Source organism: Cornus florida, unplaced genomic scaffold, assembly GCF_030987335.1.
Source record: "Cornus florida cultivar Cherokee Brave unplaced genomic scaffold, ASM3098733v1 CherokeeBrave_3.0.0_Hap2_Chr07, whole genome shotgun sequence".
Lineage (NCBI taxonomy): Eukaryota > Viridiplantae > Streptophyta > Magnoliopsida > Cornales > Cornaceae > Cornus > Cornus florida.
The window spans coordinates 14063420-14133234 of record NW_026775577.1 but is presented as its reverse complement, the minus strand read 5'-3'; the positions used below and the strand labels follow the sequence as shown (position 1 = coordinate 14133234).

The 69815-nt window shown below is 35.5% G+C and overlaps 3 protein-coding genes across 3 annotated transcripts; 1 reads left to right on the top strand and 2 right to left on the bottom strand.

Moving 5' to 3' along the window:
• The first annotated feature begins 10280 nt into the window (after positions 1-10280).
• Positions 10281-22814, top strand: LOC132266483 (uncharacterized). Its single transcript, XM_059767362.1, has 3 exons — positions 10281-10347; positions 13137-13207; positions 21036-22814. Exon 3 carries the CDS (start codon positions 21038-21040, stop codon positions 22556-22558), a length of 1521 nt encoding a protein of 506 aa, XP_059623345.1. The 5' UTR covers positions 10281-10347; positions 13137-13207; positions 21036-21037; the 3' UTR covers positions 22559-22814.
• An 11305-nt stretch (positions 22815-34119) lies between these two features.
• Positions 34120-34740, bottom strand: LOC132316287 (uncharacterized). Its single transcript, XM_059814794.1, has one exon. It carries the CDS (start codon positions 34738-34740, stop codon positions 34120-34122), a length of 621 nt encoding a protein of 206 aa, XP_059670777.1.
• A 1878-nt stretch (positions 34741-36618) lies between these two features.
• LOC132316286 (uncharacterized) lies at positions 36619-37953 on the bottom strand. Its single transcript, XM_059814793.1, has one exon. It carries the CDS (start codon positions 37951-37953, stop codon positions 36619-36621), a length of 1335 nt encoding a protein of 444 aa, XP_059670776.1.
• Positions 37954-69815: the final 31862 nt, after the last annotated feature.

Genomic DNA, 69815 nt, shown 5'->3' with positions numbered 1-69815 from the left:
TATGTAGATTTTAGTGTTTATATATATATATATATATATATATTTTAAATAAATAAATAAATACTGAAACTCTTTGCACATTTAATAATAGTATAGATAAAAACTCTTTTTAATAAATACTGAAACTCTTTGGCAGAGCTTCTGTATTTTACTCTGTAATTTTAGATTTATAAAATTCTCAATTTTTGTACCCTTCCTCCATGCCTCTATTTATAGGCTTCTTCGATTAATAGGATTATGATAGGCTTCTTCGATTAATATGATTATGACATGTATCATTTTCTAATAATGACATAATCATAATATGATATGTCAGTTATATTGTGATAATTATCTATAAAAAATAACTATTCTTTTTATATTGAATTAAAAATAAGAGTTTTATATAGAATGTGATTGATATTATTAGGTAATTTTGTAATTAATAAATATTTTTTATTTTAATAATTATTGTCTAATTAAATTTAATTTTATTAAAAAAAAAACTCATAATAAATAGATAAATAGGTAATTTGTGTTAGACTATTATAAAAACTTTTTAAAACCTCTTTTTATATCAATTAATAAATAATTTTTAATATTAATAATACTTATCTAATTAGATTTCCTTTTATTAAAAAACTCATAATAAATAGATAAATAGGTAATTTGTGTTAGAGTTTTATAGAAACTCTTTAAATATTTCTTTGTCTAGTGTGATAGAGTTTTATTGAAAATAAAATAGGTAATTTGTGATAGAATTTTAGAAAAATTATTTTATTTTTATTAAATATATCATTGTTTAATTAGATTTAATTTTATTAACAAATTCATAATAAAAGCTAATTTGTGGTAGAGTTTTAGAAAAATTATTTTGTTTTATATATCAATTAATAAATTTTTTTTTATATTAATAATTATTGTCTAATTAGATTTTTTATATTAAAAAAGTCATAATAATATATAGATAAATAGGTTAGTTTAAATTTTATTATTTAGATTTTAGTTTTTTAAATATTTTTTTATATAAATAAATAAATACTTAAATACTGAAACTCTTTGCACATCTAATAATAGTATAGATAAAAACTCTTTTTGTATCGATTAATAAATATTTTTTTTATATAAATAAATAAATACTGAAATTCTTTGGCAGAGTTCCTATATTTTACTCTAAAATTTTATTAGGTAATTTTTAGAGTTTTATAGAAACTATTTTTACAAAAACTATCTTTATATCAATTAATAAATATATTTTTATATAAATAAATAAATACTGAAATACTGAAACACATTGCATTATTTTATTAGGTAATTTTTAATTAATAAATATTTTTTAGTTTAATAATTCTTGTCTAATTAGATTTACTTTTATTAAAGAAAACTCATAATAAATAGATAAATAAGTAATTTGTGTTAGAGTGTTATAGAAACTATTTTAAAATCTCTTTTTATATCAATTAATAAATAATTTTTTATATTAATAATACTTGTCTATTTAGATTTCCTTTTATTAAAAAACTCATAATAAATCGATACATAAGTAATTTGTGTTAGAGTTTTATATAAACTCTTTAAATATATCTTTGTCTAGTGTGATAGAGTTTTATTGAAAATAAAATAAGTAATTTGTGATGGGATTTTGTAGAAATTATTTTATTTTCTTTAAATATATCATTGTCTAATTAGATTTAATTTTATTAAGAATCTCATAATAAAAGCTAATTTGTCGTTGAGTTTTAGAAAAATTATTTTGTTTTATGCATCAATTAATAAATATTTTTTTTATTAATTATTGTCTAATTAGATTTTCTTTTATTAAAAAATTCATAATAATAAATAGATAAATAGATTAATTTAATTTTTATTATGTAGATTTTAGTGTTTTAAATATTTTTTTTATATAAATAAATAAATACTGAAACTCTTTGCACATCTAATAATAGTATAGATAAAAGCTCTTTTTATATCAATTAATAAATATTTTTTTATATAAATAAATAAATACTAAAATACTGAAACTCTTTGGCAGAGTTTTCGTCCTTATTGTGAACTACCAGTTCGTGAACAGTGGCGATTGACTATTTGTTACAAATAAATAAATAAATAAATCAAGCAATACTCAATTGCTATTGGTGTTCAAAGTTACCAAATATCTAATTTTGCAAAACAAATCAATGTCTACGAGCTTGTTGAATAATAAAACATCATGAATTATGAGCTCAAGTTGTTATGAATATTGTAGGGTTCTATGTGTCATCTTATAATGAGTAATCATTGTTAAAATCCTCAAAGTTTTTCTTTTTTTTTTTTTAAATCCTCAATGATTTTTTTATTTTTTTTATTTTAAATCCTTAAAGTTTATTTTTTATTTTTTTATTCACTTGACTTTTGTGAAGCAGCAAGAATTATCTATATTTCATAACTAAAACAAAAGAATCACGCTACTTTCAGAGTCACAGACTCACAGTCATTCCAATAAGCATACCAAATGATTTGGTAGCCATTTAATGCATTAGGAAGGGACACCAAATGAGTCCTACATAAATGCCTCAAATGACTACCAACTATTTGGTCTCTTATTTTGGTTGATTGTTTTTCACTACAACAATCATTTTCCGAAACTAAAGCATGAGAAATTATTATTTTTACAAAAACTATTTTTATATCAATTAATAAATATTTTTTTATATAAATAAATAAATACTGAAATACAGAAATACTTTGCATGATTTTATTAGGTAATTTTTAATTAATAAATATATTTGATTTTAATAATTGTTGTCTAATTAAATTTACTTTTATTAAAAAAAAACTCATAATAAATAGATAAATAAGTAATTTGTACTTAAATACTGAAACTCTTTGCACATCTAATAAATAATTTCTGTATTTTACTCTGAAATTCTAGATTTCTAAAATTCTCAATTTCTGTACCCCTTCGTCTGTCCTCCATGCCTTTATTTATAGGCTTCTTGGATTAATAGGATGATAACATGTGTCATTTTTTGATAATTACATAATCATAACCGGGCCGGGCCGGTTATATTGTGATAATTATCCATAAAAAATAACTATTCTTTTTATATTGAACTAAAAATTAGAGTTTTATATAGAATGTGATTGATTTTATTAGGTAATTTTTAGAGTTTAATAGAAACTATTTTTACAAAAACTATTTTTATATCAGTTAATAAATATTATTTTTATATAAATAAATAAATACTGAAATACTGAAACACTTTGTTTGATATTTTATTTTAAAATATCTTTTTATATCAATTAATAAATAATTTTTTATATTAACAATACTTGTCTAATTAGATTTTCTTTTATTAAAAAACTCATAATAAATAGATAAATAAGTAATTTGTGTTTGAATTTTACAGAAATTCTTTTAAAATATCTTTTTATTTAATTAATAAATAATTTTTTATATTAACAATACTTGTCTAATTAGATTTTCTTTTATTAAAAAACTCATAATAAATAGATAAATAGGTAATTTGTGTTAGAGTTTTACAGAAACTCTTTAAATATATCTTCGTCTAGTGTGATATAGTTTTATTGAAAATAAAATAGGTAATTTGTGATTGAGTTTTATAGAAATTATTTTATTTTCTTTAAATATATCCTTATCTAATTAGATTTAATTTTACTAAGAAACTCATTATAAAAGCTAATTTATGGTAGAGTTTTAGAAAAATTATTTTGTTTTATATATCAATTAATAAATATTTTTATATTCATAATTCTTGTCTAATTAGATTTTCTTTTATTAAAAAATTTATAATAATAAATAGATAAATAGGTTAATTTATGGACCATTTGGTTAAACACAATTGATTATAGATTGAATTTTAATTTTATTAGGTAATTTTGAGTTTTATAGAATTTATATCGTGGGATATAATAATTAATGAGAGTTCTTTATTGTGAATTAAACTCTTTTTATATTTTTTTAATTTGAATTTTATTTGGTAATTTTGAGTTTTATATAATTTATATCAATTAATAAATAAATACTGAAACTCTTTGCACAAACGTCAAGAAAGTAGTACTACACTTGATCTTAGCTAAAAGACCAAGAAAAGTTAGCCAAAAGGCCGACTCAAAAATATTTAGTACTACACTTGATCTTAGCCAAAAGGCCGAAAATGTGTGATTATTATTTCTTTAGCTCTATAGTTTTATAGGAGGCTTTCATGGAATCCTTTCTATTTAAAACCAATGTGGGACTTTGTGATTTGAATTAAACTCTTCTTATATTTTGTTAATTTGAATTAATTTTAATTTTATTAGGTAATTTTGAGTGTTATAGAATTTATATCAATTAATAAATAAATACTGAAAAATACTGAAACACTTTGCACATTTAATAATAGTATAGATAATAATAATAATAATAATAATAATAATGAAACTAATTTAATTATTAACAATTACTAATAACTAAACTAACCCAAAATACATATATACCCATATATACATGTATATCCATTCATAAGTTAAAGCTGTACCCATTTACACTATCCAAATAGTCCATTAATTTTATCCAAGTCCAACTCTGTTTAAAAATAAAAATAATATAAACATTTACTTTCAATTAAACAAGTAAAGCAATTTAAACAATTATACAAAACAATTTCAATTTAAAACAAATAAACCAAGCTAAACAATTATACAAATAAACAATTAAACAATTAACATTAAATAATTAAACAATTATTCAATTAAACACATACCATGAAGCCACATAAACACATAACCACATCAGCACTGAAAGTACAATAAAATAAAATCATTAAATTTCAATTATATCCTTTTTAAATTTAGGGGTATTACATTCCACCACCACCACCGCCATCGCCTTTCATCACCACCAGCGCCGCCGCCACCAGTTTCCACCGCCTTCTATCATCGCCACCGCCTTCTACCACTACCACCTTGACCTCCATTATATACCTTTGACCACCACCACAGTCGTCCTATTTGTTTCCACCACCGCCACTTACACCATTATCTTCTTCCACCACCACCACAACACTACAACCACTGCTTTCCACCAACACCACTACCACCTTCCACTAGCTCGCCGCTGCTGCTGCCTTCCACCATTAATGCCGCTTTCCAACAACACCACCTACACCACTTCCGCTTTCCACCTCCACCACCATCGTCACCACCATCCACCATCGTCACTGCCACAATTTATTTATTTATTTGTTTTATTTAGAGAATGTCATCTTGTTAATTTTATTTATTTGTTACTAAGAGGGATATTTTGGAAAATTCAATTTATAATTTATTTCATTCTAAATTTTAAATTGATCCAATAAAACACTGGAATTGTTATTATCATTCAATTCCTACATATTTCATATTTACAACCAAACAATGGAATGAGAATGATCATTCCATTCCATTCCCATTCTTATTCAGTTTCCAATTACATTCCATTCAATTCCATTCTTGCACACCAAACGCAGCATAACAGTAATAGAGTGTATATGAAATAAATAAAATTATTTTTGTGGTCTTATATCACTATAATTTTTAAAAGTGGGTTGAAGTGTGATTATTAATAATTGATTGGTTGGGGTTATACTTGTTAATTTGTAATCTAATTGACAGTATAACCATTGAAAGTACTCGGTGCAACCGGGTATCTTATTCCGAAAATTTAGGTGCTGTTTGATAAACATGAAAATTAAGCACTGAAAATTTCAAGTACTAAAATTTAAGCGCTAAAATTTTCAGTGCTGAATATATTAATCTGTAAACTTGTTTGATATTGTATTAATTTTAAGTACTGAATTCATTAAGATGTTTGTTAAATGCAAAAGCTGAAATCTAAATGTTGTATATATTGCATTTTTGCTTTAAATCTACACATAATATTATTATAAAAGATACTATATTAAAACATAAACATATATATAATAATAATAATAATAATAATAATAATAATAATAAATTTCACCAAAGAAATATATCAATTTAATAATGGATATTAATGTCAAAACTTATCATAAAAATTTCAAAATCAACATATAAAATGAATAACGTATGAAAATGAAATATTTATGAGAAAGAGATTAAATTTCACACACAAATCATTCAATTTTTATTTATATAGTAGATTTGCATCATAACAATGGTGTGAGGGTTTCATTGCATGCTTATTGATTATAAACTTGAGTGAACCATGCAGTATACATATATATATATATATATATATATATATATATATATTTATTTATATTTTGTTGAATATTATTTATATTTATACTATTTGAGAGGAAGAGTGAAACATTTGAGAAATTGGAGTAAACTAAAAGTAAAAGTAGCATCAATACGTTTAATTTCAAGAGTTGAACAAGTGATAGAGAACCTAAAAATATAATATTTGAGAGTAACTTTATCATTAACAAAATATGTTACATTCTCAAAATTTTGGCCTGTTTTAAGCTATTGCGTAATATTAATTAATTAATTTTAATATTATTTTAGGAGTTTTAAAATACATCTATCAATAATTGAATTTCTATTGAAACTTTGAATTCAAAATTGCTACTTTTATCTCTTTTAACCTGTATCAATTTTATGTTCATTGATCATTAATTAATATATCAGTGTGATTATTTTAAGAAATAAATTTTAATTATAATTTGAGAAAATAATTATTTAATTACTTTGTTGAATATTAATTTTAAATTAAATTTTACTTGTATGTAACTGTAAATATATATATATATATATATATATATATATATAAATCAAAAATGGATGTTTTCATAAGGAAGCCATCAAAGGCTTTCCACAAATTGAGATTTGGCCATAGAATGATCGAATTGTATCAGAAGAACAAGGGGAAACAAAAAAAAGTAAGAAGAGAGGTGCACAGACTAATTAATCGTATCGTATTCTTGAATTTGGAATGAAAAGAGGAGTCATGCTTCCTAGCACAGGACACAAAATAGGACCACTTAGATCGGAATAGCATTCACAAAAATGTTCTAACATAGAGTGGAATCGAAAATGACATAGATTAGTTGACAACAGTCAAAAGATGGGCGCCTAATTCCAATACAATAGGGGTCTATCAGTGCAAGTCAGCTGAACACCGTGATTGATGAGTGGGTAAGTGGGTTAGGTGCACCTCTCGCCCAGTGGAAAGTAACGAGGCTAGTCTCCCCCCCGAATGAAAAAGTAGTGTTGCCCCCTTCCCGCGTATACTCCTTTATTTAGATTCTTTCTATTTTGGAATTACCAATGGAGAATCTTTCCCAGAGAAATCTCTCTGGCAACCACATGACCAACAAAAAAAAATTGCAAGTTTCTCCCTGAAATAAAATCAACTTCTGGACAATCCAAAGTCCACAAATATGGGCCTCACTTCCGTCATGTTCAGACTTTGTAAAGATTTTCCTACCGAACTCTACTTTGTCTCGTCTTGGGAGCCGACCCACCGCCCCCACACACTCGTGAACCATGACCTTGCATCACCACCACCACTTTACGTCTAAAAGCACGAATACGTGTCAATAGTTTATTTGCCAACCGACTTGGCAAAAAATATCTTAGGAGCCGACCCACACACTCTAACACAAGAACCCTTGTCTTATACTAAAACTTGGTATGTGACTTACATCATTCATCCACCATAATCCATGATTAAATCAATAAGAAAACATTTTTTATTCAAAAATCTATCAATCCAAATGAAATTTATTACATCCCCAACTAATTCAAAATTCCACCAACTAAGTGAATCTTATTACAAAGTGTTCACTAAGAAACAATAATAAAATCATAATGTAGAAATCCGGAAATCTCCTTCTCTTACTGAGCCTCCTTTGCAAGCTAATCCATATGCACCTGAAAGTAATAAAGGGGTGAGCTCACAAGCTCAGCAAGAAATTGCTAAACACTATCATCGTTCAGCAAGCTAATCCTTACTTAAAATCCGTATATATATACATATATAAGTGACCGCGAAATATCTACTAATCATCGTCATTCTATAATATTAACTCAACCTGTGAAATTGTAACCCATCTAGAATTTAAATTACTAAAATTCCCACTTACTTCACATGAGCCCCTGGCTCCCCTCAATCAGTTGGCGTTTTAATGCCATTACCTCACATGAGCCCCTGGCTCCACTCCGAATAAATGGTGTGAATTGCATAGTCCCTGACTACCAAATACACACATGTGGCTAGGTTGTACGTCTACTCACCCAGATGGCCCCTGACCACGTCCACATACTAAGGGCACCTTTAGCCCAATGGCCATAACAAAAGAGTAATTCACTCCCGTAGACAGTCCCCGACTGCGCTCAACAAACTCATCATCGTGTAAGTCCCAGACCACTACTGCTCCAACTTGTTTAATCACTTCAATTAAACACTAAATATATTTAAACAATTCCCACTCATAATATTATGAGTTTATCCAATACCATAATTAATAATTAATTTATTAATTAATAAATACCAATATACCAACTCATAGCCCTAATTACATTAGGTTGTAACCTATACTCTAAATTTCAACTTCAATATCATTAAATTTGTATACTACTTGCTATACCAACAAATTTAAGGTCTGCCATCAACATAAAACCAACCTTAAATATCTAATTCTAATGGCTCCAATATGTACCAGTAACTATGGGCTTAAAGAAAAATTATATATATATCAATGACTGTATTAATTCATGACATGCAAAACCTCACAACCCATTTACTGCCAACACCACCTTCATCCTTAATCTAAATTTAATTCATTCATTACTCCAATTAATAGGTCACTTGCATTTCTTAAACTTCTTCTGCACCTACTGACATAAGTAAAAAAAAAAAAGATATACATATATATATACACACACACACACACACACACACACACACACATACATACATACATACATATAACTGACCATAACAATAAAAACACACTCGCGATGGGCAGGTCCTGGATCGTGCCTAACTAAATCAATAGTTCAACTAATCATTACCATTTATTTTGTTTTCGCCATTTACTGCACTCACTTGCATCAATCCCAAGTATTTAGTTGTTGTAAAGCCTACTACTAGCTTATGGTTTCTTACTGAAGCTCCCAATTCTTGATCTGGACTCATTCAATAATGGCTAGTACTTACCCGGACAACATTCTAACATAATCACTGAGCTATTTTCTAAATCGGTTTTGCTACCCTACCTAGTATGGTATCTTACAATTCAGATGACACATATGACAACTTTCTAAACCAGTATAACCAGCTAATATGTACTCCCAATCATGATTAATTGGCTCACACTAATTCATGACTATATAAAGAAAAACTAAGTTCATCTATCAAACTTAATATAAAACTAACAATCTTAATATGATTGAAAACTACACCGTAACCATACACTTGCACATTGCATTATTGAACTGTTGTATAAATCCACTAGTAAATTAATAAACCTCGCAAACAGTATAAAACATCATATAGTTCCTTATTATCAATTTAATTCTACACTTACATATGCAATCTCCAAAGCTCAGACTAAAATCAATTCCCACTTGATCTATATTTAAATCATAAACATTCATGATAATAACCACACCAAAAATATACATAAAGAAATATAACCAAGAATTAACTTGCCTGACAATGGAATCTGGCTAAGCCCTTTCGTTACTCACAGAATAGTATTGCGTCTCTTCGTTACTCACAGAATAGTATTGCCCATAAAAAAAAATAATGCCGATACACCAAGTTTAGATATATATCTAGTAGTTGAGTTCTATATGGACTCTTAAAAAAAAAAAAAAAATCAACTAAACTGATAGCCTATATCTCTCAAATTTCATTATACGATAACCCTCATAATTCCACATAGATATATATTATATGGATAAACATGAATTCAAAAATTAAAATATATATATATATATATACAATATATATCTGGTTGTTACAGGACAATCCAAAGTCCACAAATATGGGCCTCACTTCCGTCATGTTCAGACTTTGTAAAGATTTTCCTACCGAACTCTACTTTGTCTCGTCTTGGGAGCCGACCCACCGCCCCCACACACTCGTGAACCATGACCTTGCATCACCACCACCACTCTACGTCTAAAAGCACGAATACGTGTCAATAGTTTATTTGCCAACCGACTTCGCAAAAAATATCTTAGGAGCCGACCCACACACTCAATGTGAACCACGTGATTACAATTCATCTCACCCGTCCAAACACACTATAAATAAGCGTGACCTTCACCTTGACCTTGCATCACCACCACTTTACGTCTAAACAGTCTCATATATTTCTCAGCTGTTCAGTACGATACATCTGATACAAGGTATTAATTCAAATCTGTACTTGATTCACAAAAGTCATACATGTGATTAGTTGAATTTTTTTTACTTATTTCTATGACTTGGCGTGATTTAATTTTCAATGATTTTATCAAAAAATCATATGATAATTAGTTCTTCGATATGATATTGTCTTAATATATCGGTGAACCAAAACTTTTTCTGAAGGATAATTTTGAATGATGAAATTAGTGTTGTACTTCGATTTATGATAAATTTGTCGTCCTGTGTTAGTGTTGTACTTTGATTTATGATAACACGCTTGAGCTTTTAGCCTTCACTAGATTAGATAATTTGAAAAATAATGTACGAGAGGAACCGCGAAGGCTGTGGAAGTTATATTCATCATTCTTAGATATGTCAAGTCTTAATTCGCAAATTACTTTAAGTGCATACTAAAATATTTTACTTTTAAAAGGCACATTTTTCTTATCATTTTTAGATTATCTTGATGGTTCTTCCACTCAGATTTCACTATAGCATATGATTTGTCATCATCATCTTCAAACACCCTGCAATTGGGTGAGTTTAGGAGGGTTTTGATAAACCGTTATTAACAGGTCATAAATGGGTTAAGTCAACCAACATCCAACTCGAATATTTTTAAACACAAATTGTCAAATTATTTTAGTTTGTTGGGTTACAATTTTTATTTTATTTTATTTTTTTTAAGTCAGTTATATAAAAAGGAGCTTTGACATACATACATATATATATATATATATATATATATGTGGCTCCGTTTGAGTAGCTTTGTGAAAGGAATTCATAATCATGACAAAAAAAGCTATATAATCTTTGAAAATCTTAAATTTCTTGAACTCCTACATTCACTAAAATTTTCCATATTCCACCGGAATACTATATGGCAATATCAACAGGTGGTTGAGAAAGAATCAAATAATTCTATGCATGTTTTTAATGTTGTTATTGATTGTCAATTACATGTTCTCTAAAAGCAGAGGACAGAAGGAAAAAAAAAATAATAAAAAATAAATAAAAATAACTGAGGAGTTGGACTTGTCCATCATTTTCTGTATTTTCTACTTTTAGAGAGAGAAAGTTCGAGAAGATCTCAATGGAATGAAAGAAAGCAACGCAACGGTGCTTTGGAACAGGGTATCTGATAAAATTGGGGACAACACGGCACCGGCGCATCTTGAAATAATTTATCACCTGCACGTGCACAAAAAATAAATCAAATCAAACCGATAAATATGGTTCGGTTATTTCATGGTTTATTCGGTTATGATTTAAAACAATATAAAACTGTTTATAACTGTTGGTCGTTTTATAAATTATATATATATATATATATATATATATATATATATATATATATGTAGAAAAAAAATTTCTTGAAAAAGTCAGTTTTATTTATAAATATATATATAGAGCCCGTTTGGGGAACCTTCTCATATTAAAAGTCCTTCACTGATAAGACTTTCGTGAAAGGAATTTTGTTGCAAGGAATTCATAAGATTTGATGAACGAAATTTTGTTGGAAGGAATTGACACACAAACATATGCATATATATATACACACATAGAAAAAACAAACTATAATCTTTGAAAATCTTAAATTACTTGAACTCCGACATTCACTAAATTTTCCATATTCCACTGGAATACTATATGGCAAAATCAATAGGTGGTTGAGAAAGAATCAAATTATACATGGTTTTAATGTTATTTATTGTCGATTACATGTTGCTAAAAACAGAAGAAAGAAGGGGAAAAAAAACTGAGTTGGACAGGCACATTCTAGAAGCAAAGATCTCTCTCTCTCTCTCTCTCTCTCATACACACACACACACATTACAATATATTCAACAATCCCCCACCATATTGTAATATATCAAGTATCTAGTCAACATGATAGTATCACGCATGCAAGAATATATCTCTCATTTTAAAACTTTAATTAGTGTAAGTATTTCAAAGTTTTAATGAAAAACAATGGTAGCCTTAGCTAAACCCAAGTCTCCTTAATATTAAAATCGAAAATACCACACACATAATTCTATCCAGTTTATATGAGATGTTTATATCTTTAGCACTATTAAGGTCTTGTGCCCAATCCGAACATTTATAAGAGTAAACCCTAATAACCCTTGTTAGAAGCAGTACCACTTCTATGTTCATATAGGAGAAGTACCAATAAGTGTCCCTACTAGTTTAGACACTTCCCATAATTTGAACTTCTTTAAGAGTATATTACTCATCCTCAAATCGTAGTAGTCTGCACTAAACATCCCGGAAGGGGCAGTTTATAATTAATTTTTTTTCAATGCTTATACAACCACTTATTAGTAACTTTTTATCACCCATTAAACTTTGGACTAGTGGTATTCTAGTACAAAGTCAGGTCCCTTTACTAGTGATTTTTAAGAAAGGGTTTCAACCTCATTCCACTAGACGTAATTTTTGCCAAATTCCTCGAATCCCTTAACATATATACTCTTAGTAAGAGGATCTGTCAGATTATTACTTGACTTAACATCTATTATGTTAATAACTCTATCATTTATTAATTGTCTAACATAGTCATGTCTCAAACTGATATGTTTAGACTTTCCATTATATATTTTACTATATGCTCTAGATATAGTCGTCTCATTGTCACAATGCAAAGAAATAAATGACATTGGTTGTGGCCACAACTCTATATCTAATAACAAATTTCATATGCATTCTGCTTCTTTACCAGTTGTTGCTAATGCAATAAACTCAAATTCCATTGTTGAATGTGTTATGCACGTCTGTTTCGTAGATGCCCAAGAAATGACTCCTCCACCAATTGTAAATATCCATCCAGACGTGGACTTATTATCACTCGCACTGGTAATCCAACTAGCATTTGTGTATCTTTCTAGTATTATTGGAAAATCATAATAAAATAGTCTTTGTTCCACCGTCCCCTTAAGATATCTAAGGATTCTAAAAATTGCTTTCCAATGAACTGTACTAGGATTACTTGTGTACCTAAAAAGTTTGCACACAGTAAATTCTATATCCGGCTTTGTACAATGCATAACATACATCATACTACCTATAAAACTAGCATACTTAAGCTGTGCAACTGCTCTGCCAAAATTTTAAACATTTTAATACTTGAATCATAAGGGGTACTAGTTTCTTTAATTCTAAAATAATTATATTAAAAAGAATCTTTTCAATATAACGAGATTGACACAATGCATACCCATTTTCATGTTTCTTTAATTTAATTCCTAAGATAATATATACTTTATTAAGATATTTTATTTTAAAACATGAAGTTAGATACTTCTTCGTTTTAGGAACACTTCTCATATTTGTTTCAAAAATTAGTAAGTCATCAACATAAAGACAAATAATAACACCATAATCATTTGTGAATTTAGAATAAATGCACTTATCAACACTATTATACATAAAAATCAAATGATAGCTAGTATCACATAATCAAATTTCTAATGCCATTGCTTTGGTGCTTGTTTTAAACCATAGAGTGACTTTACTAATTTGCAAACTTTCCTTTTATTTTCACGTAAGACTAACCTTTCTAGTTGTTCAATATATACTTCTTCCTCAAGATCACCATTAATTAAAAATGCAATTTTCACATCCATTCGATGCACAAGTAAATATTAAATAGAAGTCAAACCCATAAGAACTCTAATAGATGCAATTCTACCCACAGGTGCATAAGTATCAAAATAATCAATTCATTTATTATCTTTAAAACCCTTGGATACTAATCTAGCTTTAAATGTTTGAATAGACCCATCTGTGTTATATTTTCTCCTAAATACCCATTTACAACTCACCAGTTTTGATTCTTGTGGTAATTCAACCAAAACCCAAGTTTGGTTTGACAACAATGAATGCATTTCATCATTTATAGTCTCTCTCCAAAAAACTGCATCTCTTGAAGCCGTTGCTTCAAAAGATGTTTTAGGATCATCTTCTTTTTTCAATAAAATGGGTATTTTATTAAGAACTTTATTTCTATCTCCCTATACTAAAAATATTATAGCATAAGATAAAATAAAATCAGGATCTAAAGCGTTTTACTAATTCTCTAACTTTTGCTAGGTATAGTCATTTCATCATTTGTTTTCCTTTTGTCTCTAAGAGATGTATTAGATTCCAAATCATTAGATTTTCTTTGAATATGTCCAGACAAAGAACCATAACAAAATTGATTTTCTATAAATTCAACATCTCTAGATTCAACAATGACATTAGAATTTAAGTCTAATAGTTTATAGGCTTTAGAATTTTTAGCGTAACCTACAAAAACACTTTTTATTCCTCTTCCACCTAATTTGGTTCTCTTTGGATTATGAATTCTATAAAATGCTAAACACCCCCGTACTCTAAGATATTTTAAGTTTGGTTTTTTTCCTTTTCAAATATCATAGGGTGAGATATGTGTTTTTCTAGATGGAATTCTATTATGCACATGACAAGCAATAAGTATAGCTTCACCCCATAGATTTATAGGTAATTTAGTATCCAATAACATATAATTAACCATATCAACAAGTGTCCTATTTTTTCTTTCAGCCAAACCATTGTGTTGTGGAGTATAAGGTGAACTTTTCTGATGTATTATTCTATTTTCTTCACAATAAGCAGAAAATTCATTAAAAAATATTCACTACCCCTATCATTACGAATAATTTTTATTTTATTTTCCTTTTGATTTTCAACCTCAGTCTTATAACATTTAAACATGTCAAAAGCTTGATTTTTACTAGCCATTAGATATATATTAGTAAATTTAGAGCAGTCACCAATAAAAGTTATAATGGATATTTTTCATCTTCTAGTTAAATTTTTATTTAATTCACAATTGTCAAATGAATTATTTCTAATAGTTGTGAATTTTGATTGGCTTTTGGAAAATGTTTCTTATTAATTTTTTATTCAATGCAAATTTTGCATTTATCATTGCAATCATCACTACAAGAAATGAAACCAGCTTTGATATATACTTTAATAATCTAAAATTTAAATGTACTAAATGTGCACGCCAAATATAAGAGACCAAACAATATAAGTAGAATGACTTATTTTATTAAAAATTAGTTTAAACATTCCATTACAAGAATTACCCTTCCTAAAAAAATTCCGTTCTTGGTCAGAATTAACTTATCAGCCTTTAACATAGCGCGCCGTAATACCACTCTTACATAACAAATTAATTTGTAGATAAAAAATTCTTTCTAATTTATGGGACATGAAAAACATTCTGCAATGTTAATTTATTTCCTAAAGTAAATTGAATTTCAACATTCCCTTTTCCCAAAACTTTGGAAAAAAACTTCTTGATCATCCACAGATTCACAAGTCTTGTAATGTGATTTATCATTACAAACATGCATAATAGCCTCAGAATCAAGTCACCGATCTAAAGACTTAGTTACTGTTGCCATGTTTAATTCAGTTATCATGCCAATTTGTATTGCAGGCACCATAACAACAAGATCAGAAATATTTTTTTCTATTACATTAGCGCTATTTGATTTATTGGCATTTTCTTTTTGTTCATACTTCTTGTACCTACAATCACGAATAAAATGTCATTTCTCTCCACACTGAAAACATGGTCTAGGAGGATTTTTATTCTTATAAGGATCATTCCTTTTGAAAGTTCCTTTGTTTTTCAACTTGAGACTCTTTTTTATATTTTTTTGATTTTCCTCTATCCACATAATTCACTTTGGAAGAATCTTTAACATAATATTTCTTATCAAGAATTCGAGTTTCTTCTTCAATTCGCAAATGCTTCTGTATTTCTTCCAAAGTAAATATATTGTTCTGTCTTATACAGAAGTTTCTTTCTATAATCATTCTAACTAGGAGGCAACTATGAATTGATAGCCCACGCTTAGAAGAATTCTGGAAGTACAATTTTCACTCCATGAAGGTTTGTGACTAGAACTTACAATTTATGAACTTGATCTAAAAAGTACTTAAGTATTACAAACTTATTCGTAACTATTTTGTACTTGAATTCTAGTACATTCCAAATTTCTCGAGGAGACTTCATAGCAGTATAGAGATCTCAATAATCTTCTATGTATCTTTATCTGCTGGCTCTGGGAATGATCAGAGATTTGAATCCAGAACATATGAGATTTTGAGAGCAGTGAGTAGGAAAATTAATTTATCCTACCAACGGGTAAAGTTAGATCCATCAAATCTATCTGTCTTCACAAAGTCTTATTCATAAGTTTGAACAAAGTGTTGTCTGATATAGTCTCCATCCTAATAACACTTTAAGATGGTTGATGTGATACCCCCTAATTTTGGAACACGGATTGATCAAGTCCGCGCACAAAATCAAGGGATATCAAAACAATTTAAGTATTTAACAAGCACAGAATACAAAGATGAATAATAAAGAATAAATAAACCGCTGAAGACAACTAATAAATAAATATTACTTAATGATTCTCCAACAATTACAATTCGGAAATCCCATAACTCAAGGACCCCTTAAAACATTATCCAATAATCCAATACTATTTAAAAGTACACAAGATGAATAGACGAATGACAGTCTCCCAGCTGCGGATCCTCAACCTCGAGACTGGAACCTCTAATAACCTGAAAAATAAATCGTGGGTTAAACCCTACGAGCAAGTTCACTCTACCAGGCCTCTGAAAACCAATAAGCAGATCATCTCTGATCAAAACCAAACCTAATAAAGTTTTAACTTTAATAAAGCACGATATACATGTCTATATATAATTATATATACTATACTAATCACATCCATTAATAGGTTTATTAAATTTCCATACCTATTAAATAATTATTAAAATAATATTCATACCTAGACCAATCTACCATTTCATTTTATAAAAACTCCTTTGACCTTAATCCCATCCTAGTCAGTTGTTTAATCATTTAAACAACAAATTATAATAAAAGAAATACTCTATTTAATCCCAACCCGATAATGATTTTAATTGTTTAAATCACATATCCAAAATCCAAGTTTTGACAAATCATCCACGTCTTCCCCAATATTATTTTATTAATGTAAAATAATACACTAATCAGTAAGTACTAAACTATTCTCATTTAAGAATATCTAACCCTAATCCAATCCATACATACAACAACCATAGATGATATTTTAATCATCTAACACATAACAACGTAATTATGCTTTGGCAAATCAACCATGCCATTGTAAATATTTTTATTTATATATTGGCAATTCAACCATGCCTCCATAAGTATATTTATTTATACATTGGCAATTCAACCATGCCTCCGTGTATGTATATTTATACATTGGCAATTCAACCATGCCTCCACAGGTATATTTATTCATACATTTAATTAGCAATTCATCCATGCTTTCCATATATGTATTCTATTCATACAAATATTTAGGTAATATATTTAATCATTTGACAATTCATCCATGCCCACACTTTAACCATGAATTAACTTTAAAATTAACAATACGCTAAATCATACATAGCCATCACATGCATATTATACGCATATCATTAATTTAACAACCAGCCTATTAAGATATGCCAAATAAGAATGATAATATTAATCATCTTAAATGATTTATATATATATATACCTACACATATGTTATTTAATGTATATATGTGTTTAACACCTTCTTTAATAATCCTTGATTATTTAAAATCAATATACATACATACATACATATATATATATATATATATATATATATAATTATTTATATATGTGTAAATATATAAATAATATACACTTCCTTTAAATACTCCATATTGGTTTAAATAGTTTTCCGACACTTTCTCACTAAAACATAAATATATATATATATATATATATATACATATTGGTTTAAATATATATATATATATATATATATATATATATATATATATATATATATATATATATATATACACTTCCTTCCATAACAAATTATTAATTTATTATATTTACACAAATTAGTGCAACTAAATATGTCAGAAATAGTTTCCTTTAAATACTCCATATTGGTTTAAACAGTTTTCCGACACTTTCTCACTAAAACATAAATATCTCCTAGTAGGATGGGAATCTGATAATGAAATTGGTACCATTGGAAAGAAGACGAAAAATCATTGAATTTGAGCTCAAGAATGACCCAATTTCGATTTAAAATGACTAAGTTATGACCGTTTTAATTTCTAGTGTCGAATTAGGCCAACATAGTTTCCCACGCACGCCCACGTGCTTACTATGCACTTGCACGCGCTGGATTCAAGCCTCCTTGTGTGCTGGTATTGGCTAAGCTCTTTCAGCTACCGTGAGCTCACCACACTGAATCCATCACTTCCTTTATGCCGCATCCAATGGTCATAAATAAGTGCGCAAATGAACACGCTCACACCAGATTATTTTCTATTAACTATAATAGATCTAAGGTCCAGATCAGCGAGTGCACCATCTTCTCATGGTCTGCAATACACCAAATAATCCCATAGTTGACCAGACCACTTCTATGGTCCAGATACACATGCGCACCAAAGTTTTATGCGTCGCGATGCACCATATCAATTCACATAAGTTTAATTAATCAAATGGCCCTAATTGGCGTATACACCCTATTATCCTACACCGCGCCGCACTGGATCAATTCTTTATTGTGCCGCCGCTCCGCATGCGCCAGTTACCTAGTATATATATATATATATATATATATATATATATATATATATATATATATATATATAATTATTTTCCTAACAAATAATAGGAAATTAAATCCTAATAAATTCCTAAAAATATCAGAAAAATTCCAGAAAATTACAGAACAATTCTAGAAAATAAAGAAACCATAATTAACTCTCTTGGGTCACAAATCCACCTATAGATTGATTTTAAAATATACATAACACCTATATATATCAATTAAAATCCAATAATCTAAAAATCAAATATAATAGTTTATACTTTTTAATTATTCCGATCTAACCATAATTTTTAAACAAATAAATTTAATTAAAGCCTTGATACTCAAGGTGAAATCCTTATGAGTTCTAAGAGGAAAGTTAGAGAAAACTCGCCTGAAGGTTTCGAAACGAAACCGACGCTTTAAGCTTTAATTATCTCTTCCAATTCCGACGTCCTCCTTTTCAGATCCGACCTCCTCCTTGTCAGCCCTTCTTCTTCCTCTCTCTCTGTCTGTTTTATTTTTCTAACGTGTAAAACCTTTAACCCTAAAGCCTTATGTGTATTTTTATACACCTTAAATTCCAAATCCTATTCCAACTAGTATTATGAATTAAAATAATAATCTTTAAATAATTTATATCTATAAACATATATATATATATAAATATATATTCCTTCCATAATTAACTCATTAGTTAATTAAATCATATATACTTATAAATATCAATAAATATATATCTATATATATATCTTTCCATAACAATTATTAATTAATTATATTTATATATAATTATATATATATATATATATATATATATATATAATTGATACAAAAGTGATCATTTAAATAATTAAATAATCACGGACCTTCATTAATTAACCTAATAAGGTTTCATACAAGCCCAAGACCACATCTTTTGTTCCAACTTTCCTTAAGCCCAATCCAATTAATTTAAATAAATAAGATAATTAATTAAATACAGAAATTAAAATAACTAATTACATGAAGCACATAAACAAACAAGAATTTACAACTAAGTCATATAATACCAATAAAATCAACATACCAATAATTCAATCAATAATCAACCACACAAACAATCAATCATCATACATAATCACGAAATATAACTTAATTAAAATAAGATAATTAATCTAGCACTCAATAAAATAAAATAAATCATTGAAAAATAAAATAAAATAATTAATCCTAATTAATAAATCTTTTAAAATTATCGGAGTGTTACAGTTGACACAATTGACTCAAAACTAATGATTACGTTGTTGGAGACGACCAGACCTTAAGAAATTTGATGTTCATTTCTGCAACTTTGATAACGCAAACAAAATACAGACTTTGAGGTGTGTATTCATTTTCTTAAAGTGTTATTTGTCTCCAGTTAAACTGATTTTGTTAACGGGTTTTGTAGCAAAACACTCTCAAGATACAGCAAAGCCTAAATTCCCGCCGTTAGTAAAACAAAAAAAAAAAAAAAAAAAAATGAAAAAAAAAAAAAACATGAATAAGTGAATTATTGAATGTGCAACACATTGCTATTTATAGACTTCTAAAAGGTGAAAACCTGAAGTGACGTGTCGTCTTAATTGTTATAAAATATTCAAAAGATACAAACTAAAAGTTATGTACCATCTTCAACAATCACATTCTAGAAGCATAGTAGCTATTATCATCTGAATAGTTGCAACTATTCATATCAAATTTGACGGGCACATTCTGGAAGCATGCATGGTACTACCTGTTGTTTCTGTATCACACGTGTGTGCATATATATATATATTCAACAGTGCCAAATTTGATCGGTGCAAGTTCCGTATCCTGCCTATTAATTGCAATGTGCCCATAGATTATGAGAAGTCCTTAGCTCGATTGAGCTTAAATTGTGTTGAGATGTTCTTTTGATTGTCTTGCATTATGTCTCTCATTTATTTTGACAATAAAGAAATTATTTGAGGCAATGGTTCTAACTCGACTTGTAGATATGGCACTTCCATCTACATCAGAATATCGTGGAGTTGCAGCTGCGTGTCCCCAACCGGCTTCTGGAGAGGCTATTCGTACATACCAGCATAATATAACTGGTTTAACACTTTACAATAGACAAGGGCCAAGAATTGAATATCGGAACCCTAATGACGACCAAGATATTGTGGAGGCGGTGTATCGATGGGATGATCGTCACTATAGAGAGATTTTCCGAACAGGATTTCGTCCGCGAGAACAAGGTTCAACTAGTTTGGAAGCTTACTACAACTTAGAGCGCCATGTAAATAGAGGAGGAGCCCCGTCAGAGACCTGTCCTGCCGATGGGTCAGTGTTTGTTAGCACAACAAGGTCAACTAGGTGGCGACCCCTGGTCACAACCGAACGTCGCATTATTTATCGGTATGAGATATTTGCTCCAGGGGGAATCGATACCGTGCTGACCTTGGGTGACCGTAATAATTATAGTAATCAGCAGGAAATCGCTTTTGCAGGTGGCATTAGTCGTCAATATATCCGATCAGCACGTCCATATGAAGTTGAAGGATCTGGACAATACACAAATTATACACGACATGGAAATCGAATTTACCGTAACGGTCGTTTCAATCCTTATCCAACGTCGAGGAGTGGGCAAACCACTCAAGAATTTATGAATAGACTAAGAAATGTTAACTGTCCCAGACGTGATGAATATATGCTTGCACTTGTAGGTGCTCCACATGTTGAAAAGAGAGACGTCGCGGAGGAGGAGGAGGAGGAGGAGGAGGAGGACACCACACCACCTACAGAGGAGCCTTATGTTGACCCAGGTTGTAATGTGGGGCATTACATCGAGTGTGCATTCAACTCCAATAACAAGAAGGAGGAGGCGTTTCTTTTCACTACTGATCAATGCTTGCATATCAACTATGCTCCCGGCACAACTAATGACTACATTATTAAGGGACCCATGAGCATCGGTGACTTCTTTCCCTCTCTCAGAGATACTATTTTTGCCTCCGGAATTGATGCTGCATTTACGGCTTCTGCAAAAAATGAGGTGTATTTATTTAGAAGTAATATTTATGCACTCATCAACTTTGTGAGTGGCGACATTATTCAAGGACCCAAGAAGATCACAGATAGCTTCTACTCTTTGAAAAATACCATTTTTGAAAATGGTATTGATGCCGCCTTTGCTTCCTCCAAGTCAGATGAAGCCTATATATTTAAAGGAGATCAATATGCGCTTATTAATTTTGCACCCGGTACAACCAATGATTACATAATTTGGTCTGCCAAAAGGATTCCTCTCGGTTTCCCTTCTCTTAAAGATACAGTTTTCGAGGATGGCTTAGATGCAGCATTTTCGGCTGAAGCAGAAAATGAAGCTTATATATTTAAAGGCGACACTTATGCTCTCATCAATTATGCCCCTGGGACCAAAAATGATTATATAATTAATCGTGTCACTCCGATTAGTGATGGTTTCCACTCCTTGAAAGGCATCATACCAAGGTATCCTTGTGGTTGCTAAAGTGAAAAATAGGAGTTTGCTTTGCCCGCTTGCATTATTATGGCATAGAGTGCCTTGCCTTCAATATCATTAGCGGTCGAGTGTTGTTGTGCTGCTATCACTGTTTGTCTGCCTCCTGATGAGTGTGCCTCCAGTGTCAATCGTGGTTTATGTCAAGTGTTGTGCTATCACTATTTGTAATTTGTCTTATGATGATGCATCATGGTCTCATGTAATCGTACCGTTTTAATTATCAATATATTGGTGTGTTGTTATACTTTTGTGCACCTTGTCATATTTATCCTTTTCTTTTGATGACTTGCATTGTTATAAGTTAAAAATTGTTTGTGGCCCGTGGATAGTCTTGGATTTTTGTCGGGTAATTGGGTGGGTTTGGACGGATTTTGGGCTGGTTATTAATGGACTGATCATGAAAGGGTCAACAACTTATTATCAGTTCATTTATAGTGGGTCATAAATGAGTTGGCTGTTAAATGGGTAAGTAAATCCACACCCAATCCAATAACCCAAATATTTTTAGACACAAATTGTATAAGTTATTTTAATTGTTGTTGAATACCAAAAAATAAAAATAAAAAATATTCTTACATTAATTTTTTAATTTCAAGAGTTACATTTTTTTTTTTTTACTTTTTATTTATTTTGGGAAAAGTCACCATACAACTTACTCAACAATATTAATTACATATATTTTTAAAAAGGAGTTTTGAGCAAGAGTTTTAATTAAATGTTGGTCATTTATTTTATATAATAAAACAAAATTTGAAGGAATAGTGAAGAGAGAGAGAGAGTTATTGCAGGGAAAAAAGAAAAAAGAAAAGAACCAGCGAAGAGAGAGAACGCTTGAAAAAAAAGAAGAAGAAAGAAGTAGCGAGGTGGGGGAATGCACCAAAAAAAAAAAAAAAAAAAAAGCTGGGAGGAAAGGGAAGAGAGAGAAAAAAAAGGGGGAAGAGATGAGAGAACAGGGAGAAACGAGAGAGAAAAAAAGGTGAAAAGAAATGAAAAAATAAACGAGAAGCAAAGAGGCAGAAGAGATGGAAGAGAGAGAAAGGGAGGAGAAAGAAAAGAGGGTTTTGTTTGAGCGGGTTAAGATGGGTACCCACTCTTAACACATCATTAACCATTGAGTTGTATGGGTATCCACTTTGTATCCATAGTTACCCATTCACTTAAATTTGGGTGCCCAAACAATTTAATTTTAATGGACGAGTTTGGACAGTTTAATACATTTGGGCTTAAATTGCCACCCATTAACTTGGCTAGGCTTGAAATCTTTATATAGTTTGAACAACTATTGGGATTTATTTAATAAAAACCATTTACAGTGGAGTTAGTATACACATATTCGTGTTGGAGTTGCACTGCATAATCAACCGGATTTGATACCAATTGTTGCGGCGAAAACACAAAATAAGTAACACTGTTTAAGGAATAAACAAGTAATCACGAAAAATAATAAAAAGTCACACACAAGAACATAAGATATACATGGTTCACCCAAATCATAGGACTACGTCCATGGAGCACACTGAACAAATTCAGTATGAAAAAGATAAAGAATTACAATAGAGAATTCTCTCTCAATCTCTCTCAATTGCTCTCTCTTGTATTGGCACAAATTTATATCTAACTTTCACCCCCCTCTAAAATCTGATTAGAGTTGATATTTATAAAGTCCCAAACTTATCCTAAAAGAACTTACCTTTTGTAGAATCCAAAACCAATAAGGAAGTTAAATCAGATCAGAAAACTGAATTTTCCCTAAAATTCAGCAGTGTTGGAGTTTCCAAATAATTAAACATTCCTAAAAAATAATCAGACTCCACAAAACTATAACAATCTCCCACTTGGAGGCTGGAGCACCTGTAAACCCATTCCATATTCTTCTCATACGTGTCCCATACATATTGGTGTGCTTCTTTCTGTCTTCAAGCTAGAAGATCGACTGAAGTTGCACGCAACTTCATTTTCTCCATGGTCACTGTCTTGGTCAATATATCAGCCGGATTCTTGGTGCCAAGTATTTTCACAAGTGTCAACACCCCATCTTCTAATAAAGATCTGATAAAGTGATACTGAAGTTCTATATGCTTGGTCTTTGAATAAAATGCTGAACTCTTTGCCAAATGTATCGCACTTTGACTATCACTGTGCAAAACATTATTCACATGTTCGAATCCCAACTCTATCAACAAACCTTGTAACCAAATCATCTCCTGGCCTTTGTTATTGCCACATACTCTGCCTTTGTAGTAGATAACGCTACAATCCTCTGTATTTGCGAAACCTAACTAACTGCAGTTGTACCTACCATGAACACATACTTGGTAGTACTTCTTTTGTGGTCCACGTCACTAGCAAAGTCTGAATCTACATAACCATGTAGCTTCATTTCGCCCCTTTTGAAACATAAGCATCTGTTGTGGTACCCCGTAGATATCTCAATATCCACTGTACTGCTTCCGAGTGTAGCTTGCCTGGATCCTTCATGAACCTGCTTACTACTCCCATTGCATATGCAATGTCTGGTCTTGTGCACACCATGGCATACATCAAACTTCCAATGGCTGAGGTATATGGGATTTTGGCTATTAAGTTTTTCTCATTTTCTGTCTTCAGACACTGAACTTGAGATAATCGGAAGTGATTAGCTAAGGGAATACTCACCGCCTTAGCATTATTCATGTTGAACCTCTTCAGAACCCGTTCAACATACTCAGCCTGAGACATCTGTAAAGTACCTTTCTGTTTGTTTCTGCTAATCCTCATCCCTAGAATCTGCTTTGCTGCACCAAGATCCTTCATCTCGAATTCACTAGACAACTGCTTCTTCAATTTGCTGATTTCTTCAAAATCAGAATCTGCCACTAACATGTCATCAACATAAAGTAGAAGGATAATGAAACTTGACTTAAACCTCTTGAAGTAGCAGCAATGGTCAGCGTTGCACTTGTTATAGTCATGTCGCTTCATAAAACCATCAAACTTCTTGTACCACTGCCTCGGGGCTTGCTTCAAACCATATAAGCTTTTCTTCAACTTGCACACTAGTTTCTCTTTCCCTTTGACTGAGAAACCCTCTGGTTGTTGTATGTAAATCTCCTCCTCTAGCTTACCATAGAGGAAAGCAGTTTTGACATCTAACTACTCAAGGTGCAACCCCTCTCCTACAACAATGCTAAAAACTGAGCGAATGGTACTTAGTTTCACAACCGGGGAAAAAATGTTTGTGTAGTCAATGCCTTGCTTTTGCTGAAAGCCTTTGACCACCAATCTCGCCTTGTATCTCTTGAAACCATCATGTTCTTATTTTACCCTGTACACCCATTTGTTGTGAAGAGCTTTCTTCCCCATGGGCAACTTGGTTAGTTCCCATGTTTTGTTAAAGATAAGGAATTTCATCTCATCTTCCATTGCAAGCTCCCACTTGCTAGCATCTTCAACTTGACATGCTTCATCATACCATTCAGGCACACCATCATCTGTGAGTAACATATAATCTAAATATTTCCTATTTGGTACATGAGGTCGCGTAGACCTTTTGGGTGCAGGCATAAGAGTTGGAATCTGCGGTAAACTATGCTCTATGAGTTCTGGCCAAGAACCCTCATCTGTCTGCTCCGCGTCAATGCTCTCTGGATCATCATCCAACTCAACAAACTCAAGCTTACTCTGTACAGGACTAGTTAATTGTGTTGTGTCTCTATCCTTGTACATCACCTTCTCATTGAAAATCACATCTCTACTTTTGATAATTTTCTTGTTCTGATTATACCAAAGTTAATGGCCAAACTCATTTCCGCCATACCCAATGAAGATGCATTTTAGTGACTTGGGGTCGAGCTTTCCCCTAGCATGGTCACTAATATGCGCATATACAATACAACCAAAAACTTTCAACCATGAAAGATTTACCTCTTTGCCACTCCATACCTCTTCTGGTATTCGATACTCCAAAGGCACCGATGGTCCACGATTAATTAGGTAGGATGCTGTATTGACTGCTTTTACCCAAAACTGTTTGGGTAGACCTGAATGTATGCACATGCTTTTGGCTCTCTCTGTCAATGTTCTGTTCATTCGTTCTGCCACCCCATTGTGCTGTGGGGTTCCTTGCACAGTCCTCTTTAATCTGATCCCATTATCAAAATAGAACTTCTTGAATCCGGTGTCTTCATACTTACCACCATTGTCTGACCTCAACCTTTTGATCTTCAAACCTATCTCATTCTCCACCATGGCCTTCTACTTCTTGTACACATCAAATACCTCAGATTTGTGCTTCAAAAAATAAACCCATACCTTCCTCGTGTGATCATCAATGAGAGTCACGAAGTAGTATTTTTCGCTAATGGATGTGACAGTGGCTGCCCCCAAACATCTGTATGAACTAGCTCAAGTTTCTCTTCTGAGATTTCTGTCACTCTTCTTGAAACTGACCCTTTTCTGTTTGCCCATCATGCAACTCTCATAGAAGTCGATATCAATTGCCCATATCTCTGGTAGTTTCCCCCTTGAATGCATAATCTTGAGCCCCCTTTCATTCATGTGACCCAGTCTCTGTTGCCAAAGGTTGTGATCTTCTCTGTTTTTTGCAACTGTTATAGACCCACAAGCACTGGTAGTTGTGTAGAGAGTGCCATATTTCTTATCACGTGTAATGGTCATAGGGCCTCTGGAAACTTTCCACGAGTCTCCATTGAATGTTGTAACAAAACCTTCATCTGACAATTGTCCCACCAAAATCAAATTCTTCCTCAAGTCAGGGATGTGTCTCACATCCTTTAACTTCCAAGCTGACCCATTCAACATGATTTGCACTTCACCCCAAAACTGTTTGAGTATAGGGACAATCTAATTTGGGGCCTAGGTAAAAAAATTAAAAAGTGCCATTTTTAACAATATAAATAAAAATAGTCACAACTCACAAACAAAATATATAAATATATATACACAAATTTATAATAACAAAAGTTAATAAAATAAAAATCATAGAACCTAATTTAGAAAATCCAAATTCAATATTCCAACAAAATTTTCACTAGAATAAAAGTGTATTCATATTGAAATTATATAATGAGTATGGAGTAGAGAAAAAAGACAACTGTAAACTTCTAATGAGAGGGGAATGAAAAGATTTGTTGAAAAAAAAAAAGAAGATAAAAGATAAAAAAGAATACATATTAAATATTTTAACTTACCCAGAAATTTTTTTAGTGATGATGTAAAAAACATGAATGAGAAAGAAAGAGAGAGAGAAAATATATATATATATATATATATATATATGTATATTTAATGATACAAAATTTTGGGCCTAATATTAAATTTCTATATTGATTAGGATGTATTGGAAAACGTGAATAAGGAGTAGGAAAAAAAGAAAAGAAAAAGTCATATAAGGATTGTGGAGGAAAAATCTCCATCCAATAAGAGCAATCCACATCATCATAAATATAACTTTATCTTCGATAAAGGTCAAAGCCCATCTCGTCAGAAGCCCAAGTTGAGTTGGTCATTAGCCCAAAACTCCTGTTATCTAACTACGGGCTTTACTAAAGTTCGAATCAAGACACCAGCAGTCATGTGTACCAAGTTAGATGCGGCCCAAATCCATTTAAAGAAGGAGCCGGTCCTACAAGGAAAAGGATTCATCAAAGGAAGTAAGTTCTATGTAAGGAAAATCCGGAAAGGGAAGAATTATAAAGAGGAAAGAATTCTATTTGTAAAGAAATTGATATATGGAAAGAATTAGAGGACAAGCAACGCGAGTCCTATCGTAATTCTTCTAACTTTTGTATATAAATAGAGGCCCAGACCTCCAATAAAGGGATCCAAGCAATTCTACGCTTCTCTATACACTGTTCTTATTTATTTATATTGTTCTTGAGTGTGTTGTAGTATTTTTCTCAATTGTTATTGGTTAAGCAGAATTTTGCACCTACACTTTGGCGCCGTCTATGGGAATCGTGTGCAAATATATTCCCATTCTTGTTTTTGTTTCACGAGTGAATCTTGCAGCTAACCATCCAGAATGTCGAACGGAGGATCTTCAGCAGATCAACAGACGGAGTTGATGCAAAAGATGCGTGAAGAGTTTCTGCACCAGTTTGACGTACTTCGTCAGGCAAACGAAGCAAGCGTAGCATAGATCGCCTTGCTTCAACAACAGAATAACACTCTGCAAATGACGCTGGCTCAGTTGGTACCACCGCCACCAGTGGGTGACACAGCAGCACCCCCTAGTCAGAATATTCCTCCGATTACTGGACTTCCGCCTTATGGGGTTCCACCTAATGGGGCACGACCCAATGAGGTTCAGCCGAATAAGGTTCAGCAGCAACGGAAGGCAAGATCCGAGGCTGTGGCTTCAGATAACGTCCCTCGTTGCACGCAGGATGAGCAAGTCAAATCCAGCCATAAGCTTACAGTGTGGTCCAATGGAATCCCAGATGGTGCAGGTGTTCAGGATGCCTTTGACGAGAAGAGACTCCTGAAGATTCAGACACCTGCCGAGATGGCTAGAGAACACCAAAATTCTTTGATCAAAACTCCTTTCACTGACGATGTGTATCTGGTTGAGAGGCCCAAGAAATTCACCATGCCTTCTTTCACCTAGTTTGATGGAACAGGGGATCCTTCTCGGCACCTAGATCATTATGCTCAAAAGATGGCTTTGGATGATTGTAATGACCCTTGGTTGTGCAGAGTTTTTCTTACCAGTCTGACAGGAGCAGCACTAGAGTGGTTCAGGAATAGACCGTATAAATCCATCCCGGATTATGTAACTCTATGCACCATGTTCCTGGCACAGTAGTGCGGAAATAAGAAGCAAAAGAAGAGTATTGCCAGCCTCTTCACCGTAAGGCAGAAAAGGGGGGAAACATTGCAGGATTTCTTATCAAGATTCAACATGGAGGCATCAGAAATAGTGGATTGTCATCCCGCAACTGCTATAGAGACATTTAAACTCGCAATAATTCAGGGGACGAAGTTCCACACTTCCCTAGTCAAGTATTCTCCTCCCGACATGCAGACTCTAAATGCCAGGGCCCAGATCTACATTCGGCTTGAGGAAAATATAGCCCACCGAGCGCAGCACGCTACCCTCGTGACAGTGGAAAACAAGCCTCAAGAAAGAATCCCAACTCCAAAGATTCAAAAAAGCCAACGTTCCTCAACGCTGGTCACCTAGGCACCTGAAAAAAGGCAAAGGGTAGAGGAAGGATTTACACCTCTCTGAACTACCTTGGCTCGGCTCTTCCAAGAGAATAAGACGAAGTTCACAACTCCGTAGCCAATAAAGCAACCCCTGGAGCAAAGGGACAAAAGCAAGCATTGCACTAATCATCGAGATTATGGGCATTCAACTAACGATTACCGATCCCTCAGGCGACAGGTGGAGAATATGATCGCCAGAGGTGAGTTGACGGATTACCTCATGACAAAGGAGCATGCAAAGCCCCGCGAGGTCTATCCCCGCAAGGTAGAAGATATGCAAGTTAAAGTCATCCATGCAATACATGGCAGGTCTAAAGATGATCAAGAGTCCGAGGAGGTGTACAGATCCAGATTGAGGGCGATCCACAAGCTCAGGAAGATATCCTCGGTCAATGCTATCAATTCTGGTAGCATTAGTATTGGATTCGGAGATGGTGACCTATCCAGAGTGCAACTCCCCCACGAGGATCCATTGGTCATCAGTTTTTTAATGGCCAATTGTATGATCAGGAGGGTTTTGGTAGATCCAGGAAGTAGCGCTAACATAATCATAAAGACGGTTTTTGATCAGTTAGAGATCTCGTCATCATCTATTCGACCTACCTCCAGCCCGTTGATGGGATTTGATGGCACAAGGGTAGATCCCTTTGGAGTAATAGACTTGTCCGTAACCACGGCGAAAAAGACTCTGAAGGAGAACTTTGTTTTAACAGAGATCCATCTTCTTACAATCTCATCATGGGAAGAGGCTGGATACATCGGATGAGAGGAGTTTCGTCCACCCTCCACCAGGTGATGCGGTGCTTATCTCCGGACGGGAAAAAAGTAATTAATCTGTGGGGCGATCAAGTCGCAGCGAAGGCATGCTATATACTGACACAAGTTGAGGCGAAGAGGATGTCGACTCAATAGCAACCAGGTGTGGCTTCCAAAAGTGGACCCAAATAGCAATTATAGAGCCCTCTGCCCAAGTATCTTAAGGGAAAGGAGGAAGAGGAAATTGCGAAGCCCACCGAGGAGACCCTTGAAGCCATGGAAGTTATCCTCGGTGACCCTCAGAAGGTTACTTATCTAGGCTCTTCTTCCACATCCGAAGAAAAGGAGGCATTAATTGATGTTATCCGGAGCAATGCAGATGCCTTTGCATGGGATCACTCGGACATGGTAGGGATCGATCCCATAGTTTCCTGCCATAGCCTGAAGGTGGATCCGGAGTTCAAACTGGTCAAGCAGAAACACCGAAGGTTTGCCCCTGAACGCAATCACATTATAGCTGAAGAAGTGAGCAAATTGTTGCAAGCAGGTTTCATTCGAGAAGTGCAATATCCGCAGTGGTTGTCGAACGTGGTAGTTGTACAAAAGAAGAATGGAAAATAGAGGGTTTGTGTAGATTATACCAACCTCAACAAAGCCTGCCCTAAAGATAGCTACCCTCTGCCCAAGATAGACCAGATGGTTGATGCTACCACCGGCTACGAGAGGCTGACATTCCTAGATGCATACTCAGGATACAATCAGATTCCTATGAACCCCGAAGATGAAGAAAAAATTGCTTTTATTACAGAAAAAGGGGACTTATTGTTTACAGGGTCATGCCTTTCGGACTGAAGAATGCTGGAGCTACTTATCAACGCCTTGTCAACAAGATATTCGATAATCTGCTGGGAAAGATAGTTGAAGCATATATAGATGACATGGTGGTTAAAAGTGTGAAGAAAAAAGATCATCTGAAGCATCTACAGGAAGTTTTCAATACTTTGAAGAAGTACAACATGAAGTTGAATCCATCCAAGTGCTCATTCGCGGTATCATCAGGTCAATTCATCGGCCACATAGTGAATAAAAGAGGGATAGAGGTAAGTCCGGCTCAGGCTAAGGCCGTCATCCAGAATCAAGAACCAAAAAATCGCAAGGAGGTGCAGGTTCTTACTGGTCGGATCGCAGTACTCAGCCGGTTTATATCCCGATTGTTAGATAAATGCAAACCATTCTTTGATGTTATACGATCCAAGAATAAAGATATATGGGGACCTCAGTTGCAGGAAGCCCTCAGTCGATTGAAAGGTTATATGGCTGAACCACCAATTCTATCCGCTCCAAAACCCGGGGAGGTTCTTATTATGTATTTGGCAATTTCTAATACAGCGACAAGTGCAGCATTGATTAGAAATGAAGGAAAGAGGCAATATCCAGTCTTCTACACAAGTAAGACCATGACAAATGCGGAGATGCGATATAGTAAAGCAGAAAAAAGTCATCTTAGCTTTGATCTACGCTAAGAGGAAGCTTCGGCATTATTTTAAATCTCATAGCATTGTGATACTCACCAACTATCCTACACGGGGTATACTCTCTATGCCCGATTTATCTGGGGGAATTACCAAGTGGGCTATCAAGCTTAGTTCCTTCGACATCACTTATGAGCCGAAGGTGTCGCACAAAGGACAAGCCGTAGCGGATTTTCTTCTCGAGTATGAAGATACTCCCGAAGAGCCGGCACACCCTGAACCACAGTGGGAACTTTGAGTTGATGGTTCCTCGAATCAAGCAAGTGTAGGAGTAGGCATTGTAATGTCAACACCCGAAGGCACCAAGCTGCAGCAATCTATCTGTTTGAAGTTCCCAGCTACGAACAATGAGGCCGAGTACGAGGCATTACTTGCTGGTCTTCGATTGGCTAGCAGTATCCAGGTACGTTGCTTAAAGGTTTTTAGTGACTCACAGCTTGTTATAAATTAAGTGATAGGTCAGTACCATCCCAAAAAGGATAGAATGAAAGCATATAAAGAAGCTGTAGAAAACGTTGCACGGGGATTCGATCAGATCAAATTCTATCAGGTACCTCGTGTTGAGAATGCCAAAGCAGATCAATTGGCCATATCAGCGTCATCTTCAAATAAGGATCTGATTTGGATTGTGCCGATTGACGTTCTGGACGAGCCCAACATTAATCCTCCGCAGAAAGTAATGGTGGTTCCAATTATTCTTCGAGAACCATGCTGGATTGATCCATTGGAAGCTTACCTTAAGCATGGAGTTCTTTCAGACCAAAAGTCCGAAGCACGGAAGCTCCGTATCACCGCAGTTAAATACGCCGTCATTAACAATCAGTTATACCGAAAGTCATTTTCAAGTCCTTACCTGAAATGTTTAAGCCATATTGAGGCTCTTGTGGTATTGAGACAAATCCATGACGGAGATTGTGGCAACCATTCTGGGGGCAGATCCGTTACGCATAAAGTCCTGACTCAAGGTTACTTCTGGCTATACTTGGCCCGGAATGCAGAAGAGTATACACGGAGGTGTGACAAATGTCAACGTCACGGTCCCATGAAGCATCAACCTGCCAAAGATTTGCACGCAATGGCAAATCCATGGCCATTCGCACAATGGGGGATTGATATGGTTGGCCCGTTACCCAAGACTGTGGAATAAAAGGAGTACGTGCTACTGGTTACAGATTATTTCACTAAATGGGTTAGGCCTACTCAAGTGTGACCCATAAGCAGGTCAAAAGTTTCCTTTGGAACAACATCATTTGCCGGTTTGGGGTCCCAAAAGTCATTATAATGGACAATGGTAAGAACCTCGATAATAGAAGTACAAGAAAATTCTTTGTTGAGCATAGAATTATACAAAAGTTAGCTGCAGTTAGCCATCCATAAGGGAATGGACAAGCTGAAATAACTAATCGGACAATTTTCAGTTGTTTAAAGAAGAAATTGGAGAAATTCATAACTGTTGCGCATATGAAACAAGCCTAATTGCTGCAGCATCCTTTTTTTCGTCCAGGAGATCGAGGCTATGTTCAAGCTGCTGACTATTGTTTCCTTCAAGCAATAAAAATGTCCGAAGGGTTGGAACTGCCGCTTCGGTTGGGATCATAGCTTCAGATCCATAAGCCATGGCAAAGGGACTCTCTCCGTAGGCCGCCGTAGTGTGGTTCAGTACGCCCAAAGCACCTGAGGAAGATTCTCGTACCATTTCGTTTTGAATTTCTCCAATTTCTTCTTTAAACAACTGAAAATTATCCGATTAGTTATTTCAGCCTATCCATTCCCTTGTGGATGACTAACCGCAACTAACTATTGTATAATTCCATGCTCAGCAAAGAATTTTCTTGTACTTCTATTATCGAGGTTCTTACCATTGTCCATCATAATGACTTTTGGGACCCCAAACCGGCAAATGATGTTGTTCCAAAGGAAACTTTTTACCTGCTCATGGGTCACACTTGAGTAGGCCTCGGCTTCTACCCATTTAGTGAAATAATCTGTAGCCAGTAGCACGTACTCCTTTTGTTCCACAGTCTTGGGTAACGGGCCCACCATATCAATCCTCTATTGTGCGAATGGCCATGGATTTGCCATTGCGTGCAAATCTTCGGCAGGTTGATGCTTCATGGGACCATGACGTTGACATTTATCACACCTCCGTGTATACTCTTCTACATTCCGGGACAAGTACGGCCAGAAGCAACCTTGAGTTAGGACTTTATGTGCGAGGGATCTACCCCCAGAATGGTTACCACAATCTCCGTCATGGATTTGTCTCAACACCACAAGAGCCTCAGTAGGGCTTAAACATTTCAGGTAAGGACCTGAAAATGACTTTCGGTATAACTGATCGTTAATGATGGCGTATTTAGCTGCGGTGATACGGAGCTTCCGTGTTTCGGACTTTTGGTTTGGAAGAACCCCATGCTTGAGGTAAGCTTCTAATGGATCAATCCAGCATGGTTCTCTAGGAATAACTGGAACCACCATTACTTCCTGCGGAGGATTAATGCTGGGCTCGTCCAGAATGTCAATCGGCACAATCCAAATCAGATCATCATTTGAAGATGACGCTGATATGGCCAATTGATCTGCTTTGGCATTCTCAACACGAGGTACCTGATAGAATTCGATCTGATCGAATCCTCGTGCAACGTTCTCTACAGTTTCTTTATATGCTTTCATTCTTTCCTATTTGGGATGGTACTGACCTGTCACTTGATTTATAACAAGCCGTGAGTCACTAAAAACCTTTAAGCAACGTACCTGGAGACTGCTAGCCAACCGAAGACTAGTAAGTAATGCCTCGTACTCGGCCTCATTGTTCGTAGCTGGGAACTTCAAACAGATAGATTGCTGCAGCTTAGTGCCTTCGGGTGTTGACATTACAATGTCTACTCCTACATTTGCTTGATTCAAGGAACCATCGACTCGAAGTTCCCACTTTGGTTCTGGGTGTGTCGGCTCTTCGGGAGTATCTTCATACTCGAGAAGGAAGTCCGCTACGGCTTGTCCTGTATGCGACACCTTTGGCTCATAAGTTATGTCGAAGGAACTAAACTCGATAGTCCACTTGGTAATTCTCCCAGATAAATCAGGCTTAGAGAGTATACCCCGTATAGGATAGTTGGTGAGTATCACAATGCTATAAGATTCAAAATAATGCCGAAGCTTCCTCTTGGCGTAGATCAAAGCTAAGATGACTTTTTCTGCTTTACTATATCGCATCTCCGCATCTGTCATGGTCTTACTTGTGTAGAAGACTGGATATTGCCTCTTTCCTTCTTTTCTAATCAATGCTGCACTTGTCGATGTATTGGAAACTGCCAAATACATAATAAGAACCTCCCCGGGTTTTGGAACGGATAGAATTGGTAGTTTAGCCATGTAACCTTTCAACCGACTGAGGGCCTCCTGCTGCTGAGGTCCCCATATATCTTTATTCTTAGATCGTATAGCTTTATTCTTAGATCGTATAGCATCGAAGAATGGTTTGCACTTATCTAACAATAGGGATATAAACCGGCTGAGTGCTACGATCCGACCAGTAAGAACCTGCACCTCCCTGCGATTTTTTGGTTCTTGATTCTGGATAAGGGCCTTAGCCTGAGCCGGACTTACCTCTATCCCTCTTTTATTCACTATGTGGCTGAGGAATTGACCTGATGATACCGCGAAGGAGCACTTGGATGGATTCAACTTCATGTTGTACTTCTTCAAAGTATTGAAAACTTCCTGAAGATGCTTCGGATTATCTTCTTTCTTCACATTTTTAACCATCATGTCATCTATATATGCTTCAACTGTCTTTCCCAGCAGATTATCGAATATCTTGTTGACAAGGCGTTGATAAGTAGCTCCAGCATTCTTCAGTCCGAAGGGCAAGACCCTATAACAATAAGTCCCCTTTTCTGTAATAAAAGCCATTTTTTCTTCATCTTCGGGGTCCATAGGAATCTGATTGTATCCCGAGTATGCATCTAGGAATGTCAACCTCTCGTAGCCGGTGGTAGCATCAACCATCTGGTCTATCTTGGGCTGAGGGTAGCTATCTTTAGGGCAGGCTTTGTTGAGGTAGGTATAATCTACACAAACCCTCCACTTTCTATTCTTCTTTTGTACGACTACCACGTTCAACAACCACTGCGGATATTGTACTTCTTGAATGAAACCTGCTTGCAACAATTTGTTCACTTCTTCAGCTATAATGTGATTGCGTTCAGGGGCAAACCTTCGGTGTTTCTGCTTGACCGGTTTGAACTCCGAATCCACCTTCAGGCTATGGCAGGAAACTGTGGGATCGATCCCTACCATGTCCGAGTGATCTTATGCAAAGGCATCTGCATTGCACCGGATAACATCAATTAATGCCTCCTTTTCTTCGGACGTGGAAGAAGAGCCTAGATAAGTAACCTTTTGAGGGTCATCGAAGATAACTTCCACGGCTTCGAGGGCCTCCTCGGTGGGCTTCACAATTTCTTCTTCCTTCTTTCCCTTAAGATACTTTGGCAAAGGGCTCTGTAATTGCTATTTGGGTCCAGTTTTGGAAGCCTCACCTGGTTGCTATTGAGTCGACGTCCTCTTCGCCTCAACTTGTGTCAACATATAGCATTCCTTCACTGCGACTTGATCGCCCCATAGATTAATTACTTCTTTCCCGTCCGAAGATAAGCAACGCATCACCTGGTGGAGGGTGAACGGAACTCCTCTCATCCGATGTATCCAGTCTTTTCCCATGATGAGATTGTAAGAAAGATGGATCTCTATTAAAACAAAGTTCTCCTTCAGAGTCCTCTTCGCCGCGGTTACGGACAAGTCTATTACTCCAAGGGGATCTACTCTTATGCCTTCGAATCCCATCAATGGGCTGGAGGTAGGTCGAACAGATGATGACGAGATCTCTAACTGATCAAAGATCGTCTTTATGATTATGTTAGCGCTACTTCCTGGATCTACCAAAACCCTCCTGATCATACAATTGGCCACTAAAAGACTGATGACCAATGGATCCTCGTAGGGGAGTTGCACTCTGGATAGGTCACCATACCCGAATCCAATACTAATGCTACCAGAATTGATAGCATTGACCGAGGATATCTTCCTGAGCTTGTGGGTCACCCTCAATCTGAATCTGTACACCTCCTCGGACTCTTGATCATCTTCAGACCTGTTATGTATTGCATGGATGACTTTTACTTGCGTACCTTCTACCTTGTAGGGATAAACCTCGCGAGGCTTTGCATGTTCTTTTGTCATGAGGTAATCCGTCAACTCACCTCTGGCGATCATATTCTCCACCTGTCGCCTAAGGGATCGGTAATCGTTGGTTGAATGCCCATAATCTCGATGATGAACGCAATGCTTGCTTTTGTCCTTTTGCTCCAAGGGTTGCTTTATTGGCTGCGGAGTTGTGAACTTCATCTTATTCTCTTGGAAGAGCCGAGCCAAGGTAGTTTGGAGAGGTGTAAATCCTTCCTCTACCCTTTGCCTTTTTTCAGGTGCCTGGGTGACCGGCATCGAGGAACGTTGGCTTTTTTGAATCTTTAGAGTTGGGATTTTTTCTCGAGGCTTGTTTTCCACTGTCACGAGGGTAACGTGCTGCGCTCGGTGGGCTATATTTTCCTCAAGCCAAATGTAGATCTGGGCCCTGGCATTTAGAGTCTGCATGTCGGGAAGAGAATACTTGACTAGGGAAGTGTGGAACTTCGTCCCCTGAATCATTGCCAGTTTAAATGTCTCTATAGCAGTTGCGGGATGACAATCCGCTATTTCTGATGCCTCCATGTTGAATCTTGATAAGAAATCCTGCAATGTTTCTCCCATTTTCTGCGTTACGGTGAAGAGGCTGGCAATGCTTTTCTTTTGCTTTTTATTTCCGCAATACTGTGCCAGGAACATGGTGCATAGAGTTACGTAATCCGGGATGGATTTATGCGGTCTATTCCTGAACTACTCTAGTGCTGCTCCTGTCAAACTGGTAGGAAAAACTCTGCACATCTAAGGGTCATTACGATCATCCAAAGCCATCGTTTGAGCATAATGATCTAGGTGCCGAGAAGGATCCCCTGTTCTATCAAACTGGGTTAAAGAAGGCATGGTGAATTTCTTGGGCCTCTCTACCAGATACACATCGTCAGTGAAAGGAGTTTTGATCAAAGAATTTTTGTGTTCTCTAGCCATCTCGGTAGGTGTCTGAATCTTCAGGAGTCTCTTCTCGTTAAAGGCTTCGTGAACACTTGCACCATCTGGGATTCCATTGGACCACACCGTAAGCTTATGGCTGGATTTGACTTGCTCATCCTGCGTGTGACGAGGGACGTTATCTGAAGCCGCAGCCTCGGATCTTGCCTTCCGTTGCTGTTGAACCTCATTCGGTTGTGCCCCATTAGGTGGAACCCCATCAGGCAGAAGTCCAGTAATCGGACGAATATTCTGATTAGGGGGTGCTGCTGTGTCACCCACTGGTGGCGGTGGTGCCAACTAAGCCAGCGTTTTTTGCAGAGCGTTATTCTGCTGTTGAAGCAAGGCGATCTGAGCCACGCTTGCTTCGTTTGCCTGACGAAGTACGTCAAACTGGTGCAGAAACTCTTCCCTCATCTTTTGCATCAACTCCGTCTGTTGATCTACTGAAGATCCTCTGTTCGACATTCTGGATGGTTAGTTGCAGGATTCACTTGTGAAACAAAAACAAGAATGGGAATATATTTGCACACGATTCCCACAGACGGCGCCAAAGTGTAGGTGCAAAATTCTACTCAACCAATAACAATTGAGAAAAATAATACAACACACTCAAGAACAATAAAAATAAATAAGAACAGTGTATAGAGAAGCGTAGAATTGCTTGGATCCCTCTATTGGAGGTCTGGGCTTCTATTTATATACAAAAGTTAGAAGAATTATGGTAGGACTTGCGTTGCTTGTCCTCTAATTCTTTTCATATATCAATTTCTTTACAAATAGAATTCTTTCCTCTTTATAATTCTTCCCTTTCCGGATTTTCCTTACACAGAACTTCCTTTGATGAATCCTTTTCCTTGTAGGACCGGCTCCTTCTTTAAATGGATTTGGGCCGCATCGAACTTGGTACACATGACTGCTGGTGTCTTGATTCGAGCTTTAGTAAAGCCCGTAGTTAGATAACAGTAGTTTTGGGCTAATGACCAACTCAACTTGGGCTTCTGACGAGATGGGCTTTGACCTTTATTGAAGATAAAGTTATATTTATGATGACGTGGATTGCTCTTATTGGAGGGAGATTTTTCCCTCCACAGTGACGTAGCAGTGTTTATAAAAAAAAATTATACATCATAAGTAGCAATGTATATTTTATACAAAAGAGTATTTTAACATACTGCTAGAGATGCTCTTAATTCATTTGATTCAAACGGATATTAGAATTTGGAAGTAATTGTAATGCCTGAAATCTTATATTAGAATTTGGAAGTAATTGTAATGCCTGAAATTTTAGAAAATTAATTTTGTTGGATTTCTATAAGATTTGAAAGCACTCAATTTTTTGACATGATAAATTTGTAATTTACTAAAGAACAATACTTGTCTACTCACCAGTGAGTAGAAAATTCATGCTCATCACGGATGTGGTGCATTACTAAACTGGCAAGTGTCCTTACATTTTAAAAAATAAAAAATAAAAAATTTAATAGTTATCTGATTAAACCCAAATAATTTACACTTTAAAAAATAAAAAATTTAATAGCTATCTGATTAAATTCAAATAAATCTGAATCAAATTATAATTCTCTCTCATCTCTCTCTTTTTCACGTTTGATTATTGCAGTTCTCAAGATGTTTCAATGTCTATTCTATAATAGTCTCATTCCTCATCCATGCATAAATAGAGCCTCATTTAATTTCAAGTTTCAGCTGTCTTTTTTCTCCAACAACTTTATAGAAAGATGGACAAGGGCCTTGAGTGGTATATAAATTCATTTCTTTGTGTATTGGTATTGAGCATGTCAAAGCATCAAATCACATGATAGATTTGTTTTTTATTTTTTATTTTTTTATTTTAAGTTTCCTTAGATTTTATTTTATTTTTCCTAAATGATTTGTTTATTTTTTATTTTTTAAAATGTAAGAACACTTGTCATTTTAGTAATGCGCCACATTAGCGGTGAGTATGAGTTTCCTACTCACCGGTGAGTAGACAAGTATTGTCCTTTACTAAATTGCAATAGTTCCGAGCACAAAAATAAAATTTCTAATTCATATCAATTGTTTTAACTTTTCTAAATCCTATTCTAACAAGAATTTATTAATTCGATCTAGAACTTAACCCGCCAGCACAATTTCAAGAAAGGGGTATGGTGCAATGTATATATAATTATATATTATATTAGAAAATTATTTAAATACGTACGTTAAAAAAAAAAATTAAGGAGTACAAAAAGAAAAATGAGAGAACTTTAAAGGAAAAAAATTAAGAGTTTTAATGGATGAAAGAAATTTTGACTTTTAAATTAATTAATTTGAAGAGCAAATGAGAAAATAAAGAAAATAAAAAGTTATAATTTTAGAAACCACACAATTTAGGAAGATGCAAAATTTAAGGAGTAGAAACAGAAAAAGAAAAATGAGAGAACTTTAAAAGGAAAAAGTTAAGAGTTTTAATGGAGGAATGAAATTTTGACTTTTTTATTTAGAAAATTTAATGAATTTGAAAAGTAAAGAAAAAAATAAAGAGATAATTTTAAAAAACACACAATTTAGGAAGATATTGTATAATTTCTTATATATAGAAAAAAAATAATTAACACATATATTTCGATGGCGGCAAAGGTAAGGGGCAGGTGAACCCCCTAACAGGCCTTGATTGGCTCGTCCTACCTAGCAGTCTAAATTTATTAGAACTCTTTTCTAAATTGATCTGCTAACTCATTAGGCTAGCTTTGTTTCAAAATAGTATAAGACCGCACGTGAATCACCTCTTTATCATTTCGATCTGCTCAAAGTCCAACAATGGGAAACCCATTGCAAAAGCAAGAAACGATGGGAAACCCATTGCAAAAGCATGAGGAATCAACCTTCTTAACTTGCCAGATATGTTTCGAACCCATGTTATCATCAACCAAGAAATTCAATAACAAGAACAGGTGCGTTCATCCATTCTGCACAGATTGCATGATTAAGTACATCGAAGTGAAGGTGAACAACGACGTCGCCGACATCAAGGGTCCGGGGCTGAACTGCGAGCAGCGGTTAGACCCTCTCACTTGCAGGCCGATCATGCCCGCAAAACTGTTCAACCAGTGGTGCGACCGAATCTGCAGTTTTACGGTTTGAAAGATGTTACTGTCCCTATTGGTATTGCTCGGCTCTGATTGTGAACGAGTGTGGAGGGAATGTTAAGAAATCAAAGTGTCCCAATTGCAAGAGGAGGTTCTGTTTCCGCTGCAAGCTTCCATGGCACCCCGGATTGATCGGATTGTTACACTCACAGATTGGTGGCAGATTGAATCTGTAACTCACAGATTGGGCTTTTGTTTAAAATCTGATATAATTCGTGAAATATATATATATATATATATATATATATATATATAATTTTCAAAGAATATATTAGTTAATGATAATTTAATGGGATGTATTAATTAAAAATTATTTAAATAGATTAAAATTTTATCTATTGGGTATGTTTAAAAGATAAATAAATAATAATTATTATAAAAATTGTAATGGATAATTTAGATAAAACCCAATCTGCGGATTCAATCCGATCTGATTCGTTATTACACGGATCCGATCCGATTCGTTATTACACGGATTGGTGACGGATTAAGATTTGTCTAATGATTAGGATTGATATCTAATCCGATCCGATTTGTAGCCACCCCTAATCAAAACTATATGACATTGGCATATAAACATTGGCATCACACCAGATCATTAAACCTCCCGGGCACGGCCCTCTGGCACTCAAACCCTGGTGTCGCACCAGATCACTCAAACCCTAATATTGCACCAAGTCAATAAGCCTAAAGGACCTGACCCTCGAGTCACTCAAACCCTAGCATTGCACCGACCAAGTCTCTAAACCTTAAGGACTTAGCCCTCGAGTCACTCAAACCCTAGCATCGCTCAGGTCTCTAAACTAACCTTCAAGGCCGAGCTTTCAAGTCACTCAAACTCTGGCATCACACTAAGTCTCTATACCTTGAGGGCTTAGCCCTCGAGTCACTCAAACCCTATAATACCCCTAATTTTAAAAAGGATATAATTGAAATTTAATTTTTATTTCTTGTGCATTTTAATGGAATATGTGACTGTGTGCTTACATGGTTTATTTAAATTAATGATTGTATGAAATTATTAATTTATGGTGTGTTTGTAAAACTGTTTAAATTGATTTATTTGTTTTAAATTGAAATTATATGTTTATGTTGTATTTATTTAATTGGTTACTTGAGTAATTATTTGAATTGATATATTTTTTTTAAATTGAAGTTACATGTTTAAATTGATTTAATTGTTTAATTGAAATTAAATGTTTATTTTTATGTCAAGGAGTTGGACTTGGATAGTAGTAATAGACCAACGATTTTGGGTCATATGGTTTACTTAGATAGGGGATTAAATGGGTATAGTTAATACCTATGGATAGTTCTACATATATATTTGGTTATATATGTGTATAGGGGTTAGTTTAATTATTAGTATAGGGGTTAGTTTAATTATTAATTATTATTAATGATTAAATTAGTGTCATTTTTCATTATATGTATAATGTGGTTTTAGGGTTTTATATTTTTATTAAATCACCGACTTATACATATAGTTAGTTTATTTGTTATTTTCTTTTCTTTTGCGGTTGTGTCTCCTCATTAATTAGAATTAGGTTTTCCTATACACCTATAAATATATCGTATTAAGTCTGCCTAGGGTTTAAAAAACACAGACTCTATTCACGTATACAGAGGGTTCATGTATATAGAGAGGGTTTTGAGAGAAAAACAGAGAGAGGAAATTTAGGGTTTGGCTAAGGATAAGGGCTGAACCAAGGAAGGGTGATTGAAGCTTGCTCGTGGATTGAACCAGGAGCAACAGAGGTTGGTGAAAGCAACTAAGGTCTCCGGAATTACTAAAGAAGACGGTTTAAGGTTTCAAAAGTGAAATCAGAGGCCAGTTCTATTTCTTACTCTTTTCCTTTGACCTGTGTTTTGTGTATACTTAGATAATCTCCAGGACTAAATTAGACTTTAAAACGGAACTTGTATGTTTATTAATTCAAAGATTTAATAGTATTGTCTTCTATGAATTGAAATTGGTTATCACATAAATTGTTTTGTTCTGTGTACGCTAAATTGTTGTTTATGAAACATACTGTGTTTTTAATTGTTCTGGAATAAATTTGGGCATAAATTAAACTCCTAGGAACCCTATTAAAAAAATTGCAGAGTTGTTTATGCATGCCGGAGACGGGGACGAAGGAGTAGAACAGGAGGAAACGGGTTTAAGGCTCGTAGAGGGGGAGAGAGCCGGCTCCATGGAAGTGGGAGTCGGCTCCCTCAACTGAAGAGCCGGCTCTAGGGGATGAGGAGCCGGCTCCAGGTGATGGGGAGCCAGCTCCCCTATGTGTAGAGCTGGCTCCAAGGGTGGATTGAGCCTGCTCTCAAAGTTTGAGAGCAGGCTCTCTTGTTTTAGTGCGTACTGGAGTTGATTTGAACACTGTTTGGATAATTTGAGGTTCCCTAACTGTTTTGGGATATTAGTGAGGGTTCTAAATGTTAATTTATGGTGTATTAAAACCCTATGATGCATAATTTTTATTTATATACTAATGTTTTGAACAGTATGGAAGTTTATACAAGTTTGCATACTGTTATCGGATAGAGAGGATTTAATTTCTTAAACTAATTTTAGCAATTTAAATAACTGGAGTATGATTTTTAAATCTGTATTGGATGCATAATAGTGTCATATACTTATTAGATTTTATTATGCTTATTCTGGATTTCAATTGATGAACCATTAAATTCTGTTCTATCAATTATATGGATGTTATTTTGGATTTTAATTAATGAACCATTAAATTCTGTTATATCAATTATATGGATGTTATTTTGGGCTTTAATTGATGAACCGTTAAATTATGTTCTATCAATTACATGGATGTTATTCTGGATTTTAATTGATGAACTGCTTTATCTGTTTTATCAATTATTGGATGTGTGGATTATATGCACCGGTATAAGACGGTGGCATATTAGGTATGGATTAGATCATAACGTTAACTCCTACATACTCTAGAATAAGGGAATGGATTATAAAATCAAATCCTACTTATATTTAAGTCAGATCAGCTGAACAAGTTGAATGACTAACTGGATTGCCTGCTACTTATATTTAAGTCAGATCAGCTAAACAAGTTGAATGGCTAACTGGATTACCTGCTACTTATATTTAAGTTAGATCAGCTAAACAAGTTGAATGACTATCTGGATTCCTTATGGATGGATATGATAGGATTTATATATATATATGATTATGGTACCACGATATGAGCTTGAGTCTTAGAGTAAATGGTTAGGGAGTGTATATGTATTGGGATGCATAGCTAGCTATGATGGTAGGGGTATACCCTGTTAGGCTTAGGTACACATGCCCACTTCATGTGGGTTTTGCATGTTGCCTTCTATTCAGGTTGAGACCCCCTTTGTAGTCCAGTGAGAGTCCCATACTGTAGATATATATATTTATGGACTAGATAGTTATTATTGAGTTATCTAGGATGTATCTGCGTATTGGGTCTCTGTCTGGATTGTAGTTAGAGTGGAACTTGTTCGTGGGCTTGACCCACTATTAATTTTCAGGTATCGGATGGTTCCAGTCTTAGAGTTGTTCGTGCTGAGCAGAGACGGTCACTCATCCTTCCGACTACGTAGGACTTCTATTTTTATTTAGTTTTGGATTTCCTTGTAGGTTCAGTTCATCTTCAGTTGGGTTATTTATTAGGGGTCCACTAGATGGATTCCTGAGTTGTATTAGCAATGGAGGATTGGATGTATCAGAATACTTTCTTATTTATAAAAAAAATTATTCTGAGTTTTCATTAATGGATTATCGTTTTAGTTTTTCTTTCAGCAATTTTATTTATTCTTATTTATCATGTTTGCATTCTATGTTCGATTATTACCATTTGTTTTTGATATATTCGGGTATTCGGGCATGGGCCTAGCCAACCCGCATCCGAAAATCCAGGGGTATCACAAACCCTGGCATCACACCAGGTCACTAAACCTCTAAAGCCTACCTCTTAGTCACTTAAACCCTGGCATCGCACCAGGATACTACACCTCGAGGTTAAGACCCTCGAGTCATTAAGCCTTAGCATTGCACCAGGTCACTATATCTCTAGGGCCTTTCCCTCTAGTCACCCAAACCCTAGCATCACACCAAGTCACCAAAACTTCGAGGAGCTCGCCTGGCCTTGAGCCACTATAAGTCTATAACCTTACCTGGCAAATTAAACCACAATCGTTATTTAGTTATTGGTCCAAACATAACACGAAACGAAGGTAGGGCCTTCTTAGATGTTTGGAACTTTGTATTGGGATGCTTTGAAGGACCTTGGACTGGTGGATGAGAAGTCGATAAATGTCTCAACTCGCAACGAGGCCCGATCAACAAGATGATGGAAATATGTTGTGACAAAGAACCTTAACATCCCATTTAATGCTCTGACACCATCATTACGTGTAGTCAATGATAAAAACCCATTTAATGCTTTTAATGCTTCAAAAGGGAGAGACACAACATACTACATGACTCGATGAGAAGAATTGACCTCTTAGGCTCCTAGGTCTATCATGACTGTTCAGACGGTCATAGGGCAAGGAGCGAGACAATAACCAAGAGGTTCATAATCTATAAATAGCACTATCTTGGAATGCATCTGAAGATGCAAGATTTCGCTTCTTCTCTCTTTTCCTATCTCTCTCTCTCTCTCTAGAATTTTTTTCTTTATTTTCCACCCGTAATGGTCTACTTATAGGCCATCTCCCTTATTTCTGTTAACTGATTACATTGGGCCTATATTCAAAAGTTCTCTTCCTTCTGGGCTCGATCTTCGAATGGGCTTGACCTTCCTCGGTGGACCCCCCATGTTCGGCCCATTCCAGGATGCTTTAGCATGGATCCTACTTCAATCATTCGACCCGATCCCGTTCCAGCGGACTATATCCGGCCCATGCCACTTCGCATCCTCAGCATCAAGGCATGACAAGGAACTAAGGTTCTGTCATAATTATAGCATATTCTCCTTACCTCCATCTGGATTTTGTTGGATCGGTCTTCTTTTCCTCCATCCCGTACTTTCTAAGCATCCCTCATATGTGTGTATGTATGTATGTTTCGTTGGATCATGTGTGTGTGTATGTTTTTTTATTTTTATTTTTATTTTTATTTTATCTGGTGTATGTATGTATGTTTAACACGCACAAGTGTAGCTTCAAACTTTCATATGACGATTTGAGCTATCGGGGAAGATGAGTCTGTTATTCCTAAATAACTTTTATCTATTGAGTCCACTAGCTAGGGCACTGTCAGATCACTAAGACAAACTTGGCACTGTCAGATCACTAAGACAAACTTGGCACTGTGTCAGATCACTAATACAGCGGGTAGCTCTGGCAATCAATCGATATTCCTTGAAATTAGACAAGAAGTCTAACAGACACTTACTTGTGTTAAGGAAGTAGGATGTCAAAGACTAACAGGTCAGATTAAACATCTAAATATGGAAGCTGGTGTTACCAGACTAATGATATGGTCGTTAGACAAATTGGAAGGAGGATGTGAGAACTGAGGTTCACAACTCTTAGTTCCTTGTTTATCGTGGAGGAAACATGATGTTTCACGGTTTGAAGCAGCTGTTTGGAGGACAGACAGGAGGAGGGACACAGTGAGTTTGTCTCAAAGTCTGATATTTATTCGATAAATTCAGATGGACCATCAGAGATCGCTAGATCCTTGTAGCCATTTCTCTTACTAGAGAATGAATGATAGAGTCGTTTCCACGGATTTGGTTGAAACATTGCTGATTCTACACAAGGGTCAGGATTCTGGTTGGGATATTGCTTGACTGATAAAATTATATCAGCTTCGTTTTGTCTATTTTGGAACTAGTAAGATATTAGTTCCTAGGAATAGCACGGATCACGAGACAGCTTAGATGGATACATGTGGTGATTCACGCTTTGTATTAAGTTTCATCTAGTGGAAGTTATTGGGAGGATGCTAATCTTATCAACCGATTTGGGAATTGAACCTTCGGTGATTAGTGCAAAATTAGTTGAGTTTTAGCATGTGTGAACATAACACTTGCTATTACTAAGGAAATTGGAAAGGTCAACTTGGAGTGTTGGAGCTGACCCTGGTTAGCAAGATGGAAGATTGTTACTTGGATGTCATTGGAGGTTTTAGCCACTTCCTATGTCAAAATGGGAGTAGGACTCGGAAGGAGTGGATGGTTGGTCGAAATTACCAACATTGGTTGGAATTTTAATCCTCTATGGATTAAGTGTGGTGGATAGAGCAAGTTCGCTGGTGGATATTACTTCTAGTACTATTTTACTTGGAAGTTTCTTATCAGTTCTATATTGCACTGATAACGGAGTCATAGCATGTGGTTACTCATTATAGTAGATAAAAGGTGCTATGTCATAGGAATTTTCTGAAGATGTTGGAGCAACAACTATGCTTCTAGACGGGAACTTTGATCAAACTATTATCGTTGATCATGGAGGATATGTTTTGGATATTTCTCTTAAGTGTGAATGGGAAATTGAAAGTATTACTTCGCTTTTTGGTTATTATCTGTGCTAGTATTGGCACAAGGAGGTTAGTGTGACCACGTTTGGGGTTTTGGATGCTACATAGTGCAGCTCTCTCACTTGTTGGTCTGAAATGGAAGCAAGGTTATATAATAAGACCTTGACTTAATTTAAAGAATACATCGGAGAGAAATGCTCTCTTTTATAAAGGACTGCGCGTGGTTTGGAGGCGGTAGTCGGATTTTATAAATAGTTGAACTCGTGCAGTAGAGTTTTATCAGGAACTGGTTGGTTGGATTGTCTTCCGTGTAGGAAGCAATGTGCTGTTTGGAGGAAGGTCAGTTTTAAATATTAAATTGACTTTTCACGATTTTTGTTTCTCAGATTAGCCAGTAGCCTATAGTTTAGCATTACCGGTTTGTTAGGCACTGTATACCTAAAAATTTTGTGCGTATATTCTATGGCACTTGGAGGACTATGGATTGGTATCCTGGTATAGATATTGGGTAAGGATAATTTGTTGTGCAAAACAACTTATGTGTAGTTTGTGGTGTTTCTTAACTAATGGAACCATGAATTTTTTTTAAAGGAATGGGAATTCAGTGGAGCCCATAAACAGAGGCAAAAGTTCACAACGGAATGGAACGGAATTTAAAATGAAAGAATTCTGAATTTCATGAATTCCGAGGATGAAATTCCTTTTGTTAGGGGGGAAGAATGTAATACCCCTAATTCTCAAAAGGATATAACTGAAATTTATTTATTTATTTTATATGCATTTTAATTGATTAATTGATTATTTGATTTGTGTGCATTTGAAATTGTTATTTATTTTATTATTTACGTAATTGATTAATTGTGAATTATTTATTTCTTTTACTTTAATTATTTAATTGTAATAGGTTATGTGTTTTAATTTAAATTGGTGTATTTGTGATTTAATTATTTGATTATTAGTGACTTAATTGACATGTATTTTTGGTAGCTTAGAGTATTTACGTATGTTGTATTTATAATTATGTTTAGGGTTTAATTTATGTATAATGGGGTAGCCGACGTATTAATGGACTGGGATTAGGATTAGGGTTTAGAAGGAACCTATATATATATAAGACAGTAGGGTCTGCTAGGTTACAAACCCTATTCACGACATAGTATCTTAAGAGGAAAAACATAGGAAAACTAGAGAAGAAAGAAACAGAGAGGTTTGAGGGGAAAATACAGAGAGCTTTTAGCTATAGACTGAAGGTGTGCCATAGAGGAAGGAAGAAGTGGATGGTGGAATAGAACTAGAGCAGTAGGAAGGTTGCCGGTAGTCGTCCGTTCGTCGGAAACTCCACAGACGGCAGTGAAGATTTCAAACCGGAATCTAAAGACAAGTTTAATTCTGTCTCCTTCCTGTAAACTTGTGTTCTGTGCATTCTCTATAGTCTCCAGGAATCTAATTTAATTATTAAAACGGATGTTTATGCGTGATAGAGTCTCTGTACAATTTTAAACCCCTGTTCGCTTTTGAAACTATGAACTGTTGTGTTTTTGTTTTAAATTTTTGTCATTAATTTCACAAGAGAATTTGAGGAGTTTCTAGGATTTAATGAACTTGAATTGAACCCTAGGAATGTAAGAAAAATTCTAGAATGGAGGGTTGAACTTCGCCGGACGCGAAGAAGATAAACGGAGAAAACATAAACTGTTGCGTTCATGGTTTAAGCTTTTGCTAGGTAATTCATGCTGGAATTAAAGAAGTTTCTAGGCTTGTTAGGACTTAATTTGAACCTTATAAATCTTTAACAAAAGGTGGGACAGAGGGCGGAGGCTTTGCCAGACACGAAGAAGGTAACACAGAGGAAGCAGAGAAGGAAAAACAGAGGCTGGGGAAGTGGAAGCGGCTCCACACTTCAATGGAGGCGGCTCCATTGAAGTGGAGCCGGCTCCACAAAGAGTTGAGGCGGCTCAACTTAAAATTGGAGCCGGCTTAACTTAAAATTGGAGGCGGCTCCAATTTTATAAAGTGCCTAGTACGTGAATTTTGTGATTTCAGGGCTCCAGTGTGTGCTTAAACTTGGTTGGATGGATTTGAATGATGTAATTAAATAGGATTCTACCCAAGAATGATTAATTATACCCAGGAATGATTAATTCATGTTAGGAACTTGATCAACTTGGGATTTAAAATTTAATTCACATGCGGTTTACGGCTTGGAAGAAATTAAATTGCTTGTCGTGATGTTTAAGCAAATTTAATGGAGAGGTTTTAAAATGATGTATTTAATTGTATTTAATTTATTAAAAGACCTAGAATTATTGGTTGAGGCTATGGGAGTGGATGTCATGAATTTTAATTATTAATTAAGCATGCAGTCAAAGAGGGTGGAATGGTTAATTTCTAGCGTGGTACTAGTAAATTAAACGGACTAAAATAAAGTTGTTTTTGTGAGGTTATATAAATGAAATATATAATGTCTGGGTCCCAGGAATGTTGGTTTCTACTATAGTTATAGACATCATGAAATTTAGATACTAAATTATATGCTGTCAGGAGCAGTGGAAGTTGTAATTACTAGTCTCGCTTTAGAAAACTAAATGGACTAGCATGGAGGTGGTTTTGGCATTCAAATAAAATGTGTTCAGTTTTAATATCTGAGTATCATTAGATCATGCTTCGGACTTATAGTTGGGGATTAAATAGTCGCCATGAGAATTAAATATTAATTTACATGCCGACAAGGATTGAGGAGGATTTATATGCTAGTATTCGTTTTAATAATGTAAATGAACTAGTATGGATGTATTTGTTAGGAATTCTAGTATAATGTGCAGTTTATAATTCTGTTATTCATTATGTTATGTTATGGATTATAATTGTTGACCTGTCATAATTTCTGTTCTGTCAATTATATGAAAATGGATGGCTTAAATTGTTTATCAGTACTTTAACAATTTAAAAGGAGGATCTATGATTATAATCATATACTAGATGCATAATAGGATCTTGTCTATATTTGATTGCTATTATGTTTGTTTCTGGAAATATTTGATGTTCATTTGAATGTGCATCATCTGTGGATCATATGCATGTATGTATCGGTATGGGACGGTGACATACGGAGGGACGGATTAGATCAAAACACTAATTCCAACCCAATCATACATATGGAATGAATTAACTAAAACAGTTAACTCCTACATGGATGCATGTCCTGTCAACTAAAACAGTTGAATGACATAATGGATTGTTGTTTTATCTTTCTGCATTAGGAAGGAATTTATATATATATACTTATGGTACCGTGATACAAGCTTGAGTCTTCTGATCATGGTTAGGGTGCGTATATTGCCTAGGATTGATAACTAGACCTGATGATGTTTCCTTGGTTGTTCTACTCAATTTGAGACGGATTATGTGGGCTGGTGAACGTCCTATAGTGTGTACTTATATCTATATGGACTACTTTAGCTATTGTTGAGCTATCTAGGATGTATCTGCGTATCGGGTTTATGTATGGATTGTAGTAGTATGGAACTTACATGTGGGCCTGACCCACCCTTATTTTTCAGGTATTTGACAGCACTAGGTTTAGAGTTTGTTCGTGGGGATGCAGATACAGTCACTCACTCTTCTAACTAAATAGGATTTTCTTTCTGACTTTAGTTTTGGATTTTAATTCTATAAAGTTTTATCATTTGGAATTATTAGGGGTCCACTAGTTGGATTCCCGAGTTGTACGGAATTAAAGGTTTAAATTTTATTAAACTTTTATTTGGAGGTTTTTTTTTTCGTATTTTGATTTCTACTCAGCTTATTATTTATTTTCTTTATTTCGTTTTGTATTCCTACTTGTTTACATATTAATTGTTTGGTATCCCTCGGATCTGTGCTCGGACTTGATCACCCGTGGCTCTAGAATCGAAGGGTATCACAAATACTAATAATAATTTTTTTTTAACTAGACTAAAATTTACTATAGTAATAAAAAATAAAAATAAATAAATAATGGGGTGGGCTCACAGTCCCCCCTACATCAGCCAGTGACTCAGAGGGTCTCCCAGAGACAGTATCACATTCACCCTCTTCTCTTGAAAAGGAGAGATTATAGGACAAGACTTACCAACTCATCATGAGTAGATTATTCTTATTGACAGATGATGTGGTCTAATCACTAATGCAAGGTGATAAATAAGGATAATTACCTTATTTAGAATAAATTCATGTTGGAAAATATATGTTTCACAGACATTTAAGATATAACTAACTTTATACTATTAATATAACATGAGATAATTAATTAAATATGCAAATTAAAGCAATAAAACAATAATAATAAATAAATACCCTGGCTAGTATTAAATACTTTGTCCTTAAGACAATTTACGCCTCGCATAGCGGACTCTGTGGCGCTTATCTCTCATGATACAACGGTCTACATCCATCAGTAGCAACACTATAAACTCATGGATAGGTCACTAACTAACAAATGCATTTATACTATATAAATGTTAAATTGGATGCAATCCGAACCAAATGGTTCCGACCAATGTTAATATTGCTCGATGAAATTAGATTAAGGTCTAAGTGGCTCGGACCACTTAACCATGGTTTGAACCCACTTGGGTTGGGTTCAAGTCTAGGGAGGGAGAGAAGAAATCAGAGAATTGAATGAATTGCAAATGGCAACCCATTGGGGCATTTATAGAAATAAAAGTGCCGAAATGGGTGTGTCTCTTCGAACACAACCATTTATATATGTGTCTCTTCATCATCAAACACACCCATTGCAATAGGTTGCAATGGTTCACATTGAATAGGTTATGTCTATTGGTTTTGAGTTGCATTTTTTCATCCAACAACCAACCAATGATCACACATGTTCAGTCCAAGGCATCAGTTGATGACTAATGAAATAATTTTCATTCACAAATTCTAACAATTCAATCGCGTACCCCATCTTTGATTTCCTTATATCATTTTTCTGATTTTGTAATTGCAGACTATTTGTTAGATTATTTTGTGTATTTTGTGTTTCGTGATTTTGTAATTACAATCTATTTTTATATTTGTGATTGGACCACATAAATAGAGATGGCCTACTAACGAGTGAGTAGGCAAGTCCTGTCAATTTATATATATATATATATAGAGAGAGAGAGAGAGAATAATGACTATTTGTGATTGGACTACATTAATAGAGATAACCTACTCACCGGTAAGTAAACAAGTCAATCTTGTCCATTTATATATATAATAATGATTTCTTACTCATCCACAGTCGGCTTGAGCGTTGGGTGACTTAGGCGGTCGACTAAGGCCCTAGCCAATAAGAAGGCTCCAAAAATTTAAAATTTCTTATATTAAGTTATACTATAATTATTTCTTAATACTATTAAACTCTAATAAATATAGAAAAAAAAAAATTATATTAGGCCCAAAGATTTATATCTTAAAAAAACTTCTTTTTTTTTTTCTCTTTTCTCTCTCCTCCCTCATTCGGATTTTATATCATATCCTAAAATAACTTCTTTTTTTTCTCTTTTCTCTCTTCTTTCTCATTCGAATTTTATGTTAGGCCTCAAATATTTATATCCTAAAATAACTTCTTCTTTTCTTTTTTCTTTTTCTCTTTTCTCTCTCCTCCCTCATTTCGTTGAACTCTGATTGATACAAAAATTTAATATTAAGCCCCAAATATTTATATCCTTGTAGGTGCAAAATTCTGCTCAACCAATAACAATTGAGAAAAATACTACAACACACTCAAGAACAGTAAAAATAAATAAGAACAGTGTATAGAGAAGCGTAGAATTGCTTGGATCCCTTTATTGGAGGTCTGGGCCTCTATTTATATACAAAAGTTAGAAGAATTACGGTAGGACTCGCGTTGCTTGTCCTCTAATTCTTTCCATATATCAATTTCTTTACAAATAGAATTCTTTCCTCACCGGATTTTCCTTACACAGAACTTACTTCTTTTGATGAATCATTTTCCTTGTAGGACCGACTCCTTCTTTAAATAGATTTGGGCTGCATCTAACTTGGTACACATGACTGCTGGTGTCTTGATTCGAGCTTTAGTAAAGCCCATAGTTAGATAACAGTAGTTTTGGGCTAATGACCAACTCAACTTGGGCTTCTGACGAGATGGGCTTTGACCTTTATCGAAGATAAAGTTATATTTATGATGACGTAGATTGCTCTTATTGGAGGGAAATTTTTCCCTCCACACTTTGCCCCCAATTCCCTCTTTAATTGGATTGCGGCTCCTATTAAAAAGGGAATTGAAGTTGCACGGTTGTCTTTTTTACCAAAAGACGTTTCGAAGATTGCCCATTGCTATTCTGCCTTAAGAGATTCTATAAGGGTTACTTTTACTCTCACTACGTTTCTTACATTCTTCACTCCGTCATCTTATCAGGTTAGTTCTTCATCTTTTTCTCTTCGATCTTGCATTATGAGTACTTCGACTACTCCTGAACGTATAGATATCGTAGATTCTAAGTCCACTCCCTCGTCTTCCCCTAATCTCATTAGGGTTCCCCCACTTAGGGTTTCGAACTTTCCTAAACCTGTAAGTAACTCGGCTAATCAGCCAGGTGCTTCCCCGATCCAGGCTGAAACATCCACATCTGGGTCGGACAATATCCTCACTAAGGAAGAAAGGAATGCAATTCTATCTATTCGACGCATCTGGTTCTCCATTGAATCCGTAATGGAAGAATTTGAGATTCCCGAGGGGATAGAAATTACAGAGTACCCCAAAGGCATTGATTTTTGTGCCGGTGAGGGTGTCGGAGAAGACGAGTTGCTCTCTCTGTTGGGTATCTCAACGCTCTTAGGTTCCCCTTTCATCCCTTCTATCATTTAGTCTTCAACAAATTGGGGATTGCACCCTTGCAAGTAAACCCTAGCTTCCTTCGAGTAATCTTAGCACTCCTCATTCGCCGGTGGCAGGAGAGTCTTAACCTGACTCTGGCTGACTTGCTGATTACTTATTCTATTTCTAAGCATGGAACCGAATCTTGTCGTTTCTTTTTCACTTCCCCCTTGCACCAAAGGATATGAACAGACCTTCCTACTTCTTGAGAAGTGGAAAGAGAAGATGATAATTGTTAAAGGGAGATGGGCCGTGCCCCAATTGAGCAAACTCCCAATCCCTCGCAAGTTCGGGAAGTTAGGTATAGAACATCCCCCTTTTCTTCATGAAGAGTGCTCGGGCTGTTTCCCATGTCGAGTCTTATTATTTCGATATATTTACGAGTTTCTTGGTGTTTTTTCAGCAACATTTCCTTCTTCGGCTGCCAAGAAGAGGCTTTCCTTCCTGGAAAAGCAGGTCTGGAGCAACCCTCCCTCGATCGAGAGCTTACTCACTTCTGCGAGTCTTAAAGCAGTTGCTTCCAGAGTTGTAGCCGCTGATCTCATGGACCTCTCACTTCCATCATTTGACAGCTTCCCCATGACTGAGGAAGAAAAACAGAGGGCTGAAGCCTTGAAGAGGAAAGCTACAGAGAATGCTCCGTTGACTATACTGCGTACAAATGAGCAGGAAAAGGAGATTGACGAAGTCCCTTTGAACAAAAGGGCAAGGCTGAACTCCTCTTCAACCGCGAAATCCAAGGGTGCTTCCAACCCAAAAAGCAAAGGGAAGAAAACCGAAGAGGTTAACCCTGAGGATGAGGTCAGCGCTTACGTCCTTGCCGAGGCTGGAGCAACTTGGACTCCTTCCTTCTCGAGGGCTGACAAGTCCATCCTCCATGTTGGTGATTCTATGGTCATTGACCCATCTGCAGCATTTGCCGTTGCTCGGGGAATATGGCTCCCCAAGGATGAAGAAATTATCGGCAGAATGGGGTTGGAACAATTGCTCCCATCTGCCCCTGTTTGAGCCATAGAGGTTTGCTCCGTCCTTCATTTCCATTGTCATAGTTGCCTTACACACTTTCTTACACTGTTATTATCTCATAATGCAGGGCTTGTATCATACTATGGCCCTCTGTGCTGCTGCTGAGGCTCAGTCTCTTTCCCTTAAAAAGTTGGAGAAAGACCTCAGTAATTCTGAGAAGAATGCATCCCATGCCATTGCCAATGCACAAATTGCATATGAGGCTCGGGATGTTTACAAGAAGCATTTGGCTGCTTCTGATGCCAAAGTTAAATCGCTGGAGGCTGAAGTCCAGCGTTTAATGATGCCCTTAGCACCTGCATCATTGCAGGGAGGCAGATCAAGGTCGTTACACCAGTTTGGTGCGCTTATCTAGTGCCAAGGCCTTCAGGTCTGGCTTCAATCAGGGTTCAGAGGAAAAGACAACAGATCCCGAGGCTTTTAATGCCCAAATAGGAGTGTCTTTCCCTTATGATGAGGGTCTAAAAGCTCAGGAAGCTGAAGTTCTTTTTGCCGAGATGGTGAAAGCTCATCCTGAGGTCCCTTCAGCTCCAAGTTTCTCCACTTTTGCGACTGGCCCATCAAATCCTCCACCTGCAAGTCCAGCTGTGGTAGATGTTTTTTTTTTTTTTTTTTTTTTTTTGGTAATGAAACAACATTGGGAATGAATGATAAAACTGAAACAACATTGGGAATGAATGATAAAACCATGTTTCTTAAGCTGTGTCATTCTTATTCTGCTTCGACTGAGTATACTTGTATGTTTTTAATATTGCACATACTTTGTTAGATGAGATTATTTTTAAGGAAAGTACCCTACCTGAGAGTTCCTTATCTGTTCTATTTCGAAGCAAAATAAATAAGATGTGAAGAATAGATATTCTCTAATGGTTTATCTGATAATAGAGGATTGTTTTTTCCTTTGGTGATTTAACCGTTAAGGGAACCCTTCTTGAAATGGATTTATGTGAAGCAAATATATTTATACTTGTTTCTTCTTGTAGTTTTTCGATATGGGACAATCTCGTGGCTTATATTACCGAACTTAGAATCAGTGAATATGAGCGCAAGATTAAGGTTTATCGAGCCGGACACTTAGGGTCCGAGGCGAATAAATTACTCTCGGCGCTGAGCCTGAGGGGAGGTTTGTTTGCCGAGCCGGACACTTAGGGTCCGAGGCGAATAAATTACTCCCCGGCACTAAGCCTGAGGGGAGGTTTGCCGAGCTGGACACTTAGGGTCCGAGGCGAATAAATTACTCCCCGGCGCTGAGCCTGAGGGGAGGTTTGCCGAGCCGGACACTTAGGGTCCGAGGTGAATAAATTACTCCCCGGCGCTGAGCCTAAAGGGAGGTTTGTTTGCGGAGCTGGACACTTAGGGTCCGAGGCGAATAAATTACTCCCCGGCACTGAGCCTGAGGGGAGGTTTGCAGAGCCGGACACTTAGGGTCCGAGGCGAATAAATTACTCGCCGGCGCTGAGCCTGAGGGGAGGTTTGCAGAGCCGGACACTTAGGGTCCGAGGCTAATAAATTACTCCCCGGCGCTGAGCCTGAAGGGAGGTTTGCAGAGCCGGACACTTAGGGTCCGAGGCGAATAAATTACTCCCCGGCGCTGAGCCTGAGGGGAGGTTTGCCGAGCCAGACACTTAGGGTCCGAGGCGAATAAATTACTCCTCGACGCTGAGCTTGAGGAGTGGTTTGAATAAATTACTCCCCGGCGCTGAGCCTGAGGGGAGGTTTACCGAGTCGGACACTTAGGGTCCGAGGCGAATAAATTACTCCCCGGCGCTGAGCCTGAGGGGAGGTTTGCATATATTTTCCTCAAACAACTTATCATGAGGCCGAGGATTCAAAAATGATAAGAGGCCAAGAAAACGAGTAACAGTGGCTGTGAAGTTTCCTATTTGTTGACTTTGGAGACTTTCCTCCATTGATACTCCCTTCTTGGCAACCAAATGTAGTGGACTACGCATATATTAACCGCATTTATTTTCTATTTCTATCTGATGTGGGACATAGACTAAATTTTGTCAAAAAGGTCGATGTAAGGAATGCCTTTAGTATTGAGCTTGACAGCCTTTAATACCAGTGGGCCCTCCTTACACCGCAGTCAACTATTTGAATATTCCCATATATAATAGAATGCAACACATACTTTTTTGTCGATGTGGGACAGAGAGTTTTAACCATAGGCCATAACTCATTGTTGATGTGGGATAGAGAGTTTTAACTATAGGCCATAACTCATGTTTTTCCTTAAAAAATAGTGTGACAAATGCTTTTTAACAGCTTGCTTCTAACATTGCTTTGCATAAAAATTGCATAGTGCGACTTGGCATGCATAAAAATTGCATAATGCGACGCATGCATAAAAGTTGCATAATCATTGAATAGTATGGACCTCATTTTTATGGAAAGAAATAAATAGAGTAGAATTGTACTGAATATGATAGAAGCAAAATAAAGAAAAGTTTGGCTGATTGTGGGTATACTTAGCCTTATTTATGAAGAATTTATAGCAAAATTGACAAACTTATCTAATGGTAATACTTTTTAAGGTGTATTGCATTCCAAGGACGCGTAATAGGACGTCCGTCAGCTTCGGCCAGACGATATGCCCCTTTCCCCACTACTTCGGTAACCCTGTAAGGTCCAGTCCAATTAGGTTCCAGTTTCTTCACATGAGCTGTCTCTTGCTTCAAAACCTAATCGCCTACCACAAAGCTCCTGAATCTAACGCGTTTATTATAACTGTTGCGCAGCTGTTGCTGATATGAAGCAAGCCTAATTGCTGCAGTATCCCTTTTTTCGTCCAGGAGATCGAGACTATGTTCGAGCTGCTGACTATTATTTCCTTCAAGCGGTAAGAATATCCGAAGGGTTGGAACTGCCGCTTCGGTTGGGATTATAGCTTCAGATCCATAAGCCATGGCAAAGAGACTCTCTCCCGTAGGCCGCCGTGGTGTGGTTCGGTACGCCCAAAGCACCTGAGGGAGATTCTTGTACCATTTCATTTTAACAAACGCGTCAGATTCAGGAGCTTTGTGGTAGGCCATTGGGTTTTGAAGTAAGAGACATCTCATGTAATGAAACTGGAACCTAATTGGACCGGACCTTACAGGGTTACCGAAGTAGTGGGGAAAGGAGCATATCATTTGGCCGAAGCTGACGGACGTCCCATTGCGCGTCCTTGGAATGCAATACACCTTAAAAGGTATTACCATTAGATAAGTTTGTCAATTTTGCTACAAATTCTTCACAAATAAGGCTGAGTATGCTCACAGTCAGCTAAATTTTTCTTTATTTTGCTTCTATTATATTCAGTACAATTCTACTATATTTATTTCTATTTACCGTATTTTTATGCATGCCAAGTCGCACTATGCAATTTTTATGCAAAGCAATGTTAGAAGCAAGATGTTAAAAAGCATTCGTCACAATGATTTTTAAAAACATGAGTTATGGCCTATGGTTAAAACTCTCTATCCCACATCGACAATGAGTTATGGCCTATGGTTAAAACTCTCTATCCCACATCAACAAAAAAGTATGTGTTACATTCTTTTATATATAGGAATATTCAAATAGTTAACTGCGGTGTAAGGAAGGCCCACTGGTATTAAAGGCTGTCAAGCTCAATACCAAAGGCATTCCTTACACCGACCTTTTTGACAAAATTTAGTCTATGTCCCATATCGGATAGAAATAAAAAATAAATACGGTTAATATATGCGTAGTCCACTACATTTGGTTGCCAAGAAGGGAGTATCAATGGAGGAAAGTCTCCAAAGTCAACAAATAGGAAACTTCACAGCCACTGTTACTCGCTTTCTTGGCCTCTTATCATTTTTGAATCCTCGGCCTCATGATAAGTTGTTTGTGAGAGATATCTGCAAACCTCCCCTCAGGCTCAGCGCTGGGGAGTAATTTATTCACCTCGGACCCTAAGTGTCCGGCTCGGCAAACCTAACAAACCTCCCCTCAGGCTCAGCGCCGGGGAGTAATTTATTCGCCTCGGACCCTAAGTGTCCGACTTGGCAAACTTCCCCTCAGGCTCAGCGCCGGGGAGTAATTTATTCGCCTCGGACCCTAAGTGTCCGGCTCGGCAAACCTAACAAACCTCCCCTCAGGCTCAGCACCGGGGAGTAATTTATTCGCCTCGGACCCTAAGTGTCCGGCTCGGCAAACATCCCCTCAGGCTCAGTGCCGGGGAGTAATTTATTGGCCTCGGACCCTAAGTGTCCGGCTCGGCAAACCTAACAAACCTCCCCTCAGGCTCAGCGCCGGGGAGTAATTTATTCGCCTCGGACCCTAAGTGTCCGGCTCGGCAAACCTAATAAACCTCCCCTCAGGCTCAACGCCGGGGAGTAATTTATTCGCCTCGGACCCTAAGTGTCCGGTGTAATACCCCTAGTTTTTCAAAAGGACAAAATGGGAATTTAATTTTGCATTTTGGTTTTTATTTCATTTTTATTTGATTATATGACTTAGTTGTTTGAATTGATTATTTTATTTAGGAATTTATTTTATGTGTATTTGCTTAATTGCTTAATTACTATTTATATGTATTTAATTTAATAGTTGAATTGTTTGTGTGTGATTTAATTTAATTATTTTATTTGTATGATTTAATTGACGTGTATTGTTGGTTAGTTTATATAATTTATTTGTCAATTGTTTATTTAATTTTTTTTGCTTTATTTGCAGTTATGCTTGGGTGACTCATTTAGTTTATATTTTAAATGGTCGTGGATATAGATTAGGGTTAGGGTTTTCTTTTATGGGGAGTATTTAGTCGACTTATAAATTAGTCGAAATTAAAAGTAGGTTAAATATAGAATGAAGGCCTATATATATTGAATAAAATAAGTCTGCTAGGGTTAGAAAACCCTATGCACGTATTAGTTTTGAGAAGGCAAAACAGAGGAAAAAGGGGCAGTGACCAAAGGAGGAAGGGAATGTATTAGGTTTGCCGGAATTTGCAGACGAAGGTTGAAGGTTTCAAACTGAAACCTAGAGGCAAGTTTCATTCTATCTTCTTCCTGTAAACTTGTGTTCTGTGCATTCCTAAGGAAACTCCAGGAAATTTACGTTATTAAAATCAACCATGTGTACATGCTAAAATTTGAATTGCATTATGTTAATTATATGTGTATATGTTTAATTTTTGTTTAAAGTTTACTGCATGATTCATGATGTTAACTTGTTTAAATTATGTATAAAGAACCAAAATAATGTTTAGGGTTGATTGGGATGTAAAACTCTACCGTTAGTAACCTTAATAGAGTCATCGGAGTTGGAGAAGAGACAGATAACGAGGCTTCACGTTGACGTCTATGGGCTAGATGTCAACCGGTTTGGAGAAACCGGTTGACATCTGGAATTTTACATCGACTGGTTTAGGTAAACCAGTCGACACTTGAAAATTATACATCAACCGGTTTGTGTAAACCGGTTGACACTTGGAAAGTATACATCAACCGGTTTGGGTAAACTGGTTGACACCTAGAACCTATACATCAACCGGTTTGTGTAAACCGGTTGACACTTGGAAAGTATACATCAACCGGTTTGGGTAAACCGGTTGACACCTAGAACCTATACATCAACCGGTTTGGGTAAACCGATTGACACCTAGAAACTTTACATCAACCGGTTTAGGAACTTTGTGAACTCTTTGGTCCAATGTTGTGTTGTTCCTATAGAACACGTTTGGGTTTATTTTATTAATATCAGAGTATATAAATTAGCCCAATAACTTACTGGATTGCATAATATACCTAGATATGCTAAGTATAGGATTTAATTAACTAAAAAGTTAGTTAATTAAATCCTATTAAACTGTTCTAAGTTAAATAAAAACTTGAGGTTAAATAGTTTAATTTTGTTATGGAGATTAAATCGGTCTAATTGATATGCATAATTAAAGTCTTTATGCTAACGGATGTGTCAGTAGGGAAGTTTAAACAACCTTGCATACTGGTAACGGATGGAAAGAAATTAATTGCTTAATTTTAATTTGGCAATTTAACGGATTATAGCATGATTATAAATCTTGTTTTGGATGCTTAATAGGGTCATTTATTTATCATACTTGATCTGGGCATATTCTAGATTTTAATTGTTGAACTATTAAACTCTGTTCTGCAATTACCTGGATTATTGTTTGGTTTTTAATTGTTGAACTATTAAACTCTGTTCTGCAATTACCTGGATTATTGTTTGGTTTTTAATTGTTGAACTATTAAACTATGTTCTGTCAATTACATGGATTTATATGTTGGATTTTTAATTGCTGAGTTATGATATTAAATTCTGTCAATTATATAGAAAGGGATAGTTTAAATTGTTTATCATTACTTTAGCAATTTAAACGGATGTTTCGTGATTTTAATCATGTACTATATGCATAATAAAATCTTGTCTATATTTGATTGCTATTATGTCGGACACTGGATATATTTGATGTTCTAATGAATGTGCATCGTTTGTGGATCATTTGCATTATACCGGTATGAGACGGTGACATATCAGGGATGGATTAGATCAAAAAAAAAAACTAAATCCTACCCCTTCATACATAAGGAATGGATTAACTAAAACAATTAAATCCTATATGGATGTATGTCCTGTTAACTAAAACAGTTGAACGACATAATGGATATTTGTTTTATCATTCTGCACTAGAAAGGAATTTATATATATATTTATGGTACCGTGATACGAGCTTGAGTTTCCTGATCACGGTTAGGGTGCGTATATCGCAAAGGTTGAGTAGCTGGATATAACTAATGTTCCCTGGTAGGTCTAGGTACTTGGCCGCTGAAAAATGTGTTTTATAGGTCACCTTCTACCCAGGCTGAACTATGTTATAGGCTAGTGAGCATCCTATAGTGTGTATTTATATATATATGGACTATTGTAGATATTGCCGAGCTATCTAGGATGTATCTGCGTATTGGGTTTATGTACGGATTGTAGTAGGATGGAACTTGCATGTGGGCCTGACCCACCTTTATTTTTCAGGTGTTCGTGAGTACCAGGATTAGGGTTTGATCGTGGTAATGCAAATACAGTCACTCACTCTTCCGATTACATAGGATTTTCTTTCTTATTTTGGTTTTGGATTTTAATTCTGTAAATGTTTTACCAGTTGGAATTATTAGGGGTCCACTAGATGGATTCCCGAGTTGTACAGATTTGAAGGATTTAAATGTTATTAATTTATTATTTTAAATTGAGGATTTTTATTTTAGAATTCTTTCAGAGTTTTGATATTTTATTCTTAATTCAAATTTATTCCTGCTTGTTTACATATTAATTGTCTGATATCCCTCGGATCTGTGCTCGGACTTGATCACCCGTGGCTCTAGAATCGAGGGGTATCACATCCGACTCGGCAAACCTTACTCTTACGCTTATATTCACTGATTCTAAGTTCGGTAATATAAGCCACGAGATTATCCCACATCGAAAAACTACAAGAAGAAACAAGTATAAATATACTTGCTTCACACAAATCTATTTCAAGAAGGGTTCCCTTAACGGTTAAATCACCAAAGGAAAAAACAATCCTCTATTATCAGATAAACCATTAGAGGAAATCTCTTCTTCACATCTTATTTATTTTGTTTCGGAATAGAACAGATAAGGAACTCTCAAGCAGGGTACTTTCCTTAGAAATAATCTCATCTAATAAAGTGTGTGCAATAATAAAAGCATACAAGCATACTCAGTCGAAGTAGAATAAAAATGACACAGCTTAAGAAACATGGTTATATCATTCATTCCCAATGTTGTTTCAATACAAAAAATAAATAAATAATAATAATAAATAAATAAATAAATAAATAAATTTACTCGATCCTACTTCCTCTTCGGATCAAACAGGGTAGATTCAAAAGCATCTACCACAGCTAGACTTGCAGGTGGAGGATTTGATGGGCCAGTTGCGAAAGTGGAGACACTTTGGCATCAGAAGTAGCCAAACGCTTCTTGTAAACATCCCGAGCCTCGTATGCAATTTGTGCATTGGCAATGACATGGGATGCCTTCTTCTCAGAATTACTGAGGTCTTTCTCTAGCTTCTTAAGGGAAAGAGACTGAGCCTCAGCAGTAGCACAGAGGGCTATAGTATGATACAAGCCCTGCATTATGAGATAATAACAATGTAAGAAAGTGTGTAGGGCAACTATGACAATGGAAATGAAGGACGGAGCAAACCTCTATGGCTCGAACAGGGGCAGATGGGAGTAGCTGTTCCAACCCCATTCTGCCGATAATTTCTTCATCCTTAGGGAGCCACATTCCCCGAGCAACGGCCAGTGCTGTAGATGGGTCAGTAATCATAGAATCACTAACATAGAGGATGGACTTGTCAGCCCTCGAGAAGGAATGAGTCCAAGGTGCTCCAACCTCGGCAAGGACGTAAGCGCTGACCTCATCCTCAGGGTTAACCTCTTCGGTTTTCTTCCCTTTGCTTTTTGGGTTGGAAGCACCCTTAGATTTCGCGGTTGAAGAGGAGTTCAACCTTGCCCTTTTGTTCAAAGGGACTTCGTCAATCTCCTTTTCCTACTCATTTGTACGCAGTATAGTTAACGGAGCATTCTCTGCAGTTTTCCTCTTTAAGGCTTCAGCCCTCTGTTTTTCTTCCTCAGTCATGGGGAAGCTGTCAAATGATAGAAGTGAGAGGTCCATGAGATCAGCGGCTATAGCTCTGGAAGCAACTGCTTTAAGACTCGCAGAAGTGAGTAAACTCTCGATCGAGGGAGGGTTGCTCCAGACCTGCTTTTCCAGGAAGGAAAGCCTCTTCTTGGCAGCCGAAGAAGGAAATGTTGCTGAAAAAACACCAAGAAACTCATAAATATATCAAAATAATAAGACTCGACATGGGAAACAGCCCGAGCACTCTTCATGAAGAAAGGGGGGATGTTCTATACCTCACTTCCCGAACTTACGAGGGATTGGGAGTTTGCTCGATTGGGGCACGGCCCATCTCCCTTTAACAATTATCATCCTCTTTTTCCACTTCTTCTCAGAAGTAGGATGGTCTGTACATATCCTTTGGTGCAAGGGGGAAGTGAAAAAGAAACGACAAGGTTCGGTTCCATGCTTATAAATAGAATAAGTAATCAGCAAGTCAGCCAGAGTCAGGTCAAGACTCTCCTGCCACCGGCGAATGAGGAGTGCTGAGATTACTCGAAGGAAGTTAGGGTTTACTTGCAGGGGTGCAATCCCCAATTTGTTGAAGACTAAATGATAGAAGGGATGAAGGGGGAACCTAAGAGCGTTGAGATGCCCAACAGAGAGGAGCAACTCGTCTTCTCCGACGCCCTCGCCGGCACAAAAATCAGCGCCTTTGGGGTACTCTGCAATTTCTATCCCCTCGGGAATCTCGAATTCTTCCATTACGGATTCAATGGAGAACGGGATGCGTCGAATAGCCGAGTCACTTAGTGAGGATATTGTCCGACCCAGAGGTGGATGTTTTAGCCTGGATCGGGGAAGCACCTGGCTAATTAGCCGAGTCACTTACAGGTTTAGGAAAGTTCGAAACCCTAGGTGGGGGAACCCTAATGAGATTAGGGGAAGACGAGGGAGTGGACTCAGAATCTATGATATCTATACGTTCAGGAGTTGTCGAAATACTCATTATGCAAGATCGAAGAGAAAAAGATAAAGTACTAACTTGATAAGACGACGGAGTGAAGAATGCAAGAAACGTAGTGAGAGCAAAAGTAACCCTTATAGAATCTCTTAAGGCAGAATGGCAATGGGCAATCTTCGAAACGTCTTTTGGTAAAAAAGACAACCTTGCAACTTCAATTCCCTTTTTAATAGAAGCCGCAATCCAATTAAAGAGGGAATTGGGGGCAAAGTGTGGAGGGAAAAATCTCCCTCCAATAAGAGCAATCCTCGTCATCATAAATATAACTTTATCTTCAATAAAGGTTAAAGCCCATCTCGTCAGAGGCCCAAGTTGAGTTGGTCATTAGCCCAAAACTACTGTTATCTAACTACGGGCTTTACTAAAGCTCGAATCAAGACACCAGCAGTCATGTGTACCAAGTTAGATGTGGCCCAAATCCATTTAAAGAAGGAGCTGGTCCTACAAGGAAAATGATTCATCAAAGGAAGTAAGTTCTATGTAAGGAAAATCTGGAAAGGGAAGAATTATAAAGATGAAAGAATTCTATTTGTAAAGAAATTGATATATGGAAAGAATTAGAGGACAAGCAACGTGAGTCCTACCATAATTCTTCTAACTTTTGTATATAAATAGAGGCCCAGACCTCCAATAGAGGGATCTAAGCAATTCTACGCTTCTCTATACACTGTTCTTATTTATTTTTACTGTTCTTGAGTGTGTTGTATTATTTTTCTCAATTGTTATTGGTTGAGTAGAATTTTGCACCTACAGTCACCAATATATAAAATTGTTGTGCATAATTTTACCTAACCTTTTTATGCAGCCACATCAAATTAACTCTATATTAGGTAGGTTTGTGGGGTCCAGACATGACAATGGTTGGTTTTTATTGGGGAATATATTTTTACACAAAAGATATAAAACAATCGCTCAAGTTAAAAATAAATAATCCAAAATTTTTATGTAAATTTATTATGACACATCATTTTTACAAAAATCTATATCTATATCTATACTATTATTAAATGTGCAAAGTGTTTCAGTATTTCAGTAATTATTTATTAATTGATATAAATTCTATAACACTCAAAATTACCTAATAAAATTTAAATTAATTCAAATTAAATAAATATAAAAAGTGTTTAATTCAAATTACAAAGTCCTACATTGGTTTTAAGTAAAAAGGATTACATGAAAGCCTCTTATAAAACTATAGAGCTAAAGAAATAATAATCACACATTCTCGGCTTTTAGGCTAATATCAAGTGTAGTACTAATTTTTTTTGAGTCGGCCTTTTGGCTAACCTTTCTTGGTCTTTTGGCTAAGATCAAGTGTAGTACTACTTTCTCGACCTTTGTGCAAAGAGTTTCAGTATTATTTATTAATTGATATAAATTCTATAAAACTCAAAATTACCTAATAAAATTCAAATTAATTCAAATTAACAAAATATAAAAAGAGTTTAATTCACAATAAAGAGCTCTCATTAATTATTATATCCCACAATACAAATTCTATAAAACTCAAAATTAACTAATAAAATTAAAATTCATTCTATAATCAATTGTGCTTGACCAAATGGTCTATAAATTAACCTATTTATCTATTTATTATTATGAATTTTTTTAATAAAAGAAAATCTAATTAGACAAGAATTATTAATATAAAATATTTATTAATTGATATATAAAACAAAATAATTTTTCTAAAACTCTACCATAAATTAGCTTTTATTATAAGTTTCTTAGTAAAATTAAATCTCATTAGACAAGGATATATATTTAAAGAAAATAAAATAATTTTTATAAAACTCTATCACAAATTATCTATTTTATTTTCAATAAAACTATTTCACAATAAAAAAAAAGATATATTTAAAGAGTTTCTACAAAACTCAAACACAAATAACCTATTTATGTATTTATTATGAGTTTTTTAATAAAAGGAAATCTAATTAGACAAGTATTGTTAATATAAAAAATTATTTATTAATTGATATAAAAGAGGTTTTAAAAGAGTTTCTATAAAACTCTAACACAAATTACCTATTTGTCTATTTATTATGAGTTTTTTAATAAAAATAAATCTAATTAGACAAGAATTATTAAAATAAAAAATATTTATTAATTGAAAATTACCTAATAAAATCATGCAAAGTGTTTCAGTATTTATTTATTTATATAAAAAAATATTTATTAATTGATATAAAAATAGTTTTTGTAAAAATAGTTTCTACAAAACTCTAAAAATTACCTAATAAAATCAATCACATTCTATATAAAACTCTAATTTTTAGTTCAATATAAAAAGAATAGTTATTTTTTATGGATAATTATCACAATATAATTGGCCCGGCCCAATTATGATTATGTAATTATCACACATGTCATCATTCTATTAATCCAAGAAGCCTATAAATAGAGGCATGGATGAAGGAGGAAGAGGTACAGAAATTGAGAATTCTATAAATTCAGAATTCCAAAGTAAAATACAGAAACTCTGCCAAAGAGTTTCATTGAAAACGAGTGGAACCCATCGGTATGGTAGAAGTCGCAATGTAGGATGCAGAAAGGGTTCTGATAGAAAGCTTTGTGGTTGTTGAGATCCATCCATCTTACAACCTTCTGATGGGCAGAGGGTGGATTCACAGAGTTCAGGGTGTTCCCTCAACTCTGCACCAAGTGATGAGATGCCTGGGGCCTGACGAAAATAAGGTGATTGATATTCATGGGGACTAGGTTGCAGCTACGGAATGTTATTCTGTGATGCTGAAATCTACTGCAAAGGGAAAAGCTCCTATCCGTTCTGCAAGCCCCAGATAGCAATTACGAGAGCCTCCACCCAGCCAAAGTGGGGAGGAGGAGTTGGGGAACTTGACCGAAGAACCCCTTGTTGATGTGCAGATCGATCATAACAAACCAAAATGAACAACCAAAGTGGGAATAAGACTTGATAAGGAAGAAAAATGGGAGTTAATTGATTTCTTGTCTCAGAATGCTGATGTGTTCACTTAGAGCCACTCGGACATGCCCAGAATAAGCCTTTCGGCATCTTGCCACTCTCTTAACGTCAATCCGAACGCGAAGCCTGTAAGGCAGAGGTAGAGAAGATTCACTCCAGAGCGTAATCGGATCATAGCCGAGGAGGTTGATAGGTTGCTTGATGCGGGATTCATTAGAGAAGTATATTACCCAGATTGGCTTTCGAATGTTGTAGTTGTGCGAAGGAAGAATGGGAGTGGCAAGTATGCATTGATTTCACTAATTTAAACAAAGCTTGTCCGAAGGATAGTTTTCCACTGCCAAAGATTGATCAAATGGTGGACGCGACTACTGGATACGAACGTTTAACTTTCTTGAATGCTTATTCAGGATACAATCAAATCCCCATGAACCCGGCTGATGAGGAGAAAACTTCTTTTGTAACTGAACGAGGGACCTATTGCTACAAAGTTATGCCATTCAGATTAAAGAATGCTGGGGCTACTTATCAGAGGCTGATCAGCAAGATTTTCAAGGATCGGATGTGGAAGACTGTAGAGGCTTACATTAACGACATGGTGGTGAAAAGCAAGAGAAAAGTTGACCATTTGAAGCATCTGCAGGACGTGTTTGAGGTATTGAGAAGATATGGAATAAAGCTTAATCCAACCAAATGCTCATTCGGCGTAAGTTCTGGTCAATTCCTAGGACATGTGGTTAATCATAGAGGAATCGAGGTTAGCCCAGCCCAAGCAGAGGCTCTGACCAAGAATGTTGAACCAAAGACAATTAAAGAAGTACAAGCCCTCACAGGTTAGATAGCTGCATTGAGCCGGTTTATTTCTAAGCTGTCAGATCGCTGCAAGCCATTCTTTGATCCCATACGAAGCCATGGGAGACAGGCCTGGGGAGATAAACAGCGACAAATGCTAACTAGTTTGAAAGAATATATGCAGAGCCCTCCGATCCTGTCTGCTCCCGAACCAGGAGAAAAGTTATTTTTGTACCTCGAGGTATCTAGTATTGCGACGAGTGCTGTTCTGATCCGCTGCAAGGAAGGAGCTCAGTACCCAGTGTTCTATGTCAGCAAAACAATGACTGATGTCAAGCGGAGATATTCAAAGGCTGAACGAGTGATACTCTCGCTCGTAAATGCAAAAAGGCCGAACGAGTGATACCATCATATCGTCGTTATGACCGTTTTTCTAATCAGAGTGATCCTGCATAAGCCAGACCTCTCGGGGAGAATGACGAAGTGGGCCATAGAGTTAAGTTCGTTTGACATAACATATGAACCCAGAACGGCTATCAAAGGGCAAACAGTGGCTAATTTCTTGCTAGAATGTGATTCAGAAGATGTGGAGGAAGACCTTCGCAGTTGTTCATGGAAACTCTTCGAAGATGGATCCTCAAATCAGCTGGGGGCAGGCATTGGGATCAAACTACAGACGCCAGAAGGCA

Bases quoted from the DNA above. Each gene is read 5' to 3' on its own strand.
- LOC132266483 (XM_059767362.1), top strand. From the start codon at position 21,038: ATGGCACTTCCATCTACATCAGAATATCGTGGAGTTGCAGCTGCGTGT.
- LOC132316287 (XM_059814794.1), bottom strand. From the start codon at position 34,740: ATGAAAGCATATAAAGAAACTGTAGAGAACGTTGCACGAGGATTCGAT.
- LOC132316286 (XM_059814793.1), bottom strand. From the start codon at position 37,953: ATGTTCCTGGCACAGTATTGCGGAAATAAAAAGCAAAAGAAAAGCATT.